The sequence below is a fragment of the Mya arenaria genome, chromosome 8 (genome assembly GCF_026914265.1).
Source record: "Mya arenaria isolate MELC-2E11 chromosome 8, ASM2691426v1".
NCBI lineage: Eukaryota > Metazoa > Mollusca > Bivalvia > Myida > Myidae > Mya > Mya arenaria.
The window spans coordinates 61223748-61288925 of record NC_069129.1 but is presented as its reverse complement, the minus strand read 5'-3'; the positions used below and the strand labels follow the sequence as shown (position 1 = coordinate 61288925).

Genomic DNA, 65178 nt, shown 5'->3' with positions numbered 1-65178 from the left:
TAAAACATACCGACACTGACATTTTGATAAGATTAATAAGCGTGTGTAGTCAAACAGGTACTTCAGTCAAATGTTAGTTAATTGTGAGCAGGATGCTGTCATTTACTGCACGGCCTTGGATCAGTATGAAGCTCGATTCAGCTACCCATTGTGCATATATATGAGAAACGAGGACATAAATAATGTCTGATTTATGGAGTACATCAAATACACTTGATACTTGTCTCTCTTTTAAAGTCAAGTTTGCCACATACAGAGCTCGAGAACGCTTATACAAATCTCGTGCACTTGCAAAGGACAAGGGCTACAAGAACATCTTCGTCAACGAAGATCTAACGAGGGAGCGCTCGCGACTTCTTTTTCTGGCTAGGCAACAAGTCAAATCCAAACGTATACTCAGTACTTGGACTCACGATGGAACAATTTTAATCAAAATGCCTGGAAGCAGTTTTGTTCACCGTGTGAGTACAGAAGACGACCTCAATAAGCTTCTGTACTAAGTGTGACGCTTTTATTGGTGACCAGTGTATCTCAGTAAAATGACCACTTACATCGATACTCTTTAATCCTTTTCATTGTGGTGTACGAGTATGTCTGTCTCGCTTTGATGAATTTATTGTGCATATACTATTTACCTGTGCCTTAATTCATACCTGTCGATTTAGTATAGCATGTTGAATCGGTTTTGTTAATCTTTAAGATAGTATCTATGCTAAAATTGGGTTAAATTTATTTATATCTATTTTTTAAATTATCATTTATTTATTTTCACTTAAAACGCGATGTTTAGTCACTCATTATTCACAATTAAACTTGTGTAAAACCTTTTCATTAAAAATTGTTAAAGTCCTTTTAAACTTAAGGTTATCTGACTATAGGTTATTTACTCATTAATGGTACTGCGTGTTGTATTGCGTAACTATGTATAAGTATGTATATACATGTGAGTGTGCCAGTGTCTGTCAAGTTGTATACAATATTCATGTTTATGCTTTAATGTAAACATTTATAAAAATATCTCAATTCATTTGTCCTCATACATAGCATACTACCTGTTTTGTCATATAGATAGAAACCTATGCGATACTTCACGGATACTCGTAATAGTTACGGCTTCTTCATAGTGTGTATATATATGTACTGTACTGTACTATTGATGATTACTTGATTTTACTTATATATCTCGTTTGAACAACATCTATTTCAATTTTAAGTAAACTGAGGATCTTTCAAGTAAATATGTTAAATAGGTTATGACTTAAAGTGTTTAGGTATCCTTTGTGTCTCTGTACAAACTGACATGTTTATATTTATGCTATCAACTTGTACATACGATTGATTTAGTGTAAATTTATGTTCAATTCCTTAAGAACACAGTTTAAACTCTTCGATGAAAATATGAATTACTATTACAGCAATAAGTTCATTGGTCTGTAGGTGTTAAACACTTTTCTCTTTTTTTTTGCATCTAATATGTTTTCCTGTTGTTGTTTTTTTCTTCTAGTTGAATAACCACTTTACCGGTCAATTGTGCAGCTATAATAATAATATTTTCGATCTCATTTAAAACAGATAAAAAAAATTTTTAATCATCGTTCTGCAAGAACGCTTCCCCAATGCATATTTTTGAATTGCATTTATTACTGTTTTCTTTTCTCTCTCTTCTCTCTCACAGTATCTGTGTTATTTGGTGGTTAGAGTCGAACCATGTCTTTTTTGTTCAGCTGAAAATTTACAGTATAGTTTTGAGAGGCATGACAATCGTAGAAATGCATTTGTTTTTACTTTTGCGCATATCTTGACTGCTCGTAATATACCATCAATAATTGTCATGCCTAAGTACTGTCTATATGTTCAATTCCCATTATTTTTGACAATATTTTTCGCATTAGTTATAGTTCAAAATAGTCATAGCAGCTACTCAGTCAAGTTAAATATTGCTCGTTCGAACAACATTCACTTGTCTATGCCCGATGGAGCCCGCTCTTATCTTCCAAGTGAAACGTATCGTAATAATGCTTGTTTTGCGAAAAAAATAACGGAATTTTTATTTTCCACGGTTATACTAGCTTGGTTATACAATATTATTTTATTGTCCGGAGATATTCACCCAAATCCTGGTCCCAGTTCAGGTCACAATTCATCCACTGTCAGCTTGAATGGTGAAAGTTCTCTTAATATCTCGAATTTCTTGTGCAGTCCAAACTACCTGTCCCTTATACACTACAATATTCAAAGTCTTTTACCGAAATTGGATTTACTTACAACTGAGCTAGCCTCCTTTGATATTCTTACCTTTTCGGAAACGTGGTTAGCTTCTTCAATATTAGATGACCAAATTCTTATTCCTGGATTTTCTCGGTCGGCCCGGCGAGATCGTTGTGTTGATTCGTATGGTGGTGTTGCCACTTATATCAAAGAAGGTATCAATTTTAAAAGAAGAAACGATTTAGAATTAAATGATATCGAGTGTCTTTGGTTGGAAATTAAGATCCGCACAACTAAGCGTATTCTGCTTGGTGTCTTTTATCGCCCTCCTAATTCAGGTAACAACTACTTTAATAACATTGAAAACTCAATAGGTTTTGCGAGAGAAAGCGGTATTGATGATATTATTGTGACAGGTGATTTCAATCTTAACATTCAAGTTAATAATTCAGGGCGTAAGATTCATTCTCTGTCACAACAGTTTGGCTTTGAGCAATGTATCTCAGAACCAACACATTTAACTGAGCATTCGTCCTCAATTATTGACCTCTTATTCGTCTCTAACTCAAACTCTCTTGTCCATAGTGGTGTTGGTGAGCCTTTTCTCGAGCAAATCATTCGATTTCATTGCCCTGTATTTGGAATTTTTAGATACCAAAAATCAGTACAGAAGTTCTCTCGTCGTAAAGTATGGAAAAATGATATTGGCAATTATGTACAATTACGACAGAAGCTTTCGGATACTGATTGGACAACTGTTAGAAATGCTAATATAGATCTGTTTACCTCTAATCTAACACGAACTATTACTGATATTGCCGGCAGTTGTATTCCAAACAAGGTAGTAAATATTTATCCAAATGAACCTCCTTGGATGAACGCTAGCATTAAATTAAAAATCCGGCAACGAAAACGTGCCTTTAGAAAAGCTAAACGCTCAAATACTCCGACACATTGGACAAGGTTCCGCAGCTTGCGAAACGAAGTAGTTGCTCTCGTCCGTAGTTCTAAATCACTTTATTTTGATAAACTTGCTTCGAATCTCAAATCCAGTGAGCTCAGTTCAAAGGACTGGTGGAAAACTTTAAAATCATTCATCACTCCGACAACATCAAGGGGCATTCCGTCACTAGTCAATCCACTTGATGGTGAACTTGTTACGGATGAACAACATAAGGCGGATACTCTCAATGACTTTTTTGTCCGCCAAACATACGTTGACGACTCTAGTCAAGCTGTTCCCCAACACGAAATTAGAGCTGAACAAGGAAAACTAGAATCCTTAATCATTTTACCATCTGAGGTTGAGGATGCAATTAATTGTCTCAAGACAGGTAAAGCATCGGGCCCAGATGGCATTAATAATCGTATCCTACGTGAAGCATCTGTCCAACTTAGCCAACCTTTATGTGAATTGTTTAATGTTTCGCTTAATTCATCGGTTATGCCATTAGAATGGAAATGTTCAAATGTCTGCGCCGTCTTCAAAAAAGGTGATCCTTCAAACCCCTCTAACTATCGCCCAATCTCTCTTCTTAATACAATGGAAAAAGTCTTTGAAAGAATTGTATTTAAACATGTAATTAATTTTCTTCGTGATTCACACTTCTTTACCAGTTTCCAATCAGGTTTTATGCCCGGTGACTCTACTGTTAACCAGTTAACTTATCTCTATAATACATTTTGTCAAGCTCTCGACGATGGTCTTGAAATAAGAGTTGTCTTTTTCGATATAAGTAAAGCCTTTGATAAGGTTTGGCATCGTGGTCTATTGTACAAACTTGAACTAGCAGGACTTTCTGGTCGTATACTGTCTTGGTTTTCCAATTACTTAGGAAATAGGTCTCAGCGCGTTGTAATTCCAGGAGCTACTTCCTCATTATCTGAGATTAAAGCTGGAGTCCCACAGGGATCAATGCTAGGTCCTCTTTTGTTCCTCGTATACATCAATGATATTGTTAAGGAGGTTGATTGAAATATAAACCTTTTTGTGGATGATACGAGTCTCTTTGTTATTGTCGACTCCCCTCAGTCTACAGCTTTAAAACTACAGAATGATATTAACAAAATATCTCTCTGGGCCGACAAATGGCTCGTTAAGTTCAATCCATCAAAATCAGAATCAATGGTCATATCTCGTAAAAGATAGCTGATATGGTATTGATGTTATTATTATTATTAATTGCTGATGACATCCTTTTTGGATAATTTAGCAAATTACTGCAGCACTTTTTTAAAAGTTAATACTGATAAACCCAAATTCATGGTGTTTCGTAAGAGAGGCAGGTTATTTCCCAATGAAAGGCGGATTTATAATGACCATGACATTTGCGTTGTTAAACACTTAAACTATTTAAGTGTTGTGTTTAAATATACTGGCACTCTTACTTTTAACCATTAACATTTGAATGGTACAGCCTTTAAGCCAATAAATGTTTTATTTTGTAAATGTCAAGAGTATGACTCAAAACAAATCAAAATTATTGTGTCAGTTATTGACGCATTCGTGGGTTCTATCATAAACTATTCGGCAGAGGTTTGGGGTACACCAAATCTAAGGAGACAGAAAGAATACATTTGAAATTTTGTCAAATATTAGTAAGAGTAAAAAAACACTGGCAATGTCACTGATTATGGTGGATTAGGAAGATACCCGTTATATATTCAAACATATGTGCGTACATTGTTACAGTAAAACTGCGATCGCTCGAGGTCTCCAGGGACCGAGCCAAAATCTCAAGGGAACCGATGTTTCGAACGACCCGATTTTCAATTTTCCATTTTGATATGAAATATCTTTCAGTGTATTTTAAGTTTGAAGTCGTCAAACAGACTGTTTACTAAGACACCGATTATGTGTTGCGTTGTGGAAATCGCTAATATGTTCAAAGGTTGACGCAAACTAAATGTAAAACGCAAAAGAAAAAAAACAATAAATGAATAAATAGAAATGTTTATTTTAACAAAAAAGCACATTTTCGTAACAAGCAACATTTGAATGACAGTATATATTGTGGCATTAGTCAGATTTAAGTTTCGCAAAATCAAGGATTGTTGATTGTCGGTTTCGCGAAACTGTTCAATCGTAATGTGACGTGACAGCGTACAGAGCGTCTGAAGATCACGGTCAGCATCGGCAGTGATTTCAAAGAACCTTCTGACCACATCTAAAGCGTTAACTTCTGATCATTAACTTCTCATAATTATCCTCTCAAATGCCCATATCAACTTATATCGGTCATGCGTTAACAGTGAAAAACGGTTTTCACACCTTATCAAATTGCCTTTCAAGTGTCATTGCAATTTTTACAACTTGCGAAAATATTAACACCTAGCAATTGTTTGTTTATTTTGGAACACGCGTTCGGGAAAAAGTGTGAAATTATGTCCTCGAGGGACCCATAAGCTTTTGTGCACGATTTGTGTACTTGGGACCGAGGATATTGCTCGACTGCTCGACATAATTAGGTTTCGATGCAGCGTGGATATATTTTATATGAAAATAGAAGGAAAAAAGTTCGGGACCAAGCTCCGACCTTGAGGGAACGCCGGTTCTCGAACGATCGCTTGTTTGAGGGAACGCAATTTCACTGTATATAGGTTTAAGGTTGCTATCGCTTGTAGTATTATTATCAAAACTATATAGACGCAAGCTAAGAATGATTATGACCAAGGTTGTCATAATTAGGTGTATACCATTAAAAAGATATTGATTGACTTTGGCTTTAGTTATGTTTATAATGATATTATTGATGTTAATAGATTTATTACAGTTTTCAAATGTTAAATACATGATGCGTTTAAACATAACTGGTATCGTATTTTAGAAAGTATGTATAACTTTATGACAAGTCTCGAAAATTAGACATTTTACCCAAAAGTTTACGATCTTTCTTTTGAATACCGCTACTCTCTGTGCACCCACATCATAATTAGACCGGTAAAAACGCTAGAAATATTATTGTTTGAAGATATCGTTTTTGCTCTAAGTTCAATGATATTGAAAATGACTTTCACTTTGTCTCCTGTGTGTCAATTTTTTTATTATTTTAGAAAGAAATATATTAAGCAATAATTCTAAACAGGATCTTGATTGGTTATTGGTAATATGTGCTTATTGGCATAAAGCGAGCCGTTAAACTGCCCGTTTTGTTAAAACCCATGTGTAACCTTTTTTGTTAATTAGCCGAGCTATTAAAAAAACACAGGGTTCCAATAAGTCTTTGACAAGTTTAGCTTTTTGCCATTTCACAAAATCACACTCGGTTATTTGTTAGCTGAGATTTCATGCCAGTAAATATGATACCAAAGTATTTGATAGCTTTCTTCTAATCAGTACAAAAGATCAAAATAGGTTAGCTTGTATATTTGTTATTAAACAATATCATAACATGAAATGTCCGTATATAGTATTATGTTCACCCATTGTCGACATCAGACGATTTGGGTTGGAAGTTGGAAGAGCCTTATGAACACTAATGTATTTATATCTTGATTTATCATATAGTGGAAGTAAACGGTTATACCTAAAAGAACATAAATAAACAGAAATCAGTCCGCTAACGGGGTGTCCTTCCCGTGTTTTTTTTTAATGTACGTGAACCAACTCCTTAAAGATGTTGAAAACAGTAACCTTGGCTGCACCATACAATCAACAAAGGCCGGCAACCCTTCATCCACAGACGACATAGCTCTGATAGTGTTGTCCCGCTTAACCTCCAACGTATGATGGATATCGTATATCATATCTTCCGAATGGGTGAGGAAATACTGTTAAAGTTTTCTTAAATGGAAATATGTCATTGTTTAACGATAAGGAAAAAAAATAATGAACTTTTGGTGTAACTGTTTCAAACACATCCGAATGTTAATGTTAAGATCTGGTCCAAATACCAACGAACTGTATTCAATGAAGATGCAACTGTGATAAAGGTTTTACTTACATAGAAATACACAGCATCTATAAATGTTGTATACATGACTGGGATATGTTGTTTACCGCTGACGTTAGGCAACTTGACGTCAGCCCTGTCTTTGATTTAGAACCAATGGGCGAAAAAAAATAATTCTTCCTTTCACTCATAATTCCTGAATATTAGCTGACTCGCAAAAGTTTTTGAGGCAGTGCTTTCATTTCTATTCAATTTATATTTGTATATAATTTGATTATCACCACGTGTGGCGGAAATAAAGATAAGTTGAGTCGGTGAAAATTTCCATTATTTAAATTTTATCATTTTGTTGATGCAAAAAATCAACAGCTACCGTAAATTAAAAGCGACAGCTGAAAATAAATAGATAAATTTAGCGATCTTTTTTTAAGATTGTAGTGGATTATTTTACAAAATACACCATGCTAGTTTAACACTCAGTTTTAATATTAAACGTTACAAACTTGTATTAACATATTTGAAGTACAAGTCTAAGTTTACTCTAGAAGATAAATTGTACTGTTCTTTTTCTTCTTAGTACTTTCACAGATTGACCCCTTTTTATTTGTGTATGTTTTATGAATTATGCACCTCGTATCAAATGTTATGTATGTAAAGATTGTACAATAAACCTTGACAATGTAGACATGTATACAACTCGCGTGACTTTTACATTTTCTGAATATTGAATTTCGAAAAACCAAACAAAACATGTTTTCCGGTTATTTCCCAAAAAATCCTAGTTTCGATTTGACGTTTCAAACGAAAGCCTAAAACGTGATGCCGAAAGGTAAGTCTGATTTAGTGTTCACCTTATCGAAAGTCATAAACATAACTGTTCTAAGTTAAGCATATATCTTTTAAATTATTCTGAATCAGGTTTATCCTAATCATGGTTAATTATAAAAGTCGAACGATTATTTTCCTTTACAGTTTTATATCACCACACCGACCTTGAGTCGACTTTGCACATATTAATAAGTGGGCAGATTAACAAGTCTACCGATCCAAAACACGCGAGGTTTGGACCGGGGGTCTACCTGACTGAAATAAACCAATATGCTTCCGTAAAAGAGGTACGTCAATATGACTTTCATTATGATAACAGATGAAATATATATTATATAAGTAACGGGGTTAGTAGGTGGCCCGATATGGGATATACGGAGCAAAGGAAACCATATCGGGCGAGAGCAAATCTCGAACCCGTATATGGTTTCATTTGCAACGTATATATCACGTCGAAAACCCCAAAACGTTTTTATCACGTCGTCAACCTGTTTAACCTGTACATGTTTAAGTGTTTCATTAATTCATCATAGTATTTATCGGAATCGAAAAATAGACGCCATTTTAGTACGATATAAAATTGGTGACCCAATATGGAAAAATATTGGGTCACTGCGTGACCAGTCTTGGACCAATGGCGTTGGGTCATTTATGTAGGAGGCATGATATACGAGAGTCAGTCGTAAAGTTCCCGGACTATGCTTATGATATCGAAACTGTTTAGTTTAGAACCAAACTAATACAACTGTACAGTAGACACATGTATTTGAAAGTGGTGTTGCAAATTTTACAGGAAACAAACAACATATAATAAAATAGCATCACCCTTTTACACATAACCATGAACAACACAGAGCACTTTGCATAGCAAAACTAACGCGACGTAACGTTAAGCCTTTCCAAAATATTCGCCGCACGCACGGACACATTTTCGATGTCTTTTTGCCCACTTATCAAAAACAACCCTGAATCACACCGGGTCGTATCCCCGATTGTGCCATCGTGCAGCAATCGCCAGTTCCTGTATGTGGTTCGAACTGCCAGCCTCGAAGCTCACCTTTTAACCTAGGGAACATCGTGAAACCCATGGAAGCCAGGTTTGGACTGAATATATATGAAGGATGCTGTAGACGCTCATATCCAAGGAAGTTAATTGTCATCGTATCCTCGGCCCTTAAATTATTAGGGTCGTTTTCTATAAACTTAAACGTTTCTGTATGAGTTATTCCTGCACTTGCACAAAACTTCACACAACGTTGCTCCGTACGGAATGACGTCGGTGTTTTTTCAATTGCAAATGTTGCGAGGTAGCGATATTCAATTACCGATTTCTCAATTGTTATAACGGATCTGACGTCAATATTTTCCGTAAGTTTTCACCAGTTACATTACTGATTTATTTAAATAAAATATTTATTTATATCCATCAAAATTAATCAAAGTTTTTGATTACCTGACTTTAATGTGTGTTTTTAATATCACTGAGTATTAACACGATTAAATAAAAAAAATCGAATTTAATAAGGACAGTCCGGGAAGTTTACGATTGACCCTCGTATATATTAGCATGTTCTTAAAATCACTGTTGTTTTAATAACGTGTAAATGATTGCAGTAGAGTTTTGTATTTATTTGCATATTTGCAAAACTGATATACTTGCTTAGAGTTGCTTAAGTGTTAGGAGAGCAGTCATTGAATTTACCAATTTCATGAATCCTATAATGCAAAGATCAATTTAAATGACAAGTCCACCATGCTACTAAAGAAAAGATTGGTGGGGGCGGGTGAAGGTGGACGGAATGGTAACGGCTGAATGTGAAAGGGGTAATAGGTGGGGGCGGTTTAAGGTGGAAGAGGCGATGGAGTGGGGCGGTTTAAGGTGGAAGGGGCGATGGATCGGGGCGGGTGAAGGTGGAAGGGACGATGGATGGGGCGGGTGAAGATTGACGGGGCGATGGATGAGGGCTGGTGAAGGAGTGATGGGTGGAGGCGGGTATAGGTGGAATCGGCGATTGTTGGGGCGGGCAAAAGTGAAATGGTTGATGGGTGAAGCGGGTTAAGGTGGACGCGGCGATGAGTTTGGGCGGTTGAGGATGGAAGAGGCGATTGGCTAGGGCGGGTGAAGGAGGGCGGGTGATGGTTTAGGGCGGATGAAGTTGGACTGGGAGATGGATTTGGGTGGGTGAAAGAAGACGGGGCGATGGTGAGGCAGGTGAAGGTGGAAAGAACGATGGGTGGGGGCAGGTGGAGGTTGACGGGTTATTGGGTTGCGGCGGGTTAATGGGATGGGGCGATGATGGAGGCAGGTGAAGGTGGATGGGGCGATGGTTGGGGCTGGTAAAGGTGGACGGGGCGATGGGTTGGGGCGGGTTAAGGTCGATGGGGCGGTGGTTAGGGCAGGTGAAGTGGATGGGGCGATGGTCGGGGCGGGTGAAGGTGGATGGGACGATGGATCGGGCGGGTGAAGGTGGACGGGGCGATGGTGGGGGCAGGTGACGGTGGATGGGGTGAAGGTGGACGGGGCGATGGTGGATGGCAGGTGAAGGTGGATGGGGCGATAGTTGGGGCGGGTGGAGGTGGACTGGGCGATTGGTTGGGGCACGTTATGGAGGATGACGTGATGTGTTGGGTCGGGTGAAGGTGGACGGGTCGATGGTGTGGGCAGGTGAAGGTAAGTGCGGTGATGTTTGGGGCTGGTGAAGGTGAACGGGGCGATGGGTTGGGGCGGGTTAAGGTTGATGCGGCGATGGTTAGGGCGGGTAAAGGTGGATGCGGCAAGGGGTTGTGACGGGTACAGGTGGACGGGGCGATGGGTTTGGGTGGGTTAAGGTGGAAGGGTCCATGGGTTTTGGCAGGTGAAGGTGGACGGGGCGTAGGTAGGGGCGGGTGAAGGTGGACGGGGCAAGGTGGACGGGGCGATGGGTTTTGCAGGTGAAGGTTGACGGGGCGATTGTTGGGGCGGGTGAAGGTGGACGAGGCAAGGTTGACGTGGCGATGGGTTGGACAGGTGAATGTTGTCGGGCGGGCGAGATGGGAGCGGTGATGGGTCGGAGCGTGTGAAAGTGGAAGAGGTGATAAGTGGGGCGGGTAAAGGTGAAAGGGGCAATGGATAGGGGCGAGTGAACGTTGACTGGGCAATGGAGGTGGCAGGTGAAGGTTGAAGGGACGTCGGAGGTTAAAGGGGTGATTGGTGGGGGCGGGTGAAGGTGTAAGGGGTGATGGATTGGGGTGGATAAAATTTGACTAGGCGATGGGTGGGGGCGGGTGAAGGTAGAAGGGGCGATGGTGGGGGCATTTGAAGGTGGAAGGGGCGATTGGTTTGGGCGGTTTAAGGTTGACGGGGCGATGGATCAGGGCGTCTGAAGGTTAACGGGGCGATGGATCAGGGTGGTTGAAGTTGGACAGGGTAATGGTCTAGGGCGATTGAAGTTGGACGGGGATATTGGTTTTGGTGGGTTAAGGTGGAAGGAACGATTGTTGTTGGCGTGTGAAAGTGGACGGGGCGATAGGTAGGGGAAGGTGAAGGTGGATGGGGCGATGGATAGGGCGGGTAAAGATGAATGGGGTGATAGGAAGTGGAAGGTGATGGTGAACTGGGCGATGAGTTGGGGCAGATGAAGATGGACGGGGCGATGGTTGAGGCAGATGGAGGTGGACAGGGCGATGATGGGTGGCAGGTAAAGGTGGATGGGGTGATGGTGGGGCCAGGTGAGGTGGATGGGGCGATGGTGGGCGCAGGTGAAGGTGGATGGGGCAATAGTTGGCGCAGGATAAGGTGGACAGGGTGATGGTTCAGGCCAGGTGAATGTTGGAGCAGTGATGTGTGGGGGCGTGTAAAGGTGGAAGCGGTGATGAGTGGGGGCGGGTGAAAGAGGTAGGGGTGATGAGAGGGGACGGGTGAAGGTGGATGGGGCGATGGTGGGCGCAGGTGAAGGTGGACGGGGTGATTGTTCGGGGCAGATGAAGGTGGACGGGGTGATGGTGGGTCAGGTGAAGGTGGACGGGGCGATCGTAGGGGGCAGGTGAATGTGGAAGCGGTGATGTGTGGGGGCGGGTAAAGGTGGAAGCGGTGATGAGTGGGGGCGGGTGAAAGTGGTAGGTGTGATGAGAGGGGGCGGGTGAAGATGGACGTGTCGATGGGTTAGGGGCAGGTTATGGTTGAGTTGCGATGGATGGGGGCAGGTGAAGGTGGACGGGGCGATAGTTAGGGCCAGGTGAGGTGGATGGGGCGATGGTTAGGGCATGTGAAGGTGGATGGGGTGATGGTTCGAGGCAGGTGAAGGTGGACGGAGTGATGGTTCGGGGCAGGTGAAGGTGGACGGGGTGATGGTTCGGGGCAGGTGAAGGTGGACGGGTTGATGGTTCGGGGCAGGTGAAGTTGGACGGGGCGATGGGTGGGGGCAGGTGAATGTGGAAGCGGTGATGTGTTGGGGCGGGTAAAGGTGGAAGCGATGATGAGTGGGGGCGGGTGAAGATGGACGGGTCGATGGGTTGAAGGCGGTTTATGGTTGAGTTGCGATGGTGGGGGCAGGTGAAGGTGGATGGGCGATGGGTGGGGGCAGGTTAAGGTGGACGGGGCGATTGGTGGGTGGTAGAAAGTGGTAGGGGTGATGAGAGCGGGCGGGTAAATCTGGAAGCGGAGATGTGTAGGGGCGGGTGAAGGTGGAAGCGATGATGGGTTGGGGCGGTTGAAAGTGATAGGGTTGATGAGAAAGGGGGGGGGTGAAGGTAGACGGGTCGATGGGTTGGAGGCGGGTTATGGTTGAATTGCGATGGTGGGGGGGGAAGGTGAAGGTGGACGGGGCGATGGTCGGGGCTGGTTAAGGTGGACGAGGCGATGGTTAGGGCCAGTTGAGGTGGATGGGGCGATGGTTAGGACATGTGAATGTGGATGGGGCGATGGTTAGGGCCAAGTGAGGTGGATGGGGCGATGATTAGGGCATGTGAAAATGGATGGGGCGATGGTTAGGGGCAGGTGAATGTGGACGGGGTGATGGTTCGAGGCAAGTGAAGCGGTGATGTGTGGGGGCGGGTGACAGTTGTAGAGGTGATGAGAGGGGGCGGGTGAAGATGGACGGGTCGATGGGTTGGTTCGGGTTATAGTTGAGTTGCGATGGTGGGGGCAGGTTAAGTTGGACGGGGCGATGGGTGGGGCAGGTAAAGGTGGAAGCGGTGATGTATGGGGACGGGTTAAGGTGGAAGAAGTGATGAGTGGGGGCGGGTAAAATTGGTAGGGGTGATGAATGGGGCGGGTAGAGGTGAACGGGTGGGTGGGTTTGAGACCGGTTAAGGTTGAGTTGCGATTGTGGGAGCAGGTGAAAGTGTACGTGGCGATCGGTAGGTGCAGATGAAGGTGAACAGGGCCATTGGTTAGGGTGAATGAAGGTGGACGGGATGATGGGTTGGGTCTTGTTAAGGTGGACAGGGCGATTGGTTCTGGCGGGTTAAGGTGGAAACGGTAATGAGTGGGGATGGGTGAAGGTGAAAGAGGCGATGAAAAGGGGCGGGTGAAAGTTGACTGGGCGATGGGTGGGAGTATGTGAAGGTTAACGGAGTGATGGCTGGGGTCAGGTGAAGGTGAAAGCGGTGATGTGTGGCGGGGCGGGAGAAAATGGTAGGGGTGATGAGTGGGGGCAGATGAAGGTGACAGGGACGATTGATAGGGGAGGGTGAAAGATGACTAGTCGATGGAGGGGGCAGGTGAAGGTGGAAGGGGCGGGTGAAGGTGGAAGGGGTGATTTGTGGGGGAGGAGGATGTGGCGGTGGATAGGGGAGCAGGACTTTTCAACCCCAAGACTTTTAAACCCCTTCTCAAAACGAATACTTTTCAACCCTTAGACTTTTCAACCCCTATTTTAAAGACTTTTCAACCCATATTTTAAAGACTTTTCAACCCCTACCTGTTTGGACTTTTCAACCCCTAAATCAAAGACTTTTCAACCCCTAGTTGAAATATTTTAATAGCCATATTGAAGACTTTTCAACCCCTATATTAAAGACTTTTCAACCCCTATTATTATTTGTCAGCTAGGTGTTGTCTTGTTCATTGTTTTTTTGCAAGAAATTTAACAAATTATTATTAAAATAGATTTATCAAAGCATTTAGCACTTATGATAAAAAATGTTTATTCTCTTCCGGAGAGTTTTTATATTATGCCAATAATGTTGTTTATTCACTGTTTAAAAAAGGTTTCATCTTGGCTTGACATATCAAATTGTAATTCTATGTTATTCTATTTGTAATTTGACATCATTTGAAACTCAATATATAACACATTCCTAACAACTTTGAACTCAATGTTTACTTTTGTATTTCTTAAACTTCGTCTGCTAAATCTAGATATTTTGAAGAAAAATTTTTGAAGTTCAACTCTTTTTATTGTATTTTTTATCGATGACAAAATATGTTTTAAAAAAAACGTTTAAAAAAAACTTAAAGAAAAAGATATGTTGTTTAAATTCATTCAGGGAGCAGTACCATGCACATGATATATTGCGTGAGGATTTCCCAGGGAGATAGGGAAGATTTATGGCTAAGCGACTAAATAGCTAAATGGAAAGTTAATCATTTTTTTTATATGTATTTCAATGTAAATATTTTATGAATTATTGTATTATCATGTGTTTCAAGTATGTTTATTTTGTATGTATAACATATTTCCTGTCGTGTTATATTTTTATTCTTAATATATTCTTGATTTTTAAAAGAAATGTCAAAATATTTTTTTTACTGTTGTAGTTATTTTCTAAAAAAGGTGAGAAATTAAGGGGTTGAAATGTCTTCGTTTATTAGGGGTTGAACATTCTTTTTTTAGGGAGGGTTGAAAAGTCTTAGCACTTTTAGGGGTTGAAATGACAAAGGGGTTGAAAAGTCTTTGATTTCACAAATGACAAAGGGGTTGAAAAGTCTTGGGGTTGAAAAGTCTGACAGCCGACAGGGACAGGTGAAGGTGTACGTGGCGATGGTTGGGGATGGTTTTGGCAGGTTAAAATGGAAGGGTCGATGGGTGGGCGTGTGAAGGTGAACGATGCGATATGTGTTCTTGTGTGACGGTGGACGGGGCGATGGTTGGGTGCAGGTGACTTGAACAACCAAAGGACGATTGTTCAGAATCTAATGTAAACATTTCATTTTCAGATTCTTATCAATAATTATGACGATGCTGCTTCAAAGAAACAGATGAAAAAACTTATCGAGAAAAGAGGGGAGAGAACTCAAGTATGCATCGAGCTGAAAATAAGCAGCAGGTTGTTTAAAGAAAATGTGGAGGAGTGCGATACTAAGCGAAATGTCTTCTTGTATAAGGGAGACTTGATCTTAGCTGACATGGATGATGTCTCATACCACGTTCGAGATGATGAATAACTGCCTCCGCAGAAAAACTAATGTATAACACTCGTGAAACGATGACTTTTTACTTTAATTTGTTTTCCCGTTAAGATCTTCTTAAAATGTGTATCTACATAATCAATTTTCAGAGAATTTCCTCCTTTGCTTCCCTATGATTTTGGCTAGACTTTTTTATCTTCATAACTAGTGACACCGTAAATATATCAGAAAAATAAATATGTAAAATCGTGGTTTAAGTTAGATGTATATCAACTTTCACATTGTTAGATATATCGGTATGAGGCATAAGTGACAGTGTCAGTACATAAATGCTTTATACGAAGGATGAAACGATTATCGAACTCAGTCGATAAATCGTCGCTGACTATGTCATGTCGGTTTTAATCGATATTGGTTGTCCAAACCGATTTCGTTAATATAACTTCCGGTAAATACGTTTTATTTTGTAATGTGATTCAAGTCTAGTTAATGTTTGAAATCCGAGGAATCTTGTTGAAATTAGTAAACAAGGGGGATCACTCTCATACACAATGCCGATGAATGTAAACACGTTTGCTCAAATCTTTACAAAAACTCTCAGTATTACAAAATGCGTTTTATTGTTTATAATTTCATAAAACCTTCTTCATTTAATTGGCCATGATGATACTTTGTTTAAAAATGTATTCCGAAATGATATTACGTACTTTCGATCATTGTCCGTTAGTAAATCGAAATGCTTAGTCCGATTTGATTCTTTTATCGATAGCATATGGAGTCCAATTTTCAAACACTAGTCTATATACAATTATACATTTATAAAAAAACAATTGTTCACCACAACTATCCGATAATGTCACCTATGGTTTGTAAGCTGCAATAAGAATGATACATGAATGCCTATTCCTATGTAGCCGCAATGTTAATTGCAAACTTGATATATTGTTTACGTTGCGCTAGGTATAATATATATATATTTAAAAAAGTTCTACAATCCTTGACCGAAACTGTCATCTACGGTTGGTAGGCTGAAATAAGAAACAAACATGAACGCCTATGTTAACTGCAAAATGTCGACGTGCTCAAACCTGAAAAAAAACAAAACGTTTTACCATCCTTAAGTAACATGTTAGCAAGCTTCTGTCTTGTGGCGGATCCGAGGAGTAGAAAGACACTTGACTATCAATCCAGAGGTCGCAGGTTCGATTCCCCGTCGCATAACTAAAAAATACAAATCGTCTTCCGGGAGTGACATTAAATGGGGGTCCCATGTGACAGTGCCGTACACTGGTGCACGTTAAAGAACCAGGGTAGCTCTAGCCAGGGTTACATTCTGTCTGTGCACTATGCTCCAAAAATCAAAAATGACTAAAAATCTTAACTCAGCACTCGCCGAATGGTCAAGGCCCGAGTGCGAGTATAAATGAGTTTATACGCCCGCTTCTGTCATTCACTGAATGGCCATGGACCAGTATGTAACTGTATGCCGTCAAACTACTTACATCTCACTCAGACACTTGATGCCAGCTACAGATTGTATAAATGTCAGAAACCAACAGAGATCAAATGTTTGATTTATTGAGTCTATGAACTTAAAAAACGTTTATTTGAGGAAATACAATAAGATTATATAGCCGAGTTTATAACAAAGCATTACAATACATTTGATACTTGGTAAAACGACACTTTTAATCGGGGCACATTGTATGCCCAATGTTAAATCGCTTTCCCGTAAATCTTCATCGATTTGTGTTCTCCAGTATTCTGAATTACTTTCTTTCCTTCGATTTCAAAATCCTCATAGACCGTTTCAGACAAAACGTCAAAACCTAATCGTTCATAAATCCTCTTTGAAAAGTTCGAGGAACCTTCACCTGTGATATAACACGGGCTGATGCCGAGGTTCTTGGCCAACTTTATTCCACTTTCCATAAGCAATGTCCCAAACCCTCGCTTTCTATATTTCCTGGTGACTCCAAGACCAAGAAAATGTACGGCTTCATCAGTATTGTAGTGGTCGTAGATATTCGCTTTCCCCGAGGCATGAAGCAAGAACGCACCCATTATTTTCAGGCTATCGTCTTCCAGCGTACTCAAATCCGGCATTTTTTCTTTTCTTAATGAGTATTCACTTATTCGGAAGCCAATGATATCGTTGTCTTCGGGATTAACTACCATCAATGATATCCCTGTCTTAAGCGCCTTTACCCAGAATGATTCCAAGAATGGGGACCACTTAATGCCTACAGCTTTTCCAATTGGCTCATCGAGAACGAAACATTCTTGGACCTTTTCTAGAACTTCTTTGTACCTGTCTTCTGTAATCAGTGTAAGCTCACCTATTGGCAAGTGCACATCCTCTTTTGTCTTCCGAAATGCCTACAAACAATAAGGTTGATTTAGTTTATATAAATCTATACTCTTGTTGGCCATAATTTTCCGTATTGATTCAGATATGAACCTACATCTTGGGTACTGTTATAATGCAAGCCGTAGGCCATGTTAATGGACTGTTCTATCAAGCAGTTTATATTAACCAATCCAATCATTTCAATAAACAAACTAAATAAAATATAACACGTGGAAACTTCAGTGCTCTATTCAATAGGCTGCTAACGAATTATATTTTAAGTTCTAGTAAGTCATTAGCACTAGTATCTTAAAATTATTCCATGTCATCGACATGTGATTGACGGGTCTACCTTCACATTACTCCCGACAAACCTAAGGGAAATATAAATACAAAGTATAAGGAGGCTTTATGCAGGCACATAATGAATACAGATATAAAACATAGTATATATTGAGTTTAAAGTTGTCTGAAAGGAATATTACATTGAGTTTCAAATGCTGTTAGATAACAAATATAATAACAATTAGAATTAAGCTTATTTCAAGATGAATCATTTAAAAACATGAAAATCAACAGTATGCCAAATATTAAAATTCTCCGGCTGATAGCAGTTACTACCAATCATATTTCTACAGTTTGAATTCATTAGACAATAACCCGTTAGATTACAAAAACAAAGTTCTACAGAGTATATCCAGTTATATGTCCTTGTCGTCTGCCAATGTTGATTCGTTGTTATGTAGCTCACATTCTGTTGCCGAAAATTCAATCAGATATTAAAACTAATATGTATTAGTATTGTATTTAAGGGAGGTATTTCACTTTCAATGCAGTCGGGCAAGATCTAGCACACAAATTGTATTTTCAAGGACCGATATAAATTATGAATGTATACCAGATACTAAAACTATCATTATTGTATCTAAGAGAAGAATTTCACTTTCAACGCAGTAGAGCAAGATCTAGCACGCTAATAATTATCTTCAAGAGCCGGTATGAATTATGTATGAGTGTTTATTGTGTGCTAAAAGGAGCCACATTGCTTTTAAGAAGAATGGACAGATTGATAATTGTACATATCACATATGTGTATGTGATTATCAAAGCATTGTATGTTAGCATTTTACAATTATTATATGTTGATTAAATGTTAATGAACAGGACCGTTTGATTGTTAAAGAACGAACTGTATTGACGCTATGTTTTGCCTACAAGCGACGGTTCATAATCTTGCACATTTCTGAAAGCTACTCAAGAGATGGTTTCATCCCTTTCAGCATAGTTCGAAACAATATTTACGATCAGAGGTTAAAACCGCCAAGAATTATGTTTATAAAAATGATCCTTGTGATATAATATGTAAAATATTCATTACTAAAAATCAATCGTATCGATTAAGAATGCTCGGTTCTTTTGTGCTTATTCCTTTAATTTACAATAAATCATTACAATGTATAAGTTTCAAAGCAAACAATTTTGTCGAAATAAAATAAATTTCCATTTACCTCCTGTATTGCCTCCCGAGAAATTGATTCTAATCCTGTATTTTCATTCATTTTAGTCTGAAGAAATTGAAACGTGATTTAGATAATGCAGCTGAAAAGCAAGTGCTCATTTATCTCGTTCACTCATTGTTTGTGGGAAAACGGAACCATTTCTATTGGTTGAGAAGATTTCGACCTAACGTTCAATGCGTCATTTGGAACTACTCGGTCATTTTTATCAAAAACAACCTCGGATGCCCGTTTCATCAGTTGAAGTTGTTTGTAAATTTTTGAATTATATCATTAATTAAATATAGTGCTTTAGAGAAGTATTTATTGAGCTAAGTTTAAATTCATTGCCAATGAAATGTAAAACTGCAAACATAATTAAAATTCCTAAATTTAAGTCATAAAGTGTTATTGCTCACTTAATAAATTACTACGCGATCTATTTGCAGCGGACTTAAACGTATCACTTTTTGAGTATGTAAAGCGTCCGATGTTGTTTTCGATAAAGTTGGCCGAGGAGTTCCGAATGTCAATGAGTACGTAAGGTATCACCTGTAACAATTAGATTGCAATTACATCGCTGCATTGGCAATAATGTCGAAAGTCGATGCCTGTGACCCCATATAATCATGGTGTCCTTTAAAAAGGCATTGTAGACTGCTAACAAGTAAAATTAATGGCTGTTAATGCACTATTGATGAAGTATTTGCAGCTTTTGTTTTTGATCTTTATGGTGGCATGTAACTGCCGTAAGATAGTCTGATAGCATTGTCTCGTGCTAACCACTTAATATACGCGATACTGTTTTGGTAATATAAATATCATAAGACTAAACATAGGTTTAAAAGTGCCCAGAACTGCCACCTATTACCCTTTTAGGCTATGTTATCACTTATCTATAAATGCACTTTTAGATTCTAGTATGATTCGTGTTACTAGTTATCTATAAATGTATTTATACAACTGGTTATCTACTTATGACTGCGAATTTCACTTAGTACGTGGTAACACAAATCGTGACTAGTAATACAGTTAGTATTTTACTTACTCTGTTAGCGCCTGAATCTGGAATGCATTTGAAGGTAAATGGTAACACAAATCTTATCTAGTTAACCAGTTAGTATGTTACTTACTTAGTGGAATTCGCAAATCAAAACTAGATAACCAGTTACTGCTAAAAGCCAAAATTGCATTTATAAATAAGCGGTAGCACACATCTCATCCAGTTACCCACTTATTATAGTTACTTATTAGATGGAATTCGCAAATCATAACCGTGATTAACCTGTTAACGTTGTACAGATAAAAAGGTAACAGGTTGCAGTTCCTGGCCGCGATAGAATACGCCATAGAAACGAGTGATTTATGTTTACATAATTATCAGAATTTAGCACTAAGCGGTATAAGATTTTAAAACGTGCAGGTACTACCAAACATATTTCTACAGTTTGAATTCATATGACATTAATCCCGTAGGCATTCAAAAAAGGTTCTACAGAGTATATCAAGTTATATGTCCTGTCGTCTACCAACGCTGATTTGTTGTTCTGTAACTCACATTTAATTGCTTAAAATTCAATCAGATATTAAAACTAACAAATATTATTACTGTATTCAAGTGAGGTATTTCACTTTCAATACAGTCGGGCAAGATCAAGCATACTATTGATATCTTCAAGGACCGATATAAATCATGTATGAGTGTATACCAGATACTAAAACTATCATTATCGTATTAAAGTGAAGTAGTTCACTTACAACGCAGTAGAGCAAGATCTAGCACACTAAAGGTTTTCTTCAAGAGCCGATATAAATTATTATTGTAACTGAATGAAAAGTTTAACTTTTAACGTAGTAGAGCAAGATTTAGCACAAAAATGGTATCTTTAAGGGCCGATATAAGTCATGTTTGAGTGTATACCAGATTGTTAAACTACCATTATTGTATTAACGTGAGGTATTTCACTTTCAACGCAGTAGAGCAAGATCTAGCACACTATAAAAGGTTATCTTCAAAGCTGCACTCTCACATATTAAACGTTTTGAAAACTTTTTTTTTGTCTTGGAACGAGCAAATTTTTGCCAAAATCAATTGAAACCAGTTATATAAATCTTCTGACAAAAATTAGATCGCAGATTTGTATATTTAAGTTCAATAACGTTTGACGTTTTATGCAATTTTCTTAAACCTTATGTAACGCTTTAAGCCATTAAACATTAATTTTCGAACGGAAATATGAAGAACAACGATCTGATTTTTGTCAGCAATCTTATATCATTGGTTTGAAGATGTTTACCCAAATATTTGCTCTTTGCAATACAAAAAATAAAAAAGTTGTTAAAATAGTATATCTGTGAGAGTGCAGCTTTCAAGAGCCAATTTAAATTATGTATGAGTGTTTATTTTGAGCTACAATGAGTCATATTACCTTTAGAAAGAATTGACAGATTAATAATTGTACATAACACATATGTGTATGTGAATATCTAAGCATTGCATATTAGCGTTTTACAATTATAATATGTTGATTAATTGTGAAGGAACGGGACCGTTTGCTTGTTACAGAACGAACTGTATTGACGAAATGTTATGCCTACATTAGACGGTTCATAATCTGGCACATTTATGAAAGCTACTCAAGAGGTGGTTTCATCCCTTTCAGCATAGTTCAAAACAATATAAACGACTAGAGCTTTAAAACCTCTAAGAGTAATATTTAAAAAGATGATCCCTCTAATACAGTTTATAGTTCATTTATTGTTAAAAAATATATCATGTCGATGAAGAACGCTTGGCTCCTTATATGCTTATTCCTTTAATTTACATTGAATCTTTACAATGTATAAGTTTCCAAGCAAATAATTTTGTGAAAATAAAATAAAAATTCATTTTACCTCATGTATTGTCTCTCGAGAAATTGATTCCAATCCTGTATTTTCAGTCATTTTGGTATTTTAAAATTGAAACGTGATTTAGATAGTGCAGCTGAAAGGGAAGTGTTCGGTTACCTCGCTCAATCATTAATGTTTGCGAAGTAAAACAAACATTCACATTGGTTCAACAGTTTGTGCATATCACGTGATGAATTACGTCATAAATGCTTCGACGGAAGGCAATATTTTACTTCGAATGATGACTTAAAACAAAGATACCACTTTTAATTCAAACAAAGGGCAAAATACCTCTCAAAGAGTCCCGCATAGTTTTATTACCGGGGTTTGATTAGGTGATTAGTTTCCTCAAACACTTTCACAAACCTGTTTCCAAACTAATGTTTTGACAGTGCTCCATCAGGCGCCGGTTTTGTGAAAAGGTTAAACAAAATGTTATCAGAAACAAAACTGTAATGAAATAATATAAAGAAACGCGATTGCGCTTTGTTTCATTTAAAATGGTGATTAAATTGTAAGGTTATATTTGTTTAAAGTATTCAGTTGAAGAAAAATATTGCCTTCCGACAAACAATTTATGACGTAATTGATCACATGTATGTATCAGAGTTATATCGGTTCACCAGTCATCTAAAATGAACGTAATAGTACGTACGGTGCGTAATTGTTGAACGTTTTTAGGTTTGTTAAATTATTGTTTCTATTATGAGTGTATATATATAGATGATTATTATTTCAGTGTAAGATCGTGATTTATATCACAGAGAGAACACCATGATAAAAAAAACGTTTTTATGCCAAAAATTGGAGTTAAAAGTCATTTAATTACAAAATGACAAATGTTTCATGCCATATTTTTGTATCTAACCGGATTTTAGTAGAATATTTAAAGTAAAATTAACAGCTTGTACCCTTCTTTCATTAATGAACAGTCGACAGAACGTCTTGTGAATGAATAACTATCAAACATCGTCATACAAGAAACACATACCCCTACAAGACTACCAACATTACACAACTATCAAACATCGTCATACAAGAGACAAATACCAATAGAAGACTATCACCATTACACAATTATCAAACATCGTCATAAAAGAAACACATACCACAACAAGACTACCAACCTTACACAACTATCAAACATTGTCATACAAAAGACACATACCACTACAAGACTGCCATCATTACACATTAAAAGGTACATGGGGCGATTGTTAGGGCGGGTGAAGGTGGACTGGCCGATGGTTAGGGCGGGTGAAAGTGGACGGGGCGATAGGTAGGGGAAGGTGAAGGTGGAGGGGTCGATGGGTGTAGGCAGATGAAGGTGGAACGAACGATGGGTGTTGGCGTTGGAAAAGGTGGGAGGGGTGATGAGTGGGGGCGGGTAAAGGTGGACGGGTCGATGGGTTTGAGGCGGGTTATGGTTGAGTTACGATGGTGGGAGGAGGTGAAAGTGGACGGGGCGATGGGTAGGTGCAGATGTAGGTGGACGGGGCGATGGGTTGAGGCTGGTTAAGGTGGACAGATCGGTGATGAGTGGGGTAGGGTGAAGGTGAAAGGAGCGATGGATAGGGGCGGGTGAAAGTTGACTGGGCGATGTGTGGTTAAGGTTAACCGGGTAATGGGTGGGGGCAGGTGAAGGTGGAAGCGGTGATGTGTGGGGGCGGGTAAAGATGGAAGCATTGATGAGTGGGGGCGGGTGAAAGTGGTACGGGTGATGAGTTGGGGCGGGTGAAGGTGACAGGGACGATTGATAGGGCAGGTTGAAAGTGGACTGGGCGATGGAGGGGCAGGTGAAGGTGGAAGGTGCGGGTGAAGGTGGAAGGGGTGATTGGTGGGGAAGGTGGAAGTGGCGATGGATAGGGATGGGTGAATGTGGATGGTTCGATGGATAGGGGTAGGTGTAAGTGAACTAGGCGATGGAGGGGGCAGGTGAAGGTGGAAGGGGTGATTGGTAGGAAAGGTGGAAGGGGCGATGGATAGTAGCGGGTGAAGGTGGTTCGGGCGATGGTTGTCGGGGGTGAAAGTGGACGGGGCGATGGGTAGGTGCAGATGTAGGTGGACGGGGCGATTGGTGGTGGTGGATGAAGGTGGACGGGGCGATGGGTTGGGGCTGGTTAAGGTGGACAGGTCGATTGGTTCTGGCGGGTTACGGTGGAAGCCATGACGAGTGGGGGTGGGTGAATGTGAAATGAGCGATGGATATGGGCGGGTGAAAGTTGACTGGGCGATGTGTGGTTAGGGTTAACGGGGTAATGGGTGGGGGCAGCTGAAGGTGGAAGCGGTGATGTGTGGGGGCGGGTAAAGTTGGAAGCATTGATGAGTGGGGCGGATTAAAGTGGTACGGGTGATGAGTTGGGGCGGGTGAAGGTGACAGGGACGATTGATAGGGCAGGTTGAAAGTGGACAGGTGAAGGTGGAAGGGGTGACTGGTAGGGAAGGTGGAAGTGGCGATGGATAAGGGCGGGTGAAGGTGGTTAGGGCGATGGTTGGTGCGGGTGAACGTGGATGGGGCGATGGGTTGGTGCGGGTTAAGGTTGACGGGGCGATGGCTTGGTGCGGGTGAAAGTGGTCGGGATGATTGGTAGGGACAGGTGAAAGTGGAATGAGCGATGGGTGAGGGCAGGTGAAGGTGAACGTGGCGATGGTTGGGGTGGTTTTGGCAGGTCAAATAAAGGGTCGATAGGTGGGGCGTGTGAAGGTGAACGGGGCGATATGTGTTGATATAAGACGGTGGACGAGGCAATGGTTGGGTGCATATGACTTGTACAACCCAAAGAACGATTGTTCAGAATCTAATGGAAACATTTCATTTTCAGATTCTTATCAATAGTTACGACGACGCTGCTTCAAAGAAAAAGATGGAGAAACTTATCGAGAAAAGAGGGGAGAGAACTCAAGTATGCATCGAGCTGAAAATAAGCAGCAGGTTGTTTATAGAAAATGTGGAGGAGTGCGATACTAAGCGAAATGTCTTCTTGTATAAGGGAGACTTGATCTTAGCTGACATGGATGATGTATCATACCACGTTCGAGATGATGAATAACTGCCACAAAAACCAATGTACAATAATCTTGAAACGCTGACTTTTACTTAATTTGTTTTCCCGTTAAGATCTTCTTTAAACGTGTATTTACATTATCATTTTCAGAGAATTTCCTCCTTTGCTTCACTATGATTTTGGCTAGATTTTTTATCTTCATGACTAGTGACACCGTAAATATGTCAGAAAAATAAATATGTAAAATCGTGGTTTAAGTTAGATGTATATCAACTTTCACATTGTTAGATATATCGGTGCGAGGCATAAGTGGCAGTGTCAGTATATAAATGTACATATTAAAGATGAAACGATTATCGAGCTCAGTCGATAAATCGTCGCTGACTATGTCATGTCGGTTTTAATCGATTTTGGTTGTTTAAATCGATTTCGTTAATACTACTTGCGGTAAATACGTTTTATTTTGAAATGTGATTAAAGTCAAGAAAATGTTATAAATCCGAGGAATCATTGTTGAGATTAGTAAACAAGGGGGATCACTCTCATACACAATGTCGATGAATGTAAACACGTTTGTTCAAATCATTACAAATACTGCCAGTATTACAAAATGTGTTTTATTGTTTATAATTTCATTAAACATTATACTTTTGGGAATAATAACATATATTTTGCTTTGGGAATGGGTCCGTTAGTCGGACCCGTGGGTACTAAAGAAAAAACCCTGTCACTTGATGCCAGCTACAGATTGTATATATATCATAAACAAACAGAGAACAAATGTTTCATTTATTGAGTCTATGAACTTAAAAAACTAGTCCGTCTATTTGAGGAAATACAATAAGATTATATAGCCGATTACATAACAAAACATTACAATACATTTGATACTTGGTAAAGCGACACTTTCAATCGGGGCACATTGTATGCCCAATGTTAAATCGCTTTCCCGTAAATCTTCATCGATTTGTGTTCTCCAGTATTCTGAATTACTTTCTTTCCTTCGATTTCAAAATCTTCATAGGCCGTTTCAGACAAAACGTCAAAACCTAACCGTTCATAAATCCTCTTTGAAAAGTTCGAGGTACCTTCACCTGTGATATAACAAGGGCTGATGCCGAGATTCTTGGCCAAATTTATTCCACTTTCCATAAGCAAGGTCCCAAACCCTCGCTTTCTATATTTCCTGGTGACTCCAAGCCCAAGAAAATGTAAGGCTTCATCAGTATTGTAGTGGTCGTAGAAATTCGCTTTCCCCAAGGCATGAAGCAAAAACGCACCCATTATTTTCAGGCTCTCGTCTTCCAGCGTACTCAAATCCGGCATTTTTTTCTTTTCTTAATGAGTATTCACTTATTCGGAAGCCAATGATATCGTTGTCTTCGGGATTAACTACCATCAATGATATCCCTGTCTTAAGCGCCTTTACCCAGAATGATTCTAAGAATGGGGACCACTTAATGCCTACAGCTTTTCCAAGTGGCTCATCGAGAACGAAACATTCTTGGACCTTTTCTAGAACTTCTTCGTACCTGTCTTCTGTAATCAGTGTAAGCTCACCGATTGGCAAGTGCATATCCTCTTTTGTCTTCCGAAAAGCCTACAAACAAAAAGGATGATATAGTTAATATAAATCTACACTCTTGTTGGCCATAATTGTCCGTATTGATTCAGATATGAACCTACATCTTGGGTACTGTAATAATGCAAGCCGTAGGCGTTATAAGACTTATTCGTCAAAATGTTAATGGACTGTTTTATTCAGCAGTTTATATTTACCAATCAAATCATTTCAATAAACAAACTAAATAAAATATAACCTATTGAAAATTATCAGTGTTTTATTCAATTGGCTGCTTATGAATTATAGTTTAAGTAAGTCATTAACACTAGTATCTTAAAAGTATGGCATGTCATCGACATGTGATTGACGGATTTCCCTTCGCATTACTTCCGACAAACATAAGCGAAATATAAATACAAAGTATATAAGGAGGCTTTATGCAGGCACATAATGAATACAGATATAAAACATAGTATATATTGAGTTTAAAGTTGTCTGAAAGGAATATTACATTGAGTTTCAAATGCTGTTAGATAACAAATATAATTAAAAATAGAATTAAGCTTTTTTCAAGATGAATCATTTAAAAACAGGCAAATCAACAGTATGCCAAATATCAAAACTCTCCGGAAGTGAATGGATATATAACCTATAGGAAAATAGCATGGGAGAATTCTCCAACTCTAATACGCCAAAGAAACGAGTCATATACATTTACATAATAAAATGTTTTTTAGCACTAAGTGGTATATGATTTTAAAATGTGTTAAACAAATATTGATAGTTTTCTGCAATCATTTCCATTCAATCTAACACCGTAAAGCTGATAGCAGTTACTACCAATCATATTTCTACAGTTTGAATTCATTAGACAATAACCCCGTTAGCTTGCAAAAACGAAGTTATACAGAGTATATCAAGTTATATGTCCTTGTCGTCTGCCAATGTTGATTCGTTGTTATGTAGCTCACATTCTGTTGCTTAAAATTCAATCAGATATTAAAACTAATATGTATTAGTATTCTATTTAAGTGAGGTATTTCACGTTCAATTCAGTCGGGCAAAATCTAGCACACAAATTGTATTTTCAAGGACCGATATAAATTATGAATGAGTGTATACCAGATACTAAAACTATCATTATTGTATCTAAGAAAAGAATTTTACTTTCAACGCAGTAGAGTAAGATCTAGCACGCTAATAATCATCTTCAAGAGCCGGTATAAATTATGTATGAGTGTTTATTGTTTGCTAGAATGAGCCACATTGCCTTTAAGAAGAATGGACAGATTGATAGTTGTATATAGCACATATGTGTATGTGAATATCTAAGCATTGCATATTAGCGTTTTACAATTATTATATGTTGATTAAATGTAAATGAACGGGGCCGTTTGATTATTAGAGAAAGAACCGTATTGACGCTATGTTTTGCCTACAAGCGACGGTTCATAATCTGGCACATTCTGAAAACTACTCAAGAGATGGTTTCATCCCTTTTAGCATAGTTCGAAACCATGTTTACGATCAGAGGTTAAAACCGCCAAGAATTATGTTTATAAAAATGATCCTTGTAATATAATATGTAATATATTCATTACTAAAATCAATCGTATCGATTAAGAATGGTTGGTTCCTATGTGCTTATTCCTTTAATTTACATTGAATCATTACAATGTATAAGTTTCAAAGCAAATAATTTTGTCGAAATAAGATAAATTTCCATTTACCTCCTGTATTGCCTCCCGAGAAATTGATTCTAATCCTGTATTTTCATTCATTTTAGTCTGAATAAATTGAAACGTGATTTAGATAATGCAGCTGAAAAGCAAGTGCTCATTTATCTCGTTCACTCATTGTTTGTGGGAAAACGGAACCATTTCTATTGGTTAAGAAGGTTTCGACCTAACGTTCAATGCGTCATTCGGAACTTCTCGGTCATTTTTATCGAAAACAATCTCGGATGTATGCCGGTTCATCAGTTGAAGTAGTTTGTAAATTTTTGAATTATATCATTAATTAAATGTAATGCTTTAGAGAAGTATTTATTGGGCTAGGTTTAAATTCATTGCCAGTGAAGTGTTAAACAGCAAACATAATTAAGATTCCCAAAAGTTAAGTTTATTAAGTGTTATTGCCCACTTAATAAAATTACTACGCGATCTACTTGCAGCGGACTTAAACGTACCACTTTTTGAGTATGTAAAGCGTCCGATGTTGTTTTCGATAAAATTGGCCGAGGAGTTCCGAATGTAAATGAGTACGTAAGGTATCACCTGTAACAATTAGATTCCAATTACATCGCTGCATTGGCAATAATGTCGAAAGTCCATGCTTGTGACCCCATATAATCATGGTGTCATTTAAAAAGGCATTACAGACTGCTAACATGTTAAATTAATGGCCGTTAATTCACTATTGATGAAGTATTTGCAGCTTTTGTCTTTGATCTTTATGGTGGCATTTAACTGCCGTAAGATAACCTGATAGCGTTGTCTCGTGTTAACCACTTTATTATCTAGTTAATATACGCGATACTGCTTTGGTAAGATAAATATCATAAGACTAAACATTGGTGTAAAAGTGCCAAGAACAGCCACCTATTACCCTTTTAGGCTATGTTATCGCTTATCTATAAATGCACTTTTAGCTTCTAGTATAATTCGTGTTACTTATTATCTACTTAGGATTTGCGAATTTCGCTTAGTACGTGGTAACACGAATCGTAACTTGTTATCCAGTTAGTATTTAACTCACTCTGTTAGCGCCTGAATCTGGAATGCATTTAAGGTAAATGGTAACACAAATCTTATCTAGTTAACCAGTTAGTATGTTACTTACTTAGTGGAATTCGCAAATCAAAAGTAGATAACCAGTTACTGCTAAAAGCCAAAAATGCATTTGTACATAAGCGTTAGCACTATTAAGCTTATGGCAGTTACTACCAAACATATTTCTACAGTTTGATTTCATATGACAATAATCCCGTAGGCATGCAAAAAAGGTTCTACAGAGTATATCAAGTTATATGTCCTGTCGTTTACCAACGTTGATTTGTTGTTCTGTAACTCACATTTAATTGCTTTAAATTCAATCAGATAATAAAACTAACAAATATTATTACTGTATTCAAGTTAGGTATTATACTTTCAATGCAGTCGGGCAAGATCTAGCACACAAATTGTATCTTTAAGGACCAATTTAAATCATGTATGAGTGTTCACCAGTTATTAAAACGATCTTATTGTATCTAAGTGAGGTATCTCACTTTCAACACAGAAGAGCAAGATCTAGCACACAAATGGTATCTTTAAGGACCGATATAAATTATGTATGAGTGTATACCAGATATTAAAACTTTCATTATTGTATCTAAATGAGATATTTTACTTTCAACGCAGATGAGCAAGATCTAGCACACTAAAGATTATCTTCAAGAGCCGATATAAATTATGTACGAGTGTTTATTGTGTGCTAGAATGAGTCACATTGCCTTTAGGAGAAATGGGCGGATTAATAATTGTACATAACATATATGTATATGTGAATATCTAAGCATTACATATTAGCGTTATACAATTATTATGTGTTGATTAATTGTGAATGTACGGGACCGTTTGATTGTTATATAACGATAGTATTGACGCTACGTTATGCCTACAAGTGACTGTTCATAATCTGGCACATGCCAGAAAGCTACTCAAGAGGTGGTTTAATCCCTTTCAGCGTAGTTCAAAACAATGTTTACGACCAGAGGTTGAAACCTCCAAGAATAATGTTTATAAAAATGATCCCTGTAATATAATATATAATTCATTTATTACTAAATATCAATCGTATCGATTAAGAACGCTTGTGTCCTTATATGCTTGTTCCTTTCATTAACATTGAATCTTTACAATGTTTAAGTTTCCAAGTAAATGATTTTGTGGAAATAAAATAAAATTTCATTTACCTCCTGTATTGTCTCCCGAGAAATTGATTCTAATCCTGTTTTTTCAGTCATTTTAGTCTTTTAAATTTGAAACGTGATTTAGATAGTGCAGCTGAAAGGCAAGTGTTTAGTTATCTCCCTCAATCATTCGTGTTTGCGGGGAAAAAGAAGTATTTACATTGGTTTAACAGTGGGTGTATATCACGTGATGAATTACGTCATAAATGCTTCGTTGGAAGGCAACATTTTGCTTCGAATGATGACTTAAAACAAAGATAACACTTTTAATTAAAACAATGCCCCTCAAAGAGTCCCGCATTGTTTTATTACCGATGTTCGATTAGGTGATTAGTTTCCTCAAACAATTCCACAAACCTGTTTCCAAACGTATGTTTGACAGTGCTCCGTCAGGCGCCGGTTTTGTGAAAAGGTTAAACAAAGTGTTATAAGATACAAAACTGTCAATCAAACTGTAATAAAATCATAAAAAATAAACGAGACTGCGCTTTGTTTCATTCAAAACAATATAAATAGTAAATTTAAATAGTAAAGTTATATTAGTTTAAAGTATTCAGTTGATGCAAAATATTGCCTTCCGACGTAGGATTTATGACGTCATTGATCACATGTATATATCAGATGTATATCGGTTCACCAGTCATTTAAAATACACTTAATAGAACGTAATTTGCGTAACTGTAGTTCGGTATTTAGGTATGTGATTGTATTTGTAATGAGTGTATATATAGAGGATCATTATTTCAGTGTAAGGTCGTGATTTATTTCACCGAGAGAGCACCATGATAAACGTTTTTTATGTTTATAATTGGAGTTAAAGGTCATTTAATGATAAAAAATGCCAAAATATTTCATACCACATTTTCGTATCTAACCGGCTAGTAAAAGTAACAGCTTGTTTTCTTCTTTCATAAGGAGACTTGCTAGAGTAATGTTTTTCAATATGTTATGGTTAAACGTGTGTGCGTTGGTCTGTAAAAAGGAAATTAATGAACAGTCGAGAGAACGTCTTGTTTGGCGACTTTAAAATATTAAGGAAAAGTCATTATTGCTTTCGAAGAATGGAAAACAAATCCTCATAACGTGTTTATTATTTCGTTCACATAATAAAAGTGTTAATAAAAATGTACGTATGTGATCTTCAACTGCAGGAGGGACAAAATTGCCGGAAAACATGTAAAAGCAAACATTCTTCAAAGAGTTTTCCTCCAATGAACTCAAACAAACACTATTGGATTCTAAATGTCGTTGAACCTAGCGTACTTGTAAATCTTCAGAATTCATGTTCCTGTAAATTTCCATCTTTAATTGCTCCCTAGTACATTCACCACGAAGAAGGATCAACGCCAAACAAGAGATACATGACTATAAAACACCGTCATACAAGAGACACATACCACTGCAAGATTACCAACATTACACAAATACCAAACATCGTCATACAAGAGACACATAACACTACAAGACAATCAACATTACACAACTATCAAACATCGTCATACAAGAGACACATACCACTACAAGACTACCAACATTACACAGCTATTAAACATCGTCATACAAGGGACACATACCACTACAAGACTACCAACATTACACAACTATAAACACCGTCATACCAGAGACACATACCACTACAAGACTACCAACCTTAAACAACTATCAAACATCGTCATACAAGGGACACATACCACTACAAGACTTCCAACATTACACAACAATTAAACATCGCCATACAAGAGACATATATCACTAAGGGTCTACCAACTTTACACAACTATCAAACATCGTCATACAAGAGACACATCCAACATTACACAACTATCAAACATCGTCATACAAGGGACACATACAACTACGAGACTTCCAACTTTACCCAACTATCAAACATCGTCATACAAGAGACACATACCGCTACGAGACTTCCAACATTACACAACTATCAAACATCGTCATACAAGGGGCACATACCACTACAAGACTTGCAACATTACACAACTATCAAACATCGTAATACAAGGGACATTTACCACTAAAAGACTTCCAACATTACGCAACTATCAAACATCGCCATGCAAGGGACACATACCACTAAAAGAATACCAACATTAGGCAACTATCAAACATCATCATACAAGGGACACATACCACTACAAGACTTCGAACATTACGCAACTATCAAACATCGCCATACAAGGGACACATACCGCTAAGAGACTATCAACATTACACAACAATCAAACAACGTCATACAAGGGACACATACCACTACAAGACTTCCAACATTACACAACTATCAAACATCGTCATACAAGGGGCACATACCACTACAAGACTTCCAACATTACACAACTATCAAACATCGTAATACAAGGGACATATACCACTAAAAGACTTCCAACATTACGCAACTATCAAACATCGCCATGCAAGGGACACATACCACTAAAAGAATACCAACATTACGCAACTATCAAACATCATCATACAAGGGACACATACCACTACAAGACTTCGAACATTACGCAACTATCAAACATCGCCATACAAGGGACACATACCGCTAAGAGACTATCAACATTAAACAACAATCAAACATTGTCATAAAAGGGACACATACCACTACAAGACTTCCAGCATAACACAACTATCAAAAATCGCCATACAAAAGACACATACCACTTAGAGACTACCAACATTACACAACAATCAAACATTGTCATACAAGGGGCACATACCACTACAAGACTTCCAACATTACACAACTATCAAACATCGTCATACAAGGGACACATACCACTACAAGACTTTCAACATAACACAAATATCAAACATCGTCATACATGGGACACATACCACTACAAGACTTCCAAGATTACACTATTATCAAACATCACCATACAAGGGACACATACCACTACAAGACTTCCAAGATTACACTATTATCAAACATCACCATACAAGGGACACATACCATTACAAGACTTCAAACATTACACAACATTCAAACATCGTCATACAAGAGACACATACCATTACAAGACTTCCAGCATTACATTATTATCAAAAATCACCATACAAGGGACACATACCACTACAAGACTTCCAACATTACACAACTTTCAAACATCGTCATACAAGGGACACATACCACTACAAGACTTCCAACATTACACAACAATCAAAATTTCGTCATACAAGAGGCACATACCACTACAAGACCTCCAACATAACACAACAATCAAACATCGTCATACAAGAGACACATACCACTACAAGGCTTCCAACATTACACAGCGATCAAATATCGTCATACAAGAGACACATACCACTAAGAGACTATCAACATTACACAACGATCAAACATCGTCATACAAGGGACAAATACCACTACAAGTCTTTCAATATTACACAACTATCAAACAACGCCATACAAGAAACAAATAACACTACAAGACTTCCAACATTGCTCAACTATCAAACATCGTCATACAAGGGAATCAAACTACTACAAGACTACCAATATTACAGAACTATTGAACATCGTCATACAAGGGACACATACCACTACAAGACTTCCAACATTATACAACTATCAAACATCGCCATACAAGGGACACATACAACTACTAGACTACCAACATTACAAAACTGTCAAACATCGCCATACAAGGGACACATACCACTACAAGACTTCCAACATTAAAACACTATTAAACATCGTCATACAAGGGACACATACCACTACAAGACTTCCAACATTACACAACTATCAAACATTGTCATACAAGGGACATATACCATTACAAAACTTCCAACATTACACAACTATTAAACATCGTCATACAAGGGACACATATCACTATAAGACTTCCAACATTACACAACTATCGAACATCGCCATAAATGAGAAATATAAAACTACTAGACTACCAACATTAAACAACTATTAAACATCGTCATACAAGAGACACATACCACTACAAGACTTCCAACATTACACAACTATCAAACATCGTCATACAAGGGACACATACCACTACAAGACTACCGACATTACACAACAATCAAACATCGTCATACAAGGGACACATACCACTACAAGACTTCCAACATTACACAACTATCAAACATCGTCATACAAGGGACACATACCAATACAAGACTTCCAACATTACACAACAATCAAACATCGTCATACAAGAGACACATACCACTACAAGACTTCCAACATTACAGAATTATTAAACATCGTCATACAAGGGACACATTCAACTACTAGACTACCAACATTACACAACTATCAAACATCGTCATACAAGGGACACATACCAATACAAGACTTCCAACATTACACAATAATCAAACATCGTCATACAAGAGACACATACCAATACAAGACTTCCAACATTACACAACAATCAAACATCGTCATACAAGGGACACATTCAACTACTAGACTACCATTATTACACAACTATCAAACATCGTCATACAAGGGACACATACCACTACAAGACTTCCAACATTACAGAACTATTAAACATCGTCATACAAGGGACACATACCGCTACAAGACTTTCAACATTACACAACTACCAAACATCGTCATACAAGAGACATATACCACTACAAGGCTTCCAACATTACACAGCGATCAAATATCGTCATACAAGAGACACATACCACTAAGAGACTATCAACATTACACAACGATCAAACATCGTCATACAAGGGACAAATACCACTACAAGTCTTTCAATATTACACAACTATCAAACAACGCCATACAAGAAACAAATAACACTACAAGACTTCCAACATTGCTCAACTATCAAACATCGTCATACAAGGGAATCAAACTACTACAAGACTACCAATATTACAGAACTATTGAACATCGTCATACAAGGGACACATACCACTACAAGACTTCCAACATTATACAACTATCAAACATCGCCATACAAGGGACACATACAACTACTAGACTACCAACATTACAAAACTGTCAAACATCGCCATACAAGGGACACATACCACTAAAAGACTTCCAACATTAAAACACTATTAAACATCGTCATACAAGGGACACATACCACTACAAGACTTCCAACATTACACAACTATCAAACATTGTCATACAAGGGACATATACCATTACAAAACTTCCAACATTACACAACTATTAAACATCGTCATACAAGGGACACATATCACTATAAGACTTCCAACATTACACAACTATCGAACATCGAAATAAATGAGACATATAAAACTACTAGACTACCAACATTAAACAACTATTAAACATCGTCATACAAGAGACACATACCACTACAAGACTTCCAACATTACACAACTATCAAACATCGTCATACAAGGGACACATACCACTACAAGACTACCAACATTACACAACAATCAAACATCGTCATACAAGGGACACATACCACTACAAGACTTCCAACATTACACAACTATCAAACATCGTCATACAAGGGACACATACCAATACAAGACTTCCAACATTACACAACAATCAAACATCGTCATACAAGAGACACATACCACTACAAGACTTCCAACATTACAGAATTATTAAACATCGTCATACAAGGGACACATTCAACTACTAGACTACCAACATTACACAACTATCAAACATCGTCATACAAGGGACACATACCAATACAAGACTTCCAACATTACACAATAATCAAACATCGTCATACAAGAGACACATACCAATAAAAGACTTCCAACATTACACAACAATCAAACATCGTCATACAAGGGACACATTCAACTACTAGACTACTATTATTACACAACTATCAAACATCGTCATACAAGGGACACATACCACTACAAGACTTCCAACATTACAGAACTATTAAACATCGTCATACAAGGGACACATACCGCTACAAGACTTTCAACATTACACAACTACCAAACATCGTCATACAAGAGACACATACCACTACGAGATTTCCAACATTACACAACTATCGAACATTGTCATACAAGGGACACATACCACTACGAGACTTCCAACATTACACAACTATTAAACATCGTCATACAAGGGACACATACCACTACAAGACTTCCAACATTACACAACAATAAAACATCGTCATACAAGAGACACATACCACTACAAGACTTCCTACATTACACAACTATCAAACATCGTCATTCAAGGGACACATACCACTACAAAACTTCCAACATTACATAACAATCAAACATCGTCATACAAGGGACACATACCACTAAGAGAATACCAACATTATACAACTATCAAACATCGTCATACAAGAAACAAATAACACTACAAGACTTCCAACATTGCTCAACTATCAAACATTGTCATACAAGGGACACAAACTACTACAAGACTACCAATATTACATAACTATTAAACATCGTCATAAAAGGGACATATACCACTACAAGACTTCCAACATTACACAACTATCAAACATCGCCATACAAGGGACACATACAACTACTAGACTAACAACATTACAAAACCGTCAAACATCGCCTTACAAGGGACCCATACCACTAAAAGACTTCCAACATTACAAAACTATTAAACATCGTCATACAAGGGACACATACCACTACTAGACTTCCAACATTACACAACTATTAAACATCGTCATACAAGGGACACATACCACTACAAGACTTCCAACATTACACAACTATCAAACATCGTCATACAAGGGACACATACCAGTAAAAGACTTCCAACATTACACGACTATTAAACATCGTCATACAAGGGATACATACTACTACAACACTTTCAACATTACACAACTATCAAACATTGTCATACCAGAGACACATACCATAACGAGACTTCCAACATTACACAACTATTAAACATCGTCATACAAGGGACACATACCACAACAACACCTCTAACATTACACAACCATCAAACATCGCCATACCATTGACACATAACACTACAAGACTTCTAACATTACACAACCATCAAACATCGCCATACAATTGACACATAACACTACAAGACTACCAACAGTACACAATTATCAAACATCGCCATACAAGGGACACATACCACTACAAGACTCCAACATTACATAACTATTTAACATCGTCATAAAAAGTACACATACCACAACAAGACTTCCAACATTACACAACTATCAAACATCGTCATACAAGGGACACATACCACTACGAGACTTCCAACATTACACAACTATCGGACATCGTCATACAAGAGACACATACAACTACAAGACTTCCAACATTACACAAATATCAAACATCGCCATAAATGAGACACATACAACTACAAGAGTTCCAACATTACACAACTATCAAACATCGTCATACAAGAGACACATACCACTACAAGACTTCCAACATTACACAACTATCAAACATCGTCATACAAGGGACACATACCACTACGAGACTTCCAAAATTACACAACTATTATACATTGTCATACAAGGGACACATACCACTACAAGACTACCAATATTACACAACTATTAAACATCATCATACAAGGGACACATACCACTACTAGACTACCAACATTACACAACTATTAAACATCGTCATACAAGGGACACATACCACTACAAGACTACCAATATTACACAACTATCAAACATCGTCATACAAAAAACACGTTCCACTACGAGACTACCAAAATTACACAACTATCAAACATCGTCATGCAAGGGACACATACAACTACTAGACTACAAACATTACACAACTATTAAACATCGTCATTCAAGGGACACATACCACTATAAGACTTCCAATATTACACAAATATCAAACATCAACATACAATAGACACATACCACTACGAGACTTCTAACATTACACAACTATCGAACATCGTTATAAATGAGAAATATACAACTACTAGACTTTCAATATTAAACAACTATTAAACATCGTCATACAAGGGACACATACCACTACCAGACTTCCAATATTACACAACTATCAAACATCGTCCTACAAGGGACACATACCACTACAAGACTACTAACATTACACAACTATCGCACATCGTCATACAAGAGACACATACCACTACGAGCCTTATAAGGGACACATACCACTACGTGATTTACAACTTTACACAACTATTAAACATCGTCATACAAGTGACACATACCACTATAAGACTTCCAACATTACACAACTATCAAACATCGTCATACAAAGGACACATACAACTACAAAACTTCCAACATTACACAACTATCGAACATCGCCATACAAGGGACACATACCACTACAAGACTTCCAACATTACACAACAATCAAACATCGTCATACAAGAGACACATACCACTACAAGACTTCCAACATTACACAACTATCAAACATCGTCATACAAGGGACATATACCATTACAAAACTTCCAACATTACACAACTATTAAACATCGTCATACAAGGGACACATATCACTACAAGACTTCCAACATTACACAACTATCGAACATCGCCATATATGAGACATATAAAACTATTAGACTACCAACATTAAACAACTATTAAACATCGTCATACAAGAGACACATACAACTACAAGACTACCAACATTACACAACAATCAAACATCGTCATACAAGGGACACATACCACTACAAGACTTCCAACATTACACAACTATCAAACATCGTCATACAAGGGACACATACCAATACAAGACTTCCAACATTACACAACAATCAAACATCGTCATACAAGGGACACATACCAATACAAGACTTCCAACATTACACAACAATCAAACATCGTCATACAAGGGACACATTCAACTACTAGACTACCAACATTACACAACTATCAAACATCGTCATACAATGGACACATACCACTTCAAGACTTCCAACATTACAGAATTATTAAACATCGTCATACAAGGGACACATACCACTACAAGACTTCCAACATTACACAACTAACAAGCATCGTCATACAAGAGACACATACCACTACGAGACTTCCAACATTACACAACTATCGAACATTGTCATACAAGGGACACATACCACTACGAGACTTCCAACATTACACAACTATTAAACATCGTCATACAAGGGACACATACCACTACAAGACTTCCAACATTGCACAACAATAAAACATCGTCATACAAGAGACACATACCACTACAAGACTTCCAACATTACACAACTATCAAACATCGTCATACAAGGGACACATACCACTACAAAACTTCCAACATTACAAAACTATTAAACAACGTCATACAAGGGACACATACCACTACAAGACTACCAACATTACACAACTATCAAACATCGTCATACAAGGGACACATACCACTACGAGATTTCCAACATTACAAAACTATCAAACATCGTTATACAAGGGACACATACCACTACGAGACTACCAACATTACAGAACTATTAAACATCGTCATACAAGAGACACATACCACTACAAGACTTCCAACATTACACAACTATCAAATATGGTCATAAGAGGGACACATACCACTACAAGACTTCCAACATTACACAACTATCATACATCGTCATACAAGAGACACATACCACTACGAGACTTCCATCATTACACAACTATCGATCATCGTCATACAACACATACCACTACAAGACATCCAATATTACACAACTATTAAACATCGTCATATAACACATACCACTACAAGACTTCCAACATTACACAACTATCAAACATCGCCATACAAGGGACACATACCACTACAAGACTTCCAACATTACACAACTATCAAACATCGTCATACAAGAGGCACATACCACTACAAGACTTCCAACATTACACAACTATCAAACATCGTCATACAAGGGACACATACCACTACGAGACTTCCATCATTACACAACTATCGAACATCGTCATACAACACATACCACTACAAGACTTCCAACATTACACAACTATTAAACATCGTCATATAACACATACCACTACAAGACTTCCAACATTACACAACTATCAAACATCGCCATACAAGAGACACATACCACTACAAGACTTCCAACATTACACAATTATCAAACATCGTCATACAAGAGACACATACCACTACAAGACTTCCAACATTACACAACTATCAAACATTGTCATACAAGAGACACATAACACTACTAGACTACCAACATTACACAACCATCAAACATTGTCATACAAGGGACACATACCACTACAAGACTTCCAACATAACACAAATATCAAACATCGTCATACAAGGGACACATACCACTACAAGACTTCCAATATTGCACAACTATCAAACATTGTCATACAAGAGACACATAATGTTCAAACTACCAACAAAGATTATTGATTGTGTTCTTGCAAACTTAATCTGTTCAAATTTCAGGATTTCCATTCTCACGATCAATTATTGAATCATTTCGCCACTGTTTACGGAAAATGAAATGCAAAGTTTCATTAAGTTGTTGTCCTGGTCCCTCTAGCAAATGCAAAAGTTTAAAAAAATTATCGAAAATGTTTATACTCATGTCGTTGGAGTTTCATACTTATGTCGGGGAGTTTCATTTTAATGTCTAAGGAGTTTCACATTTTTGTCAAATGTGTTTCATACTTTTGTCAATTCAGTTTTTTGGTATAGTGGTATATTATTTCAACATTTCATGCAGAGACAAAGTTTGATTGTGATTATATAATGTTGTCTGTCGTGCCAGCTCAACTTTCAAATACCAGAAACAAAAGACACAAAATGGCCCTTAATGGCTCACCTGATTAAGATGACCAACTCATCAGTGTTAAGGTTGCTCTTGTTTGCCTAGGAAGTAAGTGGTTACCGATAGGTTCACCAATGTTTTAAATCGACAGACGAAAGTATCCGCGAACAAGGTGCTGGTAGAAAAAAATCATGTATATAATGTCCAAAATAAATCTACAGCTGAGAACACAGTTGTGTTATGGGGGTTTAAACGTGTGTATCAGGTAATAAAGTTTTATACGATGCCCACAAATTGCTTGGTTAAGAAGTTGTATAAATCAATTTCAGGCAGATTTGTGGCGACATTCATGTAAAGATATACGCTTTTGCAAAGAATGGTTGTTATGGGCTTGATTGTTAAAAAATAAGTGCAAAATGAGATGTTGACACGATGTCAAAGATGGTGAAATTTGAGATGAAAGGACTCCACAGCTAATTCCTAAACTACTCAATATTTTCTATGCATATGCAACATTTGAGGGAGACAGACGAAGTACATTTGTAGTTCATCCCTATATTGGGTTGTACCTGTTCTTTTCACGTCTTTGCGCTATGAAGACTTATTAATCGGAAGTTCATGCGAATGTGTGTACTGTTACGCAGAAACATTTAAGAAAATAAACTGTTACTCCGTAAATCATAATATTTTCATACCGTAAATATCCCATTGAAGATCCGTGTTGAAACTGTAATAAAATAATAATGTTAAAATTGAGCCCAATCACAGCCTACGCTGGTCTCATAAGACCGGTAAAAATAATGACACTTAACCCTAAAACATTTTTTCTTTTAAGATTTATCAAAGGGGTCTGCTCGTTGTTAGGCGTGACCCCTTTGATAAATTTGACGAAAAAAATAAAAAGTTTAGGCTAAAGGTCACTATGTTTTACCGGTCATATGGCACCAAAGCAGGAGATCATTTCAATAAACTACTGTGAGTCAAATGTTTGTTAAATTTACAAAAGGTCCAATACAATCTGAAAATATTCGAAAAAAGGAATAAGGACTATATGTAAAACTCTTTTTGAATTTGTTTCGGTCGAACTTTTCCATTTTTCTTCTCTATCACATGCACATACAAGGCATACAAGGTTAAAAAACTGTCGTTGAAATGCTAGAAGCTAATTGAATTGGATGCATTTCAACGTCACTATTTAAGCAGACATATGTACAATAAATGTTTAGCATACTCGTTTACACAAGATTCGACTCATTTTATCATAAAATTGACTTATTCACTCTTAATTATCATTGACGTTAGTTATGTAACAAGTGTTGTATGGTAGCGTTGTTTTGATAATCGTGTTGTTCTCTATACTTTCTACCAATTATAAAATATTTTTTCTTACCAATAAATAAACAGTATATACATATTGCCTCTTATATTGCGTGTTATAATGTTAAATCGCATATGTGTTGAAAAAGTTAAAAGACAGTGCATGTTTTGTCCAACATAAACTCGTGAATAAGTGTTCTCTATCTATTTTTCTCACTCACATCTCTTATAACATTTCCTGAACTTTGAATTGAACAGTTTCTACTTGTGAAGTAATGTAATGACCCCAAACCTACGAGTCAAAGCTTTATAAGGGAAAATTTTTAAAAGAGAAAAATGATCTACATAGATTTGTATTAAATGCGCACTTTGCCGTCTTCTTGAATAATTTTCAATTTCCTTAAATGGCAAGATTGTTGTATTTTTACATGACAGCTAAATAATGGAGGTCAAAAGTAACAACGCCGTTAATTATCTAGATATAAATACAGGAAGGGCTGTAATTTGCAAATGTACTGTTTAGTGATGTTGCGTGATAGAAACTATCATTGTAGTATCAAATGATTACACAACTAGCTAAGGGTACAGATAATTCCTCATTATAACATACAGCACACGCGTATGTAGGTTTATGTTCTAATACCACGTGATAAGTGACGTCATAATGCTACGTCGGACGGCAGTATTTTGCCTCGGATAAGAACGAAAATCAAAGGTAACTTTTTTATTTCTTTATCATTTTTAATGAAACATAGCACAGTCTATGCCGCTAATAGTGCCCTACCTTCGTTTTTTTACCAGAGTTTGATTAGTAATTTAGTTTTTCCAAACACTTCGACAAACCTGTTCAAAATTTACTTTTTGATAATGCTCCGTCAGACGGCCTTTTTTATTTTCTCACGTGGTATACACACATTGTTGTATCTGTTGACCGTTTGAGTTTTCTTGCTCTAACACCAGGTTTAGTGTTGGCATATACTGGACATCCATTTCTTATGAAGTCGAAACCCGTTGCTCGACATCCCAAGTGCCGACCAAATTACCCCGAGCCGCGGAAATATCGAGCCAAGCGGGAATGTTTTCATAGAGTTAACTAAAATCGGCCATTTGCATCAAGTTCGAGCCAACAAGGAAATCGAGCCAAGCGATATCGAGTGAACGGGTTTCGACTAATATAGTCTATTAGATTTACCTTAAATTATTTCAAAGGTAGCATTGTCATTCACCTATTTGAGCTTATAGGCGGACATAATGGCAGAATAATGAATTCAATTTATGAAAGATGTACTTATCTTTTATATGTCATTTACTACCACAACTATTATTTGTAAGGTATAAGGCGATACTTTGCACTAATGATTCCATTAACTAGCTTGCGACTTTTACTAATGGAAGACATTGGTAATGATTTATTGTGAAGACAATTTGTAGAGAAGGGAATACAGATTTGATTGAACGCATTTTTTTTGCTTGATTACAATTGCCATGTTTGATGTCTTTGATCATCTGTACAAACTAGGCGTAAAAATGAATACACGAGTAAGAATTTGAGTTGTGCAAGCACTTAGGCTTTTCCCAAAGATAAAATGAGGACTGCTGTTAATTGTGAATACGGGAAATGACCTAAAAATCTACATTAATGACAAGACCAGAGATGATCACGCTATAATTAGGGGTAACGCCCTCCCCGTCATAGAAACCGAAATACCGCCTATATTGGGAAGAAAAACAACAACATTCTATTATTGCTTGATTTTCGTATATTCTATTTATATCCTAGTTTCTATGGTAATTTCTTATATTAATGAGTTTAAACACATGCATAACTAGATGTATAGTTAAATGAGTACGCCCTATACAGTAGGGTTCCAGGAAAATATATTTTAAGAAGAGCGTTCTTTCTGGTAATAGTAACATAGTTTATGGTACTTTATGGCTACGTTTACTATACTCTTATATAAGCAAACGTAATCTTTATACCACAAAGGAATTAGGTAAATCTGATTTATGTATTATATATACGACGAGCACGAAACGTTACAAGCTTAGCATTGTCGTTGAAGAATTATCTACCCCCAAAATAGAAGCAACAAACGCTAAAGGTCGTGTAGAATTCCTACGCATTTGTTTCATTTAAAGAGTTGTGTTTACCAGGTCACCTATACAAATAAACATTGTCTTAGTTAAACATTATTTTAGATATTTTAGAGTATTAATTTCACTGTAATTTCTGATATACGTGACTGGATTTGACGGTGGGGGCGAAGGGCTGGATAACTGAGCCCCTTCCCATGAGCTAAATCGTAGGATTTGATCTGCTGCAGGGAATCAATTGACACTTCATTGGTTAATGAAGATCAGTTTATTACTGCCATTTATGTTTGTTTCTTACGGATTGTAAATTCAGTTTGCTCTAAAAGTAGGTTCCGGTGTACCTAGACTCGGCATCCGGATTACCGCCAAAGATGTCCTTAAATCCAACGTACCTTCAGGAATAGGGCGGGGAGGGCGTCACACACTCTCTAATTGTTTGTACATTTGCTTTTCAATGGAAGCTACATAAGCAAGCTCTATTGCTCAAAACTTAATCAAAATTAAGCTTGAAGCCACAATGTTCAATATTAAACAACGCTACAAAACAGCACTCATATAATTATTATCATTGCTTAATGTCAAAGTAACAACCTTGGTTTGGCCAACTCTCGGTTTACCTTTATCGTTCGTACCGTTCATGCGCATCCATCAAAATACAAAAAAGAACGTTGTGTAGGTAAAAGTATGAATTCGAATGACAAAACATGTCAGCATTTCTTTACCGTCACTTTCTATAGATGAGGAAAATGTTTCCGTATAAAATGGTGAATTGACTTTATTGTGATATGTATCGGATTACAAGGCATTGTTGTACAATGCTGAACAAACCAATGCTAAACTGTCAGAACATTTGTCTCGTCAAGAGTCGATAAACAGCGTGAATGAACTAACCAGAAATCGCCTCAGATGACCACAAATCTTAGAAGAAATATGTTTTTCGATTGTTTAACGACAACAAGGAGATATGTTTGGGACATATATACTCGTACTAAGTTTTTGCAATATTTCACGAAATGCGTCCAAACTCCTTTGACATAAGTCTAACACTCCTTCGATATTAGTGCGAAACTCGTTCGATATTAGTATGAAACTCCTACAGAATTTGTATGACAATCCATCAATATTCGTAGGTAACTCCTTCGGGATGTGTAAGAAACTTCGACAAAAGCATGAAACTCCTTCATAAGTATGAATTTTCGTCGAAATTAGTATAGAACGCCTACCACATAAGTTATACACTTCATCGACAAAATTATGAAACTCCTTCGACATAAGTATGAAACTCCTTCGACATAATTCAGAAACTGCTTGGGCAATAGTATTACACTCGATCGACATTAGAAGGAAACTTCTTCGACATTAGTATGAAACTTTCGACATAAGTTTGAAATCCCTTCGACATTAGTATGAAATTCCCTCGACGTAAGAATGAAACTCCCTTGGCATTAGTATGACACTCACTCGACATTAGTAAAAAAAAACTCCCTCGACATTAGTATAAAATCCCTCGACGTAAGTATAAAACTCCTTCGACATTAGTATAAAACTCACTCGACGTAAGTATGAAACTCCCTCGACATTAGTATGAAATTCCCTCGACGTAAGTATAAAACTCATTCGACATTAGTATAAAATTCACTCGACGTAAGTATGAAACTCCCAAGAACATACTCAATAATCTTTTTTGGTATTTTGAGCGTAATGTGTCTCTTGTATGACAATGTTTGATAGTTGTGTAATGTTGGAAGTCTTGTAGTGGTATGTGTCCCTTGTATGACAATGTTTGATAGTTGTGTAATGTTGGAAGTCTTGTAGTGGTATGTGTCCCTTGTATGACAATGTTTGATAGTTGTGTAATGTTGGAAGCCGTGTTGTGGTATGTGTCTCTTGTATGGCGATGTTTGATAGTTGTGTAATGTTGGAAGTCTTGTAGTGGTATGTGTCCCTTGTATTACGATGTTTGATATTTATGTAATGTTGGAAGTAAGTCTTGTAGTGGTATGTGTCCCTTGTATGACAATGTTTGATGGTTGTGTAATGTTGGAAGTCTTGTAGTGGTATGTGTCCCTTGTATGACGATGTTTGATAGCTGTGTAATGTTGGAAGTCTTGTAGTGGTATGTGTCTCTTGTATGACGATGTTTGATCGTTGTGTAATGTTGGAATTCTTTTAGTGGTATGTGTCCCTTGTATGACGATGTTTAATAGTTGTGTAATTTTGGAAGTCTCGTAGTGGTATGTGTCCCTTGTATGACGATGTTTGATAGTTGTGTAATGTTGGAAGTCTTGTAGTGGTATGGGTCCCTTGTATGACGATGTTTTATACTTGTGTAATGTTGGAACTCTTGTAGTTGTATGTGTCTCATTTAAGGCGATGTTCGATAGTTGTGTAATGTTTGAAGTCTCGTAGTGGTATGTGTCTCTTGTATGACGATGTTCGGTAGTTGTGTAATGTTGGAAGTCTTATAGTTGTATGTTTCTCTTGTATGACGATGTTTGATAGTTGTGTAATGTTGGACGTCTTGTAGTGGTATGTGTCTCTTGTATGACTATGTTTGATAGTTGTGTAATGTTGGAAGTCTTGTAGTTGTATGTGTCTCTTGTATGACGATGTTCGATAGTTCAGTAATGTTTGAAGTCTCGCAGTGGTATGTGTCTCTTGTATGACGATATTCGATAGTTGTGTAGTGTTGGAAGTCTCGTAGTGGTATGTGTCCCTTGTATGACGATGTTTGATAGTTGTGTAATGTTGGAAGTCTTGTAGTGGTATGTGTCTCTTGTATGACGATGTTTGATAGTTGTGTAATGTTGGAAGTCTTGTAGTGGTATGTGTCCCTTGTATGACGGTGCTTAATAGTTGTGTAATGTTGGTATTCTTGTAGTGGTATGTGTACTTTGTATGACGATGTTTGATAGTTGTGTAATGTTGGTAGTCTTGCAGTGGTATGTGTACTTTGTATGACGATGTTTAATAGTTGTGTCATGTTGTTAGTCTCGTAGTGGTATGTGTCCCTTGTATGACGATGTTTGTTCGTTGTGTAATGTTGGTAGTCTTGTAGTGTTATGTGTCCCTTGTATGGCGATGTTGGATGGTTGTGTAATATTGGAAGTGTTATAGTGGTATGTGTCCCTTGTATGACGATGTTTAATAGTTGTGTAATGTTGGAGGTCTCGTAGTGGTATGTGTCTCTTGTATGACAATGTTTGATAGTTCTGTAATGTTGGAAGTCTTGTAGTGGTATGTATCCCTTGTATGACGATGTTTAATAGTCGTGTAATGTTGGAAGTCTTGTAGTGGTATGTGTCCCTTGTATGACGATGTTTGATTGTTGTGTTATGTTGGAAGTCTTGTAGTGGTATGTGTCCCTTGTATGACGATGTTTGATAGTTGTGTAATGTTGGTAGTCTAGTAGTTGTATGTGTCCATTGTATGACGATGTTTGATAGTTTTGTAATGTTGGAAGTTTTGTAGTGGTATGTGTCCCTTGTATGACGATGTTTGATAGTTGTGTTAAGTTGGAAGTCTCGTAAAGGTATGTGTCTCTTGTATGACGATGTTTAATAGTTGTGTAATGTTGGAAGTCTTGTAGTGGTATGTGTCTCTTGTATGGCGATATTTGATAGTTGTGTAATGTTGGAAGTCTTGTAGTGGTATATGTCCCTTGTATGGCGATGTTTGATAGTTGTGTAATGTTGGAAGTAATATTGGTAATCTTGTAGTGGTATGTGTCCCTTGTATGACGATGTTTTATAGTTGTGTAATGTTGAAAGTCTTGTAGTGGTATATGTCCCTTGTATGGCGATGTTTGATAGTTGTGTAATGTTGGAAGTCTTGTAGTGGTATGTGTCCCTTGTATGACGATGTTTTGATAGTTCTGTAATATTGGTAGTCTTGTAGTGGTATGTGTCCCTTGTATGACGATGTTTTATAGTTGTGTAATGTTGAAAGTCTTGTAGTGGTATATGTCTCTTGTATTGCGATGTTTTATAGTTGTGTAATGTTGGAAGTCTTGTAGTGGTATGTGTCCCTTGTATTGCGATGTTTTATAGTTGTGTAAGGTTGGTAGTCTTGTAGTGGTATGTGTCTCTTGTATGACGATGTTTGATCGTTGTGTAATGTTGGAATTCTTTTAGTGGTATGTGTCTCTTGTATGACGATGTTTAATCGTTGTGTAATGTTGGAAGTCTTGTAGTGGTATGTGTCTCTTGTATGGCGATGTTTGATTGTTGTGTAATGTTGGATGTCTTGTAGTGGTATGTGTCCCTTGTATGACGATGTTTGATAGTTGTGTAATGTTGGAAGTCTTGTAGTTGTATGTGTCCCTTTTATGACGATTTTTGATAGTTGTGTAATGTTGGAAGTCTTGTAGTGGTATGTGTCCCTTGTATGGCGATGTTTGATAGTTGTGTAATGTTGGAAGTCTTGTAGTGGTATATGTCCCTTGTATGGAGATGTTTGATGGTTGTGTAATCTTAGTATTCTTGTAGTTGTATGTGTCCCTTTTATGACGATGTTCGAAAGTGGTGAAAATTGGAAATCTCGTAGTGGTATGTGTCCCTTGTATGACAATGTTTGATAGTTGTGTAATGTTGGAAGTCTTGTAGTGGTATGAGTCCCTTGTATGACGATGTTTAATAGTTCTGTAATGTTGGAAGTCTTGTAGTGGTATGTGTCCCTTGTATGACGATGGTTTAATTGTTCTGTAATGTTGGTAGTCTTGTAGTGGTATGTGTCCCTTGTATGACGATGTTTTATAGTTGTGTAATGTTGAAAGTCTTGTAGTGGTATATGTCCCTTGTATTGCGATGTTTTATAGTTGTGTAATGTTGGAAGTCTTGTAGTGGTATGTGTCCCTTGTATTGCGATGTTTTATAGTTGTGTAAGGTTGGTAGTCTTGTAGTGGAATGTGTCCCTTGTATGAGGATGTTCGATCGTTGTGTAATGTTGGTAGTCTCTTAGTTATATGTGTCTCTTGTATGACGATATTTGATCGTTGTGTAATGTTGGAAGTCTTGTAGTGGTATGTGTCTCTTGTATGGCGATGTTTGATAGTTGTGTAATGTTGGAAGTCTTGTAGTGGTATATGTCCCTTGTATGACGATGTTTGATTGTTGTGTAATGTTGGATATCTTGTCGTGGTATGTGTCTCTTGTATGACGATGTTTAATAGTTGTGTAATGTTGGAAGTCTCGTAGTGGTATGTGTCCCTTGTATGACGATGTTTGATAGTTGTGTAATGTTGGAAGTCTTGTAGCTGTATGTGTCCCTTTTATGACGATGTTTGATAGTTGTTTAATGTTGGAAGTCTTGTAGTGGTATGTGTCCCTTGTATGGCGATGTTTAATACATGTAGTTGTGTAATGTTGGAAGTCTTGTAGTGGTATGTGTCCCTTGTATGACGATGTTTAATAGTTCTGTATTGTTCGTAGTCTTTTAGTGGTATGTGTCCCTTGTATGACGATGTTTGATAGTTGTTTAATTTTGGAAGTCATGTAGTGGTATGTGTCTCTTGTATGACGATGTTTGATAGTTGTTTAATTTTGGAAGTCATGTAGTGGTATGTGTCCCTTTTATTACAATGTTTGATAGTTCTATAATGTTGGAAGTCTTGTAGTGGTATGTGTCCCTTGTATGACGATGTTTGATAGTTGTGTAATGTTGGTAGTTTCTTAGTTGTATGTGTCCCTTGTATGACGAGTTTTGATAGTTGTGTAATGTTGGTAGTCTTGTAGTGGTATGTGTCCCTTGTATGACGATGTTTGATCGTTGTGTAATGTTGTTAGTCTTGTAGTGGTATGTGTCCCTTGTTATCAAACTAAGTTAGTCGTTCTACGACAAAGAGAGGGCTAATTGCATACTACACGAAGCTTCGTAAAATCATAAAAAGACACATGCCCAATAAACCTGCAGATAAATTGACAAATTCACTGAAGACAGTAGAAATCAAACAAATTGAGGTTCTTTTCTGGTTGTAGTCAGTTAGTGTTACTTGATGCTTATAAAGTGCGGCCTAATCAACTGGGTTTGTACATTGTCATGGAAATTTATTAGCAATACAATAATTATAAAGTAAGACCCTTTCCTCACCCCAACTTCATTTTTTTCCCTAATCTAATTAAGGTACGATTGCATTAAGAACACCTTTCCAGTTGCATGATTAGCTCATTTTGTGTATTATATTTTTAAGTAGAATATTTATATCGATATCATTTAATCTACAATTGCCTTTGTTTACGAATATAAATTGCAATTACAATATATTTCAAATAATTTAGAATAAAGAAAATCTGTTTCTAGAATGAAACATGATCGGTACAAACATGTTATACTAGTGTGAGACTCAAATGTGCTTAACAACTATGCTACAGCCATTCGGAGCCATTCGGAGCTCCTCGGCCATTTTTATCGAAAACAACCTCGGATGTATGCCGGTACATCAGTTAAAGTAATTCGTGCATTTTCGAAATATATCATTAATTAAATGTTGTGTTTTAGAGGTGTATTTATTGATCTAAGTTTAAATTGATTGTCAGTGTTTTATTGCAAACATAATTATGATTACCAAGAATTAAGTCATAAAGTTTAAGTGCTACATAAAATTACTAGGCCACCTACTTGCATCGGACTTAAACGTACCGCTTTTTTGAGTATGTAAACCGTCCAAATACATCCGAGTTTGTTTTCGATAAAAATGGCTGAGGAGTTCCGAATGTTCTTCGGCACCACGAAGCCATTTACCTGTTGTACATGACAGCATGTGGTGATGACGCACAACATAATCTTATGACCAACAATATGGCCGATGTACCTATTCCTGGTTCAGATTCAAACCCACAAAGAGTATTCTATTTGGGAGAAGTGTCTTCAAATAATGATGCTATGTATATCGAAACCAGCATGGCTTAGGGCAGTTATTGTGATGTATCTTGACGACAGCATGAAAAAGGGCAGTTATCTTGATGCGTTTCAAAGCCAGCATGGCTTAGGGATATGTCTTGAAGCCAGCAGTACTAAGGGTAGTTATTTTGGTGTGTCTCGAAGCCATCATGACTAAGGTAGTTATGGCGGTGTGTCTCGAAGCCAGCAATACTAAGAGTAGTTATGGAGGTGTGTCTCGAAGCCAGGATGAAAAAAGGTAGTTATTCTGGTGTGTCTCGAAGCCAGCATGACAAATGATAGTTATTGCGGTGTGTTTCGAAGTCAGCATGAGTCATGACTAAGGGTAGTTATTCTGGTGTGCCACAGAGGCAGCATGACAACGCGTAATTATTGTGGTGTGCCTCAGAGCCAGAATAACTTTGCGCAGTTATTGTGGTATGCCTCAGAGCCAGAATGACTTAGAACAGTTATTGTGGTGTGCCTCAGAGCCAGCATGACTTAGAGCAGTTATTGTGGTGTGCCTCAGAGCCAAAATGACTTAGAACAGTTAATGTGGTGTGCCTCACAGGCAGCATGACTTAGGGCAGTTATTTTGGTGTGCCTCAGAGCCAGCAATACTGAGGGTACTTATTGTGGTGTGCCACAGAGCCAGCATGACTTACGGCAGTTATTGTGGTGTGCCTCAGAGCCAGCATGACTTTGAGCAGTTATTGTGGTGTGGCTCAGAGCCAGCATGACTTTCAGCAGTTATTGTGGTGTGCCTCAGATCCAGAATGACTTAGAGCAGTTATTGTGGTGTGCCTCAGAGCCAGCATGACTTAGAGCAGTTATTGTGGTGTGCCTCAGAGCCAGCATGACTTTGAGCAGTTATTTTGGTGTGCCTCAGCGCCAGAATGACTTAGAGCAGTTATTGTGGTGTGCCTCAGAGCCAGTATGGCTTAGAGCAGTTATTGTGGTGTGCCTCAGAGCCAGTATGACTTAGAGCAGTTATTGTGGTGTGCATCAGAGCCAGCATGACTTAGAGCAGTTATTGTGGTGTGCCTCAGAGCCAGCATGACTTAGAATAGTTATTTTGGTGTGCCTCAGAGCCAGCATGACTTTGAGCAGTTATTGTGGTGTGCCTCAGAGCCAGCATGACTTTGAGCAGTTATTGTGGTGTGCCGGAGAGCCAGCATGACTTAGAGCAGTTATTGTGGTGTGCCTCAGAGCCAGCATGACTTAGAGCAGTTTTGTTGTGTGCCGCAGAGCCAGCATGACTTAGAGCAGTTTTGTGGTGTGCCGCAGAGCTAGCATGACTTAGAGCAGTTAATGTGGTGTGCCTCAGAGCCAGCATGACTTAGAGCAGTTATTGTGGTGTGCCTCAGAGCCAGCATGACTTAGAATAGTTATTGTGGTGTGCCGCAGAGCCAGCATGACCAACGGCAGTTATTGTGGTGTGCCTCAGAGCCAGCATGACTTTGAGCAGTTATTGTGGTGTGCCTCAGAGCCAGCATGTCTTTGAGCAGTTATTGATGTGTGCCACAGAGCCAGAATGACTTAGTAGTTATTGTGGTGTGCCTCAGAGCCAGCAATACTAAGGGTAGTTATTCTGGTGTGCCACAGAGCCAGCATGACCAGCGGCAGTAATTGTGGTGTGCCTCAGAGCCAGCATGACTAAGAGCAGTTCTTTTGGTGTGCCTCAGAGCCAGCATGACTTAGAACAGTTTTTGCGGTGTGCCTCAGAGCCAAAATGACTTAAAGCAGTTATTGTGGTGTGCCTCAGAGCCAGCATGACTTTGAGCAGTTTTGGGGTGTGCCTCAGAGCCAGCATGACTTTGAGCAGTTATTGTGGTGTGCCTCAGAGCCAGCATGACTTAGAAAAGTTATTGTGGTGTGCCTCAGAGCCAAAATGACTTAGAGCAGTTATTGTGGTGTGCCACAGAGCCAGCATGACTTAGAGCAGTTATTGTGGTGTGCCTCAGAGCCAGCATGACTTAGAGCAGTTATTGTGGTGTGCCTCAGAGCCAGAATGACTTAGAACAGTTATTGTTATGTGTCTCAGAGCCAGAATGACTTAGAGCAGTTATTGATGTGTGCCTCAGAGCCAGAATGACTTAGAGCAGTTATTGTGGTGTGCCTCAGAGCCTGAAAGACATAGAGCAGTTATTTGGTTATGTGTCTCGATGATATCACAAACTATGGTAAGCAATGGAAAACATAGAACACCAATGCGATTAGAATGGACAAAAAGTCTACAGAGTTCAGATTTCTCTTTGAATAGTTTACCTGTTTAAGGCTTTCTCTTGGAAGTTTGGGATATTTACTATGCTTTACAGAAAGAAACTGTCCATTTCAAAGTTTAAGTAAAATTGAGATAGGTAGGTACAGATTGTTTTGCTTTTATTGTTGTTTTATATGTATTCTTACATTGTTTTTTATAGAAATATAGAGCATAATTTGTATAGTCTAAGTAAACAATCTCAGCGTGTCAAACATCCAAATTAAAGCGGACATCAACAACAATATCAAGTACTAGTTAATCGTTTGAGAGCCTTACCTCACCTGATCAGTTTTCTGAGGTTTTTCGTCAGATGTGGTCCAAGTAATCCATTGGATTCTATGCATTATTTCAATTAATTGTTTCCATGCTACCTACTTACAACTGAATATATAGTGTATCTTATATCGTTATAACCGATTTGTTTACGTTAGTGTTGATCACTATTATAAAACGTGTAGTTTTCTAGATAATCAATATATTTCTATCAAAACAGTAACATGTTACTAAATATTCCTTTTTCCGTATGCAAATCCAATTTAAGTACGTGCAAGCTTATATTATCTTATATAAACAAGAACAAAACACGCCAATGTATATACAAGCTATGTATACATTTTGAAGACATATTAACTTTTCACATGATCGCATATTCGATCAACAAACGGCAATGTCTGCTATCGAAAATTTGTACATAAATGTCAACGCTTAACAATCCTCGCCGGAGTTTTTGTGAGCTATATGTACGCCCTTTCCTTGACCCTCATCCACACGAGAGTTTTCTGGCATGGGTTCAGATCTTGTTCCCTGTACCGTAGCCATGTTGTTTAATTCTGGGCTCACCCCTGATCGGATATGGAACACCTGGAATACACGTGCAATAACTCGTTATCACGCAATGGGAGAGGGGAAAGGAGACGGATACGTTTTCAGTTGCTGTTTTCGCCGCACCAATACTGACCTCCTGCGTTGGCAAGACTAGACGGGATTATATCGATTGTGTTTCGACTAAACATTTCAAGCGCATTTATATTATTATTGAAATATCGACAAACTTAAGTGAAGTCTTAGATATTTTCTTATTGAACAATTTCAAAGCAATGAATGTATTCAATTACCGTGACGTATGTAACAATATTATCCAAACTAAATGGCATATAGATATAATACAGCTGTATAATCTGAAGCAAAAACAAAATACAATATTGTGCAGATTGTTCACACCACGTCAATGTTCTAGGACAAACCAACATCGACGGGCGAAAGTGAAAAGGTTCTAAGTGACATTAAATAAAGAAGCAGATAGAACCTTTTCGCTTTCACCCCTCTAACTGTTCCCTTGCATGTATTGATGGAAATACAAACAAATCTCGATCGTGTATCTGACCTGTTTGATCGCCTTGTTGAAGCTCGGGTTGTACACAATATAAAGGATGACGTTGTATGCCGTGCTGAACGTCGCCATGGCGAGCAGAAACAGGTTGAGGAAACCGCTTGCGTCTGCGCTCGAGTCGTTGTTCGTGATTTTCTGTAACAATGAGGTAAATCAATGAGGCTAACAAACCGTGCTGAACGAGTTCAGAAATGGTAGTGGAAATTAATTATCAGCAATGTTTTGATAAACAAATCGAAAATATGCATGAAGCGGATTTCATTCTCTTGAAGCATCGTTATTGATGAAGTAAGATACAGTCGAACTCTGTTGGCTCGAACTCGCTTGGCTCGAATTCCTCGTTGGCTCGAACTAAATGTTAAGGGCCGATTTCTTTATAATGAAGGTTAATAATCTCGCTCGGCTCGATTATTCCGAGGCTCGAGGTATTTTCGCCGGTCGCTATGAGTTCGAGCTCACGGGGTTTGACTCAAGATTATATGAACGATTTTTACTTCAAATAATGTTTAACAGCTCACTAAAGAAAACTAAGACTCTTTTTATAACACAAGATGAAGCTTTTGAGAATCCACATTTCACACAAAGGGTGCATCTGTTCCAACAATAAACCTACCGCGTATAGAAGCGTAATGAAGAATGGTAGCCATGACAACGCAAATATCGTTGCAACGACGACCAACAATTTCACGACTTTGATTCTGTGCTGAAACAGCTGGTAGTGCACCTTTCCGGCTCTCGTGGCTGCCTGAATCTGTTTGCTTTTCTTCCATACAAAATTTGCCACTTCTATATAATTCTTAAACATAATGATTACAGGGACAATGTAAGCTACCGTGACTAAAAATATCGCATTCGTCATTGAATAACTAAACTCCATATGTGAACTGTCACAGGATAACCCAATCCGTGTACTGTTCCCTTCGTCAACTAAGATGTGGTTCACCCGGTACTCAAGAAGTGTAGGAAGTGATATGAGGAGACCGAACAGCCACAGGGAAGGGACGATTTTGTACAGAGCGGCAAACGTCATCTGCTGCTTATGTGTCTCTTGAATCGCCCTTTTTCTCTCAAAAGATACGCACACTAGCGTGTAGATGGATGTGGTAATAATTAAAACAGGAGTGAAGTTGACCATCTTGCACAAAACATCCCCTGAAATGAGAGGAAAAAGTTGTAAATTAAAGGCAAAGGTACTATGAGCATCAGCAATGTTTTCTAAATATTAAAGGGACTAGGCACCATAAAAATGATATCATAGTGAATGGCGCATTGAAGTTTACTAACTGTTGCATCATATTTATTACTGCACATGTATCAGTGGCAGTTTTTGCGTGCATTTCAAATCCGAAATTTACATTGTTTGTCTACCATGTAAATCCCAGATAATTAAAAACTATCGTCGTGATATGTCTGTATTAATCATGTGACTTCCACATGCTAATTATACACACTATAACCTTGGAAAACATTAAGCGCTTTTTTGAAGCGGGTGAACTGAAATAACGACAAAATTTTATTTTAATCATGTAAAATGATGCATTATCGGCCTTGTTCTAGCACGTATTGACAATTCTAGGCTTGATTTGAGAAAATAATGAATTTGCCGATTTTGGAACCATCCGGTGTCAAGTCCCTTTAAATTGCTACAATGTTGATAATTGCTACTTTGTCGCATGAAAACAGTCATTGTCCTTTGTTAAGTGTATGTTTAACCCCATGTTTTGCATGATATTACTTGTTATTAACTCGACCACCTTTTAGGCTTATGGACTCTATGAAACCACGGCCATTTGCTGATCAATTCCTGAAGACTAGAATATTGGTCATAGTTCCTTATTCCTTAAATCCTTTACGACTGTCGGGTATATAAGCGGCACAGTTTACAGTCTGCATCACTCACTTCAATCATTTTGAGATCCACAAATGGCATCGCCATGTTATATTTCGAAATTGGTAGGCACTATTTAAAACATATACATATATTCTATAATAATAATATCAAATACCTACAATAATCTGTATTATAATTGCCTAGGCATTATTCAGACTTAATGAAATTATCTGGATTGCCATAGTTGTATTTTAAAAGAGACAATTTACGTTGCGTTGCGAGACTTTGTTCAGCTGCAATAATTCATAGTTATTTCATGCTAGATGGTTTAGGTTAAATGTCACTAAATTTTGTACAGACACCAAAGCAGGAGTTCATTCCCATCAAAACACTGTGGTTGTTTTAAACTTATTATTTGATAATATATGATTGTGCATGGGTAAAATAGGCTGAGAGTCTATTAATGGTTTCGCCAACGAATCTGGACAATCATGTCATCTTCTTTGTTTCCAATGTATCCTTATTGAGTAGTGGAATCTGAAATATTTCAACTGCTAGGTCTTAAAAATATTTAAAACTCCATATTGCCTCTTAAAGATGCACTCATTCTCCCAAGTAAGACTTAATACAATTAATGAAATTGTTTTAATACTCCAACAAGGATGAATAGATGTCGAAAACAATGGTACTTATGAAGGATACCGGGTTTAATTTGAAAGAAATGAACATAAAACACGGTGTTTCTACCTTATAAGAGTATAGTAGATCAAAGTAAATCTTTTAGCATACGCCAACCATTTAATATGTTTGCGCTTTCTGCTATTATATACACGGTCACAATATTGTTATCAGTATTTAATATGTTCCATAAATGCATTATTTAGTTGGTAGTTTAAGGCTTATCAGTCAAAATTGATGTTTGTTATGCATTCGTATGTACTGATTTCGAATAAGAATGTCACTTTAAGTAATTAATGGCCATTCATAAGGAAAACGTTGCAACACTAATTTTCTGAATTACTCCTATAATCAATTACCAATGGTGCATTGACGGCAGTTTGAAACCTGAGAGACATGTATCATTAACTCAAGCACGAGAAACATTAATCTATGTTGGAAATGAACCGTTTGAATTTCCGTGAATAGTTAAAACACCGGTATTAAATATGTTTAAAAAGAAATATTAGCCAAGCAGCTATAGAGAAAAACAACAAACTTATTCGCTGCCTTTTTATTTAGACTGGTCGCTGGTCAGATATACTGGTTATATCCTTTTGCCAAGGGAAAGTACTGTGCTTGATCAACACTACATATTTACGCACATACCTGTTTTAACGATAAGAAACACAGGATACACGTCTCGGGCTTACCACAATGCCCAGAAGACATTTTGAAACTCAAAGAAGGCGATAACGCACCTTGATATCGACCCTTTCGTTTGTGGAACATTTTCCTTTTACCTCCTTAATTGTTCTGTAGACATTTAATCGAACTGACTTATTGGCTGCCATTCGAAGATAGGGGGATATGGGTTTTATTACATAATCTTCACCATGTTTCTGACAACATGGCGTTCTCTTGATTTAATATGTTTTACTTGGGTCTATCAATCCATGACACCCCTCCATCAATTATTAGAACGTTTGGACTTATGTTTACCCTTATATGAATTATGATGAACATATTATTCACATTTGAACCTATTCAGCCTCATCTTTGATTTCTTGCATCAAAATTTGTCTTGTCCGTACTGGTGTTCCTACTTAGTGCCAAGTACCGCGGCAAAACTGTGAGGAGGTCATTTTATAGTAAACGCTCATTTACATTTTTTTCCATAAAAACCTTATTATCACAGGAATCCCTACAAAGTTAATACAAAAAAGACATCAAAAGGCATATAATTATAGCTTGTTTGTTATACATGTATATACCAGAACATAGACGGTTACGTCTTTGTTTTCTATGTCTTGCCTCTCCATAGCTGGCAAGGTTTCAGACCGCTGGGAAATCAGGTATTGTTACGCCGCTAAAATTGTTTGAGCGTAGACGCTAATAGCATCAATTATATTATATTCAGCACCGGAAGATCCAAATAAATGTTGATAATTATATGTCTCGTGAAAGCTTTGTTATTTGAAGTAAATTACTACTGGTTTTATTTATCAGTGTTGGAATATGCCTAAAGACGAAAAACTGGTATCCTGTCACGTTACCTTGCTTTAGTAAACCCCGTACTTTAATTACATATACATATATATATAATTATACTTATATTTTTTTCTTAATCACATATTGTTCGGCTTTTGTTGTTCTAATTGACAGTGTTGGAAGTTGATCATGCTTGAGAACGGCTGTTGTCGACAATCACTGTCAGACTGCCTAAAAATATTTTTTTAAATGCCCATGCGAAGCTATTCTAGTTTTAGGAGATAGAATGTAGATTTAAGCCTTTAATTATATGTCTGCATGATGCAAAAAACTCAATCCTTACCTGTGTGCTTGTGTGCGGTGCGTGTGTGCGTGCTTGCGCGCGTGCGAGTGTGCGTATGTGCCGGGGTGGGGGTGGGGTGGGTTCAGAAATTAAAATTTGGGGGCACAGTTAAAGTATATTAGAATTATCAGTTTACATCTCTTTTCAATAATCAGTCCGTGTTCTAACGTAAATCTATTGCTTATGCCACTTGTATCCTTTTATGTGCCCATCATAGAAGTAACACATGAAATGTCACGATCATTTAAATTAATGATTAAATGGCTTAATATGTATATTCTATGGTCGCATATAACTGCCGTAAGATAGCCTGTTAACGTTCGCGAATTGTTTCGTGTTAACCACTTAATTTTCGCGATAATAATCTAGCTATCTAGTTAATATTCGCGTTACTTTTTTGGTAAGATAAATATCATAAGACATTAAACCGGCTTGAAAGTGCCCAGAACTGCCACCTATTACCTTTTTAGCAGTACAACACTAACAGGTAACAAGTTATAGTTTGCGAATTCCACTTAATAAGTAACATACAAACTGTTTAACGTAATAAACTCAGTTATATGCCACCATTTTTAAACTACTAGAAATGGATTTACTTTTGTTATTGTAGACCTGAAGAAAACAAAAAAAAACTTTGGATGAAAACCTGTTACCGATAAAACCATGACTAAACACGAAAACTGTGACATCGACAGGAAAAAGAAAAGAAAAAACAACAACACATATACAACATGAGCAAACATGTTTTAGTATTATCATCGTAGACTCAGTACAACCTACATTTACAGCCAACGAACTTGCAGACAAGCAATCATTAAGTCCTTCGCTTAATCATTAAGAAGTTCAACGTTCGCGGGTGTATAAATGTCCGCTAGATACACACTCCATGCGTTAGATTTTGCGTTGACAATATATCGGCTAATGAGATTGGATAGATGACCTGAATCTTAAATATCTACGCTCACTCCGTCCATTCTTAATCATTAAGATTTTGATTCATGTCATTAGCTATTACTAAGGATAAAGATTTTTAATTCGTGTCATCTATCTATTACTTAGGATAATGAGTAATTTGCTAATGACAGTAGGACAGCTAGCACAGGGAAGCATTTTATATCGGTTACTACTTAGTGACATCATTTTTTCTTGACTGTAAATAAGTGGTACTTGACAAAATCTTTTTAGTTCCATTTTGCCAAGATTATTTGTTAAAATTCATGAATATTGTTTTTAGAAAAAAGCTTTTGTTATAAAGAACATTCCCGTCACCAGTATATAATAAACATAACTATTTATTCATATTATGATAAACTCAGCTGCAATTTTGAATATTGTTTATAGAATACATGAACGCAAATACCATTACTGTTTCTGTGGCGCAGAGCACATACCACTGAAAGCGGAGTGAACCTGAGGGAAGAAAACCTCTTGGTAATAAACTAGTTTTGGTTTAATATCGGTTTCACGTACTTTGTATTTGTTGTAACAGTTTCAAATGAAATGAAAACCAAATCAACGTGTGTTTTACGAAAACCGAAACTATACCGAAAACCCCTCCGGAGGTGATTTCATCGGTTCGTTCCATCCCAAAACTAGTTTACCTTGAACAAACAACATTTTCGGGAAAATTTTCGATGTAACCGATGTAACCAGTTGTAACCAATGTAACCGCGTAACCCGCTATTTCAGATAGAAAAAAAAACACTTTTTCAAACTTTCCGAAAAATGTGCTGTAACTCATTGTGACTAATGTAACTGGATAACTCTGATCATATGTCGACCTGAAAACTCGATTTTTGATGAAAATTTTCGATGTAACCGAAGTAACCAGTTGTAACCAATGTCACCGCGTAACCCGCTATTTCAGATAGAAAAAAACACTTTTTCAAATTTTTCAAAAACTGTGCTGTAACTCATTGTAACTAATGTAACTGCATAGCGCTGATCATATGTCGACCTGAAAACTCGATTTTTGATGAAAATTTTCGATGTAACCGATGTAACCAGTTGTAACCAATGTAACCGCGTAACCCGCAATTTTAGATAGAAAAAAACACTTTTTCAAACTTTTCAAAAACTGTGCTGTAACTCATTGCAACTAATGTAACTGCATAACGCTGATCATATGTCGACCTGAAAACTCGATTTTTGATGTTGAACTTTGAAAATTTTCGATGTAACCGATGTAACCGGTTGTAACCAATGTTACCGCGTAACCCGCTATTTCAGATAGAAAAAACAACACTTTTTCAAACTTTTCAAAAACTGTGCTGTAACTCATTGTAACTAATGTAACTGCAAAACTCTAATCATATGGCGACCTGAAAACTCGATTTTTGATGAAAATTTTCGATGTAACCGATGTAACCAGTTGTAACCAATGTAACCGCGTAACCCGCTATTTCAGATAGAAAAAAGAACACATTTTCAAACTTTTCAAAAACTGTGCTGTAACTCATTGTAACTAATGTAACTGTTATCCAGTTACTCTGATCATATGTCGACCTGAAAACTCGATTTTTTTGTAGTTGAACTTTGAAAATCTTCGATGTAACCGGTTGTAACACAATTTTCAGCATACACGCCTTACATTAAACCAATGTAACCACTGTAACTATGGTCTTATAGGCGTTACAATATTCAAAGGTTTCATTTTATGGGCCAATTTTGTGCCCTATCTCCTTTATTGGGAATTTTATTTCCAGTCAAACATTTAAAGTCCCAGTGCCAGGTTAAATTATTAGAGAGAAAACAAATAAAAGTGAGTATATAACTATGATAGAGTCTTATTGATAGTATTTGATATCTGATAAATTCCCGGGGTCCACAAGATGCTTTATTAACAAGAGATGTTTGTCAAACATTATGCCCCCCCTGAGCGCCGTGTTGTCAGGATTATATGGACAATTTAATGAAATATGCATGGACCGAAATGACAGCTGATTTGTTGCCGTTAAGGCAGTTTTAAGATTATGACCATTAAAGTGTGAGGATAGAGTGTGTTATGACCATGACCTTTGACTCTATGAACTCAAAATCCAGAGTCATCAGCTGGTCACCAGAAACCTAAATGTCAAGTTCGAGGGCCATGGGTGCCGGCATTGTCAAGTTATCACACAGACAAGGTTTTTTTCGTTCAAGGTCACTGTGACCTTGACCTTTGACCCAATGACCCCTTAAATCATAAGGGGTCATCTACAAGTCAGATGCAACTCCAAGTCAAGTTTGAGGGCCATGGGTGCAAGCATTGTTGAGTTATCACTCGGACAACCTTTTATCATTCAAGGTCACTGTGACCTTCACCTTTGGCCCAATGACCCCTAAAATCAATAGGGACCATCTTCTGGCCAGGCCCAACCTCCAAGTCAAGTTTGAGGGCCATGGGTGCAGGCATTGTCGAGTTATCACTCGGATAACCTTTTACCATTCTAGGTCACTGTGACCTTGACCTTTAGCCCAATGCCCCCTTAAATCAATAGGGACCATCTTCTGGCCAGGCCCAACCTCCAAGTCAAGTTTGAGGGCCATGGGTGCAGGCATTGTCAAGTTATCACACGGAAAACCTTTAACCATTCAAGATGACTGTGACCTTAACCTTTGGCCCGATGACCCCCAAAAACATTAGGGGTCTTCTACTGGTCAGGCCCAACCTCCAATTCAATTATGAGGGCCATGGGTGCAGGCATTGTCGAATTATCACTCGGACAACCTTTTACAATTCAAGGTCACTGTGACCTTGACCTTTGGCCCGATGACCCCCAAAAACAATAGAGGTCATCTGCTGGTCAGGCCCAACCTCCAATTCAATTATGAGGGCCATGGGTGCCGGCATTGTTGAGTAATCACTCGGACAACCTTTTACCATTCAAGGTCACTGTGAACTTGACCTTTGACCCGATGAGCCCCAAAAACAATAGGGGTCAGCCATTGGTCAGGCCCAACCTCCAAGTCAAGTTTGAGGGCCATGGTGCAGGCATTGTCAAGTTATCACTCGGACGACCTTTTACCATTCAAGGTCACTGTGACCTTGACCTTTGGCCTTATGACACCCCAAAACAATAGGGGTCATCTACTGGTCAGGCCCAACCTCCATGTCAAGTTTGAGGGCCATGGGTGCAGGCATTGTTGAGTTATCACTCGGACAAGCTTTAAAATTATTTTACCATTAAAGGTCACTGTGACCTTGACCTTTGACCCGATGACCCCCAAAATCAATAGGGGTCATCTACTGGTCAGGCCCAATCTTCATGTGAAGTTTGATGACCATATGTCCAGGAATTGTTGAGTTATCACTCGGACAAGCTTTGGTCTACCGACGGACCGACCGACCGACATACCGACATGCCTATGCAAAGCAATATTCCCCTCTTCTTCGAAGGGGGGCATAAAAAGAAACAAGTGGGAAATGCCAACGAAATTCCAAACTTGATCACTGACTCACTATAAGCCAACGAGGTAGATCAGTGGGCGGAGCATAGCGCTTAGCAAACAGTCCTGAGCAGCTGTCGGATTAGACTGGAGAAGTTTTTAGAGAAATACTTAACATTTTCACCAAAAATACATAAAGAAAAATAAAGTTCCTGTTTCTAACAAAATGTGATGCAAGAATTTCCGAATGAAAAATTGTCAAGTTGCTTAGTGAAAAATAACAGATAGGTACTCGCTTTTTTTAAAATGCACTTTAAAAGAGTGGCAAATCATAAGGAGTGTTAAAACTAAGATACTTAAAGCTTGAACCCTTTAGCAAATACTTATATTTGCTCAAATATCGTTTTTGAAGACCACAAGTTGCATTGTGTGATTGGTTGATTGACATTATTATGTGATGATATCATTCAATGTATAGTAAATATGTCAAAATATTGTCAGGATTTATGAAAGTCCTTGTGGTCGAGTGTTTAAGGCGTTGTTACTCTTATTTTTTTCTTGACCATACCGGCGTGTGTTCGCACCTTACTAAAACCAAAATAGTTGTTATACTATCATTTTATGCAATTTCGATTATCATAGAGAAAAGTCATTGATAAAATAAGTGTTTTCAGATGCATTACCGGGAAAACAGTTTAAACCAAACACTTAAAGTTAAAAACGCAAATCATTTGTATATAAAGCAACATAAACTTTAAGGTATTCAGAAAGTCAATTGGTATGCAAATTTCGTGAACACACTTGTGTTGATTGGAGAAGTTTTTACAATAAAAAATATTACCTTCAAAAAAATCTTCCACGTGCGTGATGTCATGCAGGCGTTGTGGCATCACAAAACCAGCGAGGAGAATGTCGCTCACAGCCAGATTACATATCAGCGCGTTAGTAACGCTCCGCAGCTTCTTGAAGCGGACCACACAGTATATCACTAATGCGTTGCTAAAAATCGCAAAAACCACAAAGACACTTAAAACAGTCAAGTATAACCATAACCCTGCATTCATGCCCATAGTGGAAGAGGTAATGAGTGAAGATCTGGCTATTTCAAGAGATCAAAAGCCAATGTTTGCTTCCATTGGCACCAATCCTGTCACATGTAATACTAGCCGCTGGAAATGTCAAGCACATTTATATCTAAGGATTTGTGGAACAAGTCACTTAGTAGACATGGATCATGTAGATCACGCAATATTTGTAAACTAATACCAATACTCCCTTAAT

The 65178-nt window shown here is 37.8% G+C and overlaps 3 protein-coding genes across 4 annotated transcripts; 1 reads left to right on the top strand and 2 right to left on the bottom strand.

Annotated features, from left to right (window-relative positions):
• The first annotated feature begins 7797 nt into the window (after positions 1-7797).
• LOC128243638 (uncharacterized) lies at positions 7798-15509 on the top strand. The gene is made up of 3 exons (XM_052961520.1): positions 7798-7929; positions 8073-8215; positions 15067-15509. Exons 1-3 carry the CDS (start codon positions 7920-7922, stop codon positions 15292-15294), a joined length of 381 nt encoding a protein of 126 aa, XP_052817480.1. The 5' UTR covers positions 7798-7919; the 3' UTR covers positions 15295-15509.
• A 1311-nt stretch (positions 15510-16820) lies between these two features.
• LOC128243629 (uncharacterized) lies at positions 16821-22128 on the bottom strand. 2 transcript variants are annotated; one of them, XM_052961510.1, is made up of 2 exons: positions 22000-22128; positions 16821-17637 (listed from the first exon to the last, which is right to left on the bottom strand). In XM_052961510.1, exons 1-2 carry the CDS (start codon positions 22048-22050, stop codon positions 16975-16977), a joined length of 714 nt encoding a protein of 237 aa, XP_052817470.1. In that variant the 5' UTR covers positions 22051-22128; the 3' UTR covers positions 16821-16974. The 2 variants fall into 2 exon arrangements, with proteins under 2 accessions (XP_052817470.1, XP_052817471.1); XM_052961511.1 differs by lacking the exon at positions 22000-22128 and adding an exon at positions 19117-19416.
• Positions 22129-54522: 32394 nt separating this feature from the next.
• LOC128244424 (neuromedin-K receptor-like) lies at positions 54523-64961 on the bottom strand. Its single transcript, XM_052962432.1, has 4 exons — positions 64739-64961; positions 55821-56359; positions 55202-55342; positions 54523-54678 (listed from the first exon to the last, which is right to left on the bottom strand). The coding sequence occupies exons 1-4, from the start codon at positions 64959-64961 to the stop codon at positions 54523-54525; spliced, it is 1059 nt and encodes a 352-aa protein (XP_052818392.1).
• Between the last annotated feature and the right edge of the window lie 217 nt (positions 64962-65178).

Coding starts and splice junctions, on each gene's coding strand:
- LOC128243638 (XM_052961520.1), top strand. Junction 8,216..15,066: donor AATATGCTTCCGTAAAAGAG/GTACGTCAATAT, acceptor TTTCATTTTCAG/ATTCTTATCAATAATTATGA.
- LOC128243629 (XM_052961510.1), bottom strand. CDS start 22,050: ATGACTGAAAATACAGGATTGGAATCAATTTCTCGAGAGACAATACAT. Junction 17,638..21,999: donor CTCGAGAGACAATACATGAG/GTAAAATGAATT, acceptor TATTGTTTGTAG/GCATTTCGGAAGACAAAAGA.
- LOC128244424 (XM_052962432.1), bottom strand. CDS start 64,961: ATGAATGCAGGGTTATGGTTATACTTGACTGTTTTAAGTGTCTTTGTG. Junction 55,343..55,820: donor TCATTACGCTTCTATACGCG/GTAGGTTTATTG, acceptor TCATTGTTACAG/AAAATCACGAACAACGACTC. Junction 54,679..55,201: donor TCAACAAGGCGATCAAACAG/GTCAGATACACG, acceptor CGTGTATTCCAG/GTGTTCCATATCCGATCAGG.